The following is a 60,948-nucleotide window of genomic DNA, read 5'->3' on the forward strand; positions in this document are numbered from 1 at the left end:
TGATCCTAAAGGGGTAAGGTACACAAATAATTGAGAGTACATGTTAGTTTTGGTGAAACTCAACGATATAAGTAAGGAGTCCTTTTATGTCGTGGCAAATGAGATAGGTTTACCTAATAAGTTCTTAGACGTACCTATCAACCAAGAGTAGTTTCTAGACTATTAGCAAAGGCTTTGCTTACCTAAAATATTTTAGAATTGAGTCTAAATACATAATGTGCTTAATTCTTCAATGATTTAAGGATCTTGGAATCATTTTATTCACACCTGCCGGAACACATAACTTGAATAAAATGCTTAATAAATGATAAATTATGCATGTTTGCTAGAATTTGAATTTATTAAGAGAAACTGTGAATGGTTATTTATTTGTTTCTTCTTTTTCGATTGTAGTTTTTACTATGGCAAACAACAATTCATTCAACATCCGATCAATTCTCGAAAAGGAGAAGTTGAGCGGGAAAAACTTCCTTGACTGGCAAAGGAACTTGCGAATAGTTCTTATGCATGAAGAAAAGGAGTATGTCCTGGAAGAGGCGATGCCCGAAGTCGCAGGCGACGGGGTCACTCAGGCAGCCCGTCGTTCGTTGGATTGATGCCAACAAGGATGTGAAATGTCTAATGCTTGCAACCATGAGTGCAGATCTCAACTCAGATGCTTTCACGATCATCAGTGAGTTAAAGAACATGTTCCAAGATCTGGCTCGAGTCGAAAGATTCGAGACTCATATGCAAATTCTTGAGACCAAGCTTAAGAAAGGCGAGCCCGTAAGTCCACATGTTCTCAAAATGATTGGACTCGTTGAGTATATGAGTCGGCTGGATCAGCAATTCTCTCAGGAAATGGCTGTAGACACCATCCTCCATTCTCTTCATAACGGGTATGATCAGTTCAAGCTGAACTACAGTATGAATAGTCTGGACAAAATGCTCACTGAGCTTCACGGTATGCTGAAGACCGTTGAAAAGACGCTCAAAAGTGATAAGCAAGATGTGCTTATGGTGCGTGGGGGCAAGTTCATGAAATCTGGCAAGAAGAGGAATGCTAAGAAAGGTGGCAACAAGGCCAGCCCGACTAAGCAACCTGGGAGCTCCAAATCTGAAAAGAAGAAGGTGATCCAACCCACTTCTGAATCTGAATGCTTCTACTTCAAGAAGAAGGGGCATTGGAAGAGAGATTTCTTAAAGCTAAAGGAAGATCAGAAGAACGCAACAGTCGTTCCATCTTCAGGTATTTTGTTATAGACTGTATACTTGCTAGTTTAACTTCGTGGGTATTAGATACAGGTTGTGGCTCACACTTATGTTCCAATTCGCAGGGACTAAGAAGAAGTAGAAGGTTAAGCAAGGGTGAAGTCGACCTACGAGTGGGAAATGGAGCACGGATTGCTGCATTAGCTGTAGGAACTTATTATTTGTCGTTTTCCTCTGGGCTAGTTTTGGAACGGGAAGATTGTTTCCATGTTCCAAGTCTTACTAAAAACATCATTTCTGTTTCTTGCTTAGATGCTAAGGGATTTTCCTTTTTAATAAAAGACAATAGTTGTTCGATTTATTTTAAAGAGATGTTTTATGGATCTGCTAGATTAGTCAATGGACTTTATTTATTAGATCACGAAAAACAAGTTTATAACATAAATACCAAAAGGCCAAAAAGAATGATTCAGATCTCACCTATATGTGGCATTGTCGATTAGGCCATATTAACTTGAAACGCATAGAAAGACTTCAAAAGGAAGGAATTCTAGAACCATTTAACTTAGAGGATTATGGTAAGTGCGAATCATGTTTACTTGGCAAAATGACAAAGCAACCTTTCTCTAAAGTTGGAGAAAGAGCAACTGCACTATTGGGTTTAATCCATACAGATGTATGTGGACCAATGAGTACAAATGCTAGAGGTGGTTTCAGCTACTTTATTACTTTCACTGATGACTTCAGTAGATATGGTTATGTCTACCTAATGAAGCATAAGTCTGAATCCTTTGACAAATTCAAGGAATTTCAGAGTGAAGTAGAGAATCAATTAGGCAAGAAGATTAAGGCACTGCCGTCTGATAGAGGCGGTGAATATCTGAGCTATGAATTTGATGACCATTTGAAAGAATGTGGAATTCCATTGGAATTGACTCCTCCTGGAACACCTCAATGGAATGGTGTGTCGGAACGGAGGAATAGAACCTTGCTAGACATGGTTAGATCAACGATGGGTCAGGCCGAACTTCCAATAGAATTTTGGGGACATGCACTAAATACAGCTGCACTCACTATAAATAGAGCTCTGTATAAAGCTGTTGAAAAGACTCCATATGAGTTATGGTTTGGAAAGCCTCCAAAAGTGTCTTTTCTTAAGATTTGGGGATGTGAAGTATACGTCAAACGATTAATTTCAGACAAAATTCATCCAAAATCTGACAAATGTATCCTTGTGGGCTATCCAAGGAAACAAAGGGGTCTTACTTCTACAATACATCTGAGAACAAGGTGTTTGTTGCTCGAGATGGTATCTTTTTGGAAAGAGATCACATTTCCAAAATGACAAGTGGGAGAAAAGTAGACCTCGAAGAAATTCGAGTCGAACAACAAACTCTAGAGAATGCTCAAGAAGACATTCAGGTTGAAACTCAGAGATCTTTAGAAGTATCTGGTGAGAATCAAGGACCATCTAGAAATGTAACCCCGCTTAGATCGCAGAGATATAGATCTCAACCGGAAAGGTACTTAGGTATTTTGACGAAAGAGAGCTATGAAGTTCTATTACTTGAAAGCTATGAACCTGCGACTTACAAACAAGCTATGACGAGCCCTAGCACCAAGCAATGGCAAGAAGCCATGCAATCTGAATTAGACTCCATGTCTGTAAACCAAGTTTGGGATTTGGTCGATTTCCCAGATGGCTACCAAGCCATAGGAAGCAAATGGGTTTTCAAACTGAAAAAGGACAAGGATGGGAAACTTGAAGTTTTCAAAGCTAGATTGGTTTCAAAAGGTTACCGACAAGTCCACGGTGTGGATTACAATGAAATCTTTTCACCAGTTGCAATGCTAAAGTCTATTCGGATAATGTTAGCAATCGCTGCATATTACGATTACGAAATATGGCAGATGGATGTCAAAACCGCTTTCTTAAACGCTGTTTTAACAGAAACTGTGTTTATGACACAGCCTGAGGGTTTTGAGGATCCAAAGAATGCTAAAAAGGTAAGCAAGCTTAAGAAATCAATCTACGGATTGAAGCAAGCATCAAGGAGCTGGAATATACGTTTTGATGAAGCAGTCAGTGACTTTGGTTTCATCAAGAACGCGGACGAATCTTGTGTATACAAGAAGGTCAGTGGGAGCAAAATTTCTTTTCTAGTATTATATGTCGACGACATATTACTTATCGGAAATGATATTCCTATGTAAAACTCTGTCAAGATTTGGCTTGGGAAATGTTTTTCGATGAAGGATCTAGGAGAAGCATAGTACATACTGGGCATCAAGATTTATAGAGATAGATCTAAAAAGATGACTGGACTCAGTCAAAGCACTTATATCAATAAGGTGCTTGAAAGGTTCAATATGGCAAACTCCAAGCGAGGCTACCTACCCATGTCTCATGGAATGACTCTAAGCAAGACTCAGTGCCCAAAAACACTTGATGAGCGTAGAAGAATGAGTGGGATTCCATATTCATCATTGATTGGTTCAATAATGTATGCTATGATATGTACACGCCCGGATGTTGCGTACGCACTCAGTGCTACGAGTAGATACCAGCCAGACCCAGGAGAGGCACATTGGACTGCTGCCAAGAACATTCTGAAGTACCTGAAAAGGCACAAAGATGATTTCCTGGTCTATGGTGGAGATAATGAATTAATTGTTAAAGGCTATACGGACGCAAGTTTTGAAATTGACAAAGATGATTTCAGATCATAGTCTGGGTTTGTCTTCTGCCTCAACGGAGGTGCAGTAAGCTGGAAAAGTGCTAAGCAAAGCACCATTGCGAATTCTACAACTGAAGAAGAGTACAATGCTGCACATGAAGCAGAAAAGGAAGCTATATGGCTAAGGAAGTTCATAGGTGAACTTGGTGTAGTCCCCTCCATTAAAGGACCAATAGCTCCATAATGTGATAATAATGGAGCTATTGCACAGGCAAAGGAGCCTAGACACCACTAGAGAGTCAAGCATGTACTTCGTAGATTTCACCTTCTACGAGAGTTCGTTGAAAGAAAAGAAGTCGAGATAAGCAAGATTGGAACTGATGACAACATCTCAGATCCATTAACTAAACCTCTGCCGCAGGCGAAGCACAACTCGCACACTGCAGCTATGGGAATCAAGCATGTTGGAGAATGGCTATGATGTCCTTATTTAATGTTTTAAAGTTTTAGAGTTTAATACTTTGTAAAACATTATTGGTTAACCATTCACATTAATGAATAGAATTCATTTTTCCATTTAATTTGTGGTTTATTAAATGAGAGTCCCTTCAATTTGACGATATATTCAAGATAGACTGTCAGGACCAGTCCTGTGACTAAGAAATGTCTATCAAGTGAACTTGAATGTCAAAAGTTGAAAATGGTCCCTGGTCGGAGTTTTCTATAAAGATTGACGCATAGAAAATGTTAGACGACTAGAATGCAAGATGACTAGTAGTTCTGTTTCTTGAACTATGTGGACATGGCAATGTCGCAATCATTTGCATAGATACTTACTTTGGGAAGACTAGTATCGGACAGACCTACGATACTTTACTGTAAGAGATGAAAATCTGTCATAAGTAAATTTCATTAAAATTATTGGACACTAATCCTCAATACCTGAGTGATTTGAGATTACTTGTTTGAGAACTGCTTACTTTGACGTTGTCAACCGTCGCATCGTAAAAGGAGGCTATAAAGGCAACGCTCAGGTAATCACCTATCAATCGAAGTCTAATCTCAAGATCGCAAGATTGGGATTGTCCTCCCATAAATCGGGATGAGATGCTGAAAGTTGTACAAGGCCACTCGGAGAGCTAGAAACTGTAAAATTCATGGCCATGCTCAGATGAATCATAGGCTATGATTATCTGTTTATTTGATCAGTTGAACTCTAAAACCGAGAAACACCTCTGGACATAATAAGGATGACAACTCTTACCTTATGTTTAAGAGCAAGCATCGAGTGACAAAGGAATTAGGAAATACACACTTGTCCCTAAGGACAAGTGGGAGACAGAAGGAAATAATGCCCTTGGTCCAAGTATGCATTTAATGTTAAGTCTAATAAATGAGGTTTAGTGTTAATTATACAAGTTAATAATTCAGTGAGATCAAGTGAACTGAATGCCTAGCTAGAGGTCGCTTCAGTTCATGTGGAATTAATGATATTCATCCACAACTTACTCTTGACTGAACCCGTAGGGTCACACAAATAGTACGTAAACGGATCAAGTATTTAATGTTATTAAATACTCCATCTATGGATATTCGGAATCAACGGATCTTGGTTCCAGTGGGAGAGGAGATCGTCAAAGGCAAATTATGAATACTCCGGAAACGATGATATTGCCGGAAACGGAAATATGGATCGTATCGGAAATATAAATATTATCCAAGTCGTAGATGTTGACGGAAACGGAAACATGGTACGTATCGGAAAATATTATCGGAAATGGAAATATTGCCAGAATCGGAAATATTGCCGGAAACGGAAATATTGTCAGAATCGGAAATATTATCGGAATCGGAAAATAATTCCGGAAACAGAAATATTAAATATTTGTTCGAAACGGAAATTAATTCCGGAATCGGAAATGTTAAATATTTTTCGTATCGGAAAATTAATCGGAAGCGCGTCGTACGAATAAGCATCGGACGAGCTTGCTAGGCGAAGGCCCAGCGTGAAGCCAGGCCCACGTCCAGCAAGCCCACCGCGCGTCACAGCAGCCCAAGGCAACGCAAGGCCCAGCGCGCCAAGGCTGCGAGCACATGGCAGCGAGCTCGTATGGGCTGCGAGGCCTGCTGCGGGCTTTGCGTGTGCGCGGGCATGGCCTGCTCGCATGTGGTCCATGCTCATGTGCGTGTTGGAGTTTGTGCATACTTCGAATCCTTAAGTGATTAGGATTAGATTAATTTTCTGATTTACTAGTTTTAATGGAACTCTAATTCTAAAAGAATTAGGATCCTTAAAGTCCTAGTAGAATTCCAATACCAGATTCCTACCCTTTAAATAGGTGATCATAGTTCACAATTTATAACGAGTCATTCAAGTATTCATTTAAGTTTTAGGCTTAAAACTCAGATTTTTATTTGTCATAAAATCCGAAAAATACATAGTACCTTAGTGCAATTCTAGTTAATTAAATCTAAGGCGGATCCGAGCGTGCTGTGGACTATCTATGGAGGGACGACATTTGGAGTCCTAGACTTGTTCTTGTTCGGTTTTGGCGCAGCTAGGGAGGGCACGCTACAAAGAGTATGCATCCTAAATTATGCTAATTGTTATGTGGCAATTAATTTGGATTCCTGGCTTTATGGTTTTTCCGCATGATTTATATTCAGTTATATGTATCATAACCTAACATATACGTCCATGTTAGTATCCAGACTGGGTAACTAATGTAGTACTAGTACCCAAGCCTAATGGGACGTGGAGGATGTGTGTCGACTATACAGATTTAAATAAAGCCTGCCCCAAATACAACATTCCATTGCCAAAGATAGATCGCCTCGTTGATTCAACGGCGGGGCACGCCATGATGAGCTTTATGGACGCCTACTGTGGATTTCATCAGATCCCCTTATGGCCTGAAGACCAGGAAAAGAAATCATTTGTCACAAAGCAAGGTCTGTACTGTTCAAGGTGATGCCGTTCGGCCTGAAAAATGCACCAGCTACCTTTCAACGCTTGGTGAACACAGTTTTTGCGAACCAGTTGGGGAGGAACATAGAAGCCTATATTGATGATATGATTATAAAAAGAAGACAAAGGACGGATCACCTCGGCGATTTGCGAGAGACCTTCGATACCCTTAGGGCTTACCAAATGAGACTCAATCCAAAGAAATGCATTTTCGGAGTCACTTCTGGCAAGTTCCTCGGTTTTCTAATTGACGAGAGGGGCATTGAGGCCAATCCTGACAAGGTACAAGCAGTCATCACTACGACGTTCCCAAAGACAGTTAAAGATGTGCAACGCTTGACGGGTTGCCTTGCCGCCTTGGGACGATTTTTGTCTAGAGCTGGAGATAAGTGTCATTACTTCTTCAGTACCATCAAAAACGGGACCCAGTTCGAATGGATGCCACAGGCAGAGGCCGCTCTCCTTCGTTTGAAAGAGCATCTGCAAACTCTGCCGCGGCTAGTCATCCCTCTCTCAGGGGAGGTTCTATGCCTCTGCCTTGCCATTTCAGACTACGCTCTAAGCGCCGTCTTACTTACAGAGAGGGATGAAATACAACTACCCGTTTACTTCGTCAGCCATATGCTACAGAACGCCGAGCATAAGTATCCAACTGTTGAAAAATTCGGTTTCGCTCTGTTCTTGGCTAGCAAGAAGCTTCGCCCTTACTTCTCGGCTCATCGGCTGATAGTATACACAAATCAACCTTTGAAACGACCATTTACCAACCTGGAAGCGTCCGGGAGAATGCTCAATTGGGCAATTGAACTTAATGCATTTGATATTTCATATGAGCCGCAGAAGGCCATAAAGGGGAAAGCCTTTGCTGACTTTATTGCGGAAATGACTAGGCCAGTCCACTTGAAAAATGAAAAGACCCAATGGGTAGTCCATGTGGATGGTTCCGCCACCCAAAATGGGTGTGGAGCCGGCATCATCTGTGAATCACCAGAAGGGGATGTCTATGAATATGCAATGCGCTTCAACTTTCAGGCGTCAAACAATGAAGCTGAATATGAAGCGTTGATATGTGGAATCCAAATAAGCAAAGCGGCTGGAGCAGTAGAGGTCCTGGTCCTATCTGACTCACAGCTAATTGTCAGCCAAGTAAAGGGAGAATATGAAGCCAAGGACGACGCCATGATGAAATACTTGGAAAAAGTCCGCCAAGAAGTATAGCAGCTGACTAGCTTTGAAATACAACATATACCACGGTCCGAAAACAGCAAGGCGGACGCCTTATCCAAGTTGGCCAGCTCAGCATCTTGCGACACACCCCGTCATGTATTTTGGGAGGTAAAACAGACCACGAGCATTGATGTCTTGAGGACGGCCATCTTAGACCGGACGGCCACCTGGATGGACGATATAGTCAATCTCAAAATGAACGGGGTGCTCCCTGAGGATCCCAAGCAGGCGGAAAGATTACAAAAGAAATGCACCTGCTTCGAGATATGGAATGGGACTTTATACAAAAAAGCTTTCTCGCGGCCTCTTCTTCGCTGCGTAACCCCAGAGAAAGGGCATGAAGTACTGGAAGATCTCCATCAGGGATTATGAAGCTCTCACATAGGTGGGAGGGCCTTGGCAGAAAAAGCTCTAAGACCTGGATACTATTGGCCCACTCTCAAAGAAGACGCCCTTGACTTGGTTAAGCGGTGTGATAAATGTCAACGGTTTGCTCATCTAATTCGACGACCGGCTCATAAGCTAACACCCATCACCAGTCCTATACCGTTTGTTAAATGGGGGATGGACCTATTAGGTCCTTATACGAAGGCCCCAGGGGGACTACTCTATGTGATAGTTGTTGTCGACTATTTCACCAAATGGGTAGAAGCTGAAGCCCTGAAAAACACCAAGGCACAGGACGTGAGAGCCTTCATCTGGAAAAACTTCATTATAAGATTCGGCGTGCCTCAGGCCATTGTCTTTGATAATGGGCCACAGTTCAAGACACCCAAGTTGGAAAGCTGGTTGGCTGATCATGGCGTCACGACATGTTTTGCATCAGTTGGCCGCCGTCAAGCAAACAGACTGGTAGAAGCATTCAACAAAATCATCTCTGAAGGGATGAAAAAGAAGCTTGATGAAGCAAAAGGGTTGTGGGCCGACGAGTTACCCAATGTCTTATGGTCTATACGAACAACGGCAAAAAATTCCACAGGAGAAACACCATTTTTATTAGCATATGGAGCTGAACCCGTCCTACCAATTGAAATGTGTGAACCAACTTTGCGCGTCATGCTATTTGATGAAGATGCCAATTGGGAAATGATGAAAGCGGCCTTGGATTTCCTACCAGAAACCAGAGGGAACCCGGCTCTACGCCAGCAACTATACAAACTCCGGATGACTAGAGAGTACAACAAAAGGGTCTCTAGAAGAATCTTAAAAGTTGGAGATTTTGTGCTAAGGAAGATGGAAGCCATTGGACGTGCTAATGAACAAGGGAAACTCACCCCTACCTGGGAAGGTCCATACGACATTTATGAAAAGTTCGGGACGGAACTTACCGAATCCAAGATATGCAGGGGCGTCCAATTTTACGTACCTGGAATGCGGATAACCTGAAGAAATACTTTTTCTAAAAATTCATATCTATATTATCTTGATTAATGAATGAGCACTTTATAAGTATGAAGACGTCCACATTATAGACACATCATGTAGCACGGCTTAATGAATTTTAAATGAAAAATCTCCCTGCAAGTCGGCCTTGCTAAGGAATCTTTGTGTCAAATACGTTATCCAATCCTTTAAAGAGGCAAAGACAATAACATTCTCTTAAGAATTAAAGACTAGTCGTTTAAAGGCCTAAGAAGTGGCCCAGATTAGCACCCTCACTAGGCTGATCACCTAGAACATAGGGAAACACATTTTTCAATAGCTATATGAAGTAGCTAAAGACCTGGGCAATAAGAACCAAGGCAAATAACCGCCGTACCTATTTAGGGGCGTCGGCTATATATATGTTGAGTAACCAACATCATAAATATTAAACAGGAACGGCAAATAAGATAAAACAAAGAACAAAAACGTTCAAAAGACGCCTAGTCATTCCAATAAGTCAGTCATAATTACAAATTATGCACATAGCGCCGTCAAGCAAGGCGTCGCAAAAACAAGAAAAAACCAAAATATAAGGCCCCTAAAATGCCTCATTCATCATCATCGCCGAGAACAAATTCAGGAGGAGAACGTCCTTCCTTCAAGGCTTTCTCCACCTCCACCTGATAATCGATGAACTTCTCGAACCAGATGAAGGGGCGCATACTGCCAAACTCTGCATTCCAAGCAAGCTCAATGCCCCCTCGGATCGACCTTTCACCTAGCACGGCAGACTAGCTACGCACCTCTTTGGACGTAGGCACTTCCTTACGAGCCGCCTCGAGTTGTGCCTCCAAGTCCTTAAACTTGGCGTCAAGACGGGAAAACTCAACCTCTTTCTCCTTTGTCTTCTCAGATAGATCCTCAATCTGAGAAAAGTTCTGATCAATCTGTTCAAGACGCTGCTTATTTTCAGCACGTTGAGAAGCCAGGGACTTGGTCAGCGCGTCAATCTCCTCCCTCCTATTGAGTCAAAGCTCCTCTAGTCCAGCAAAATGCTGATCATCGCACTACATAGCAAGAAGGCGGAGTCTAGCCTCTTCATGCACCAAGGAAGTGCGCCACTTCTTCAGCGAATCAAGCAGAATAAACATCTGCAAAATGGCAAGCGTAAATATCAAAACAAAGACGTTCTCCTAAAAGACATGGACAATAAAACCTACATCCAGCACAGAGGACTGCATGGCAGCAAGCTGAGTCTCGGCCGCCTCAGGAAGAGTCTTAGCGTAATTCGGGGGAATAGCACTGCGTATTTGACTCATTATCTGTCTGCGGTCCTGAGAAGTAAACCGGCCTGAAGAAGGGATCTGATCCAACTCATCATCAATGGCTTTCTGAGGGTCGGGTAATTCTATTGGAAAAACAACAGCCTTAGAATCTCTGGGATAGACTATAGAACCGCCAGACGAAGAACGGCAAGTGGTTATGATGTTTGAGTAAAATTTACCACCCGAATTCCTAGCCCTCTCCGCCGCCTTCACAGGAATGTTCCGGCGGACGTCTTCTGGAATTCCCCCAATTGGATCAATCGTCGTCTGAGCTCTTTGGGAACTAGGAGAGGCAAACTCCCTAGCATTGGGAGTGTCTTGGGCAAACACCCTTTGACACGCCGGAGATACCTTTGACGCCTTCGAGGCTGCTGCCTTGAAGGAAGGTTTTCCTGTGCCACCAGCCTTACGCTTGGAGGGTAGCGCCGCGGTCATGACGGCCTTCCTCGAACCCTGGAAAGACGAAACCACTTCAGTTGCAAAAACTGAAGGAAATCACATACTCCAGAAGGCTTGAGCCATACCTTCTTTTCCTCCGTGGGAGGGTTAGGTTGCTGAACGGCCTGCTCCGGGACGGCCTGCTCAGTGGCCTTATGACGTTGCAAGGCCTGAAAGGTACTTGCATCAAGCACCTCTGCCAGCCAGGTCGGCATGTCCACTCAGCCCTTGGCTGCATCATCCAGCTTCTCCATGGCCTCGTCTGAAAAGAAGGGGAAGACGTCAGGAAAACACAAAGCATTAAAGACAACGAAAGACCCAGGTTACAAAGCATTACCTCTTGGCATATACGGACACAAGCCCACAACCGAGAGGAAGACAGGATCGTCCAACTGATCCAAATGAGGCAACCACCCCTCAGGTATATAAGTCGTCTTGGTTCCAACTGTGAGCGGCTGGGCCTTGATTAGGGACGAAATCCATTTCCAGAGGGCGGCGGAAACCGGGGGAAAGGAACCACTTTTTCCAACAAAGTTGGGTTGAAGCGTCCATCGCCTCATCCTGCTACACATCTCCAGGTCAGTGGTTTTGATAACCACCCATTTCTTTCGCCAGTGATGTCATTTGGACACCTTGCCCATAACCGTCCTGTATGCTCCCTTATAAGTAAGGGCTAGCCAACCCTCGGCGGCTCAAGGAACTTGGGACATTGAGGCTATCCCGAGAAACGCTGGGAAAGAAGGGGTAATACCCTCAAGTTTACATCAGGCAATGTACCCATAGACGCCGGCCCAGGAGTTGGGGGACATTTGTTTCAATCCTATGTTAAAACCATCCAGCACCTCCACCACAAAAGGGTGAGGAGGAAACCTCATGCCTAGTTTTAAGAAGGAGTTGTACACGGCGAACTCCCCTTCTACCAAACCAAAACTGGTACAATCTATGCCGGCTGGCATGCAAAACATGTATTCAGAACCCAAGTTCAAAGACGCCCCATAATCAGCTCCCTGAGCAGTAAAATAATTCAGCCACGTCTGAAGAGGGAAGATGTCGCAAGGATGAAGGTGGCCTTCTTCACTCTTAGACGGGCCCGCTGGCGCACCCTCGACACGCTCATTCGTTGGAGCGTCCTCCTCTATGGGAGGAGAAGATTCCCCCTCGAAACACGGATCGTCCCCTATTTGCACCATGGTATCTTGCACAGGCTGAAGAATGAGCTCAAGACGAGGGGCATAACTTGAGAAATGAAGACGTCAAAATAACAGGACGCCACCTTCAGTTTTGACTAGATCCCCATATGATAGACGGGAGAAGAGAACAAAGAATAACCAAAATCAATAAACATGTTTTCTCGAAATGAATGTTACCTGATGGATTGAAGAGAAGACTTCCAAAGAAACTCGATGAAGAACTTCAAGAACAAGACTTTGAAGATTATGGTGGTGCTACAATGTCTCTTGGTGGTTGCTGGACGCCGGAAATCGCCTTCTCTTCTGGCTCTCAAATGATTTTAGAAATGAGGGGGAAAATCACTCAAAGTTGTCACTTATTTATAGAGGGGTAAGAAATGATTACCCTGCCACGCGTCATCACCATACTAGATAACCCAAGAGCAGTAAAAACTAACGTCCGTTTTCACTCCTCATGAGGGGCAAATGATGTGGGCTTGAATATCTCCACCATAAGGCCCAAGAGGCTAAATGACAAGAACAGGCCACCCCAGGCGACCCATGGGTCCAAGGCCTGGAAGTTGGCTCAGACCTTGGTACCTAAAGGAAACAAAGAGCAAAGTCTTATTTTAGAAGCCCATCTTCGTTGGCAGCCAGGCCCAAAGTATAAAAGGCCCATCCATCCAAGGACACATGTCCTAAATCCCCAGTGGGCAACACAACCCACAGCTAGGGTTGAGGGATCAATTCCCAAGAAACCCTAGCCCTATAAATAGCTCAGATCCCAAGGTAAGGGGTAATCAATTCATTCTCACCTACCTTAAAACTATTTATGCTCTGCCTTCTCTCTAAAATTACTTCTCTCTCTAGCCCATACTTACTTAGGCATCGGAGGGAATATTCCTACGGGAATATTCTTGTTTTGCAGGTTGCCAGAAGTTCGTGCCAGCTCATACTTGATACCTCCGAGGAACGCGTGACACGTCATCACCGTAAAAGATCTCACAACACTCTATACTATTAAAATTTACCCATAGTTTTTATGTTGAAACATTGAAAAACCTTGTATTAAATTAAATGGAATATTTTAACAAACTCGATTAAAACTAAGTAATTGTTCTAACTCTTGTTCTATAATTAGCCTTGAAAACCCACATTTACAACGTTTTAAGAATATGATTTGAAATGTACATTGATAAACATGAAATAGAAATTAAAAAATCCTTATTGAACGGAAATATATGTCATAAGTAAAAACAAGCTTAAAATAGGTTTCACTTGGCTATAACCCCTTTCTTGTTTCCAATTCATTTTGCTAATACATTTTCTATGCAATTTCAATACTTAGACCGAAAAAATGTTTAAGGTAATTACCAACAATATAGAAGGATGGTACCATCACAAAACCCAACAACAATGTCCATCTATATTGTACTTTGGTAATGTCCATCTATATTGTAGGTAGTTTCCTCAAGAAATATTTAGAACAAATTATTAAAAAATAAGTATTCTTTTTATATTATAAATTATTTTATGAACTATATACTTGAGTTGATATTCAAATACGTGTCTTGAATCCCGAGCACATATCTTACATAAAATAGTCGAGGGGAGATTTGAGAAAATTGTAAATAAAACGAAAATAAAATACAAAGTAATAAAAACACGAGTTACTCAAAGGAAATGAAATTTAGAAAATAAAATAATTCAACTATAAATAACTCAAACAAAGAAACTAAATAACACTTATTTTTAAAATAAAATTAGACATATAGAGGTTTATTATATCATTGAAATAATATAAAAATAATTAGTATATGATTTATTGTTTTTTAATTAAGGGGATATAGTGCCGAAATTCAAAAAAAAAAAAGATGCTTTACCAAGGGTTGAACATTGGACCTCTTGGAATGGCATTATACCTGTCAACCACCAAGACATAATACACTTTATGTACTTTAATGCAGATTTTTATTATATTTCAATTGTCTGTAAAGTTATTTTTTTTTAAAGGTTATCTTTGGGCTTAGATTCCTAGCCCGACCCGTTAGGATTTCTTCCCAACCAACGACCGCGCACCAGCAACGACGGCACACCAGATGTTCCAGCCCCAGCCTGCGCACGACACCGGCCTGCGAACTTCGAGAAACACCATAACGATGGTCACCGACTTGCGAGCTTCCAACAACGATGGCGCTCAACGACCTACGAACTTCCAGCAACGACGACGCTGAACGACGGCCACCGACCAGATGCGAACTCCAAGCGACAACCACGGACCACCGACTAGATCGCGCGTCATCGAAGTACTCCTTGATGCCCGACGTGTTGGATGGGAAGAAGAGAGAGGAAAAACATGGTTGGCATGGTGGTCCGGTGAGGAGATCCGGTGAGTAGTTTGGCAGAGGAGAGAGAAAATTAATAATACCCAAATTTTTACTTAGTCTATTACAACATATTTTGGAAATTATTTTTTGATTTTAACAAAAATAAAGAAATTGAATTTTTATATTACATAAAAATCATTTAACTGATTTATGGATAAAAAATAAAGATAAAAAGCAAATAAAAAAAGGTAAAATAAAATCAATGTGTGTGGTCCATATTAATTCCCTACCATAGTCATTTTTATGATGACTATTTTAGAATTTTTATACAAATAGTATAATAGCAATTGTACTGCTTTAATATTCCTGGTGGAGGACTTTCAACATCTTCCGGGCTTCCTTAACTTCACCGCCGCTATTATCCTATACATTAATTACTACACAAGTTATGTTTATTTCATTTAAAATCTACATAAATCAACCCAACATTATAACTACTAGCGTGTGTAGTGTGACTTTCTCTATAACAACTCTCTTTTTGGTTGTCGTCGGCTCTTTGTTCTTCGCTCCCTGCCCACATAGTGAATTCACACATGAGTACTAACAACTAGATTTGCAAATTTAATTGATGTACTAGCAAATTGAATACGGGGAATACTAACCTTTGGTCGGCCCCTCTTCCGTTTTACATTTCTACCGATCTTCGAATTTACAACAACATCATCATCTTCGCCTACATATCCATCAGCCTTAAGATCCTCATCAATACTGTTATCTTTTTCACTATTTGAATTGCTTCTCACATCACTTTCACCATCTTAATTTAAATTCAAATTCGATTTCCTAAATTTTCGAAAATTTACTCATCTTTCTGCCCATTCAACTAAAAACACTATTAATTAACCCTCACATCGATCAATAATTTGTAAAAACATATTTAATCATTTTCATTTTCATTTTCATTTTCATTTTCATTTTCATTTTCATTTTCATACACATCATACAATTATCGACCAATGTTAACCATTTTACACTAAAACATCTATTTTAATTTCCTATTAAAATCCATAAATTAATCTAATCACATTTACAAACAATCTATAATAACTAAGAAATTCAACAACTACTAGGATCAGTTGCATAGGTTTTGAACTGATAAACTTTAACAATTAATATTCACTCAAATACAACTCTACTCGCGTACCAATTACGAATTACTCCCTCCATCACTTAATACTCGCATCGCTTTTCTTTTCGGGCCGTCCCTTAATACTTGCACCACTTCTATAAATGGAAATCTTTACCAATATTATATTATTTCTCACACTTACCAACCACCCCTGTAGACGCTGAAAATTTGTAGTGTATTATAAATTAATTAAATTAATTAATTTGGACCGATATCATATTATTAATCCATTTTAATTATTTTGGCCCACCTACATTAAACACCCAAATTAAATATCCGAATTACTCAAATACAATTTGGATCATATATTTTTTTGGGCTAGGTCGTATTGTAAGCCCAGAATAAACAAATCGTGGACCGGGTTAAAAGACTCTCAAGTCACAAAATGGGCCCGAGCACAAACCTATCAAGTCCGGTAAAGGAGTCTTCATCTCCTATAAATACTACTCTTCTACTTTAGTAGCGGGGATCAGAAATTCATTATTCTCAAGAGTCCATAAATTCTCTGGGAATTCTCTCTGAAAGTAGTCAATAAACACATCAAATTTGTGTCGACTGCTTAGCCAAACTCAAACTCAGGTTGACATCATCAGACGACTGTCACCCTAAACTCAAACTCAGGTTGACATCATCAGACGACTGTCACCCTAAACCCAAACTCAGGTTGACGTCATCAGACGACTGTCACCCTAAACTCAAACTCAGGTTGACGTCATCAAACGACTGTCACCCTAAAACCAAATCCAGGTGTCACACACGTGTCATCGTCAGCTGCGAAACAGAATCAGAGGACTTAGTTTATTTTTTGTAAACTATCAAATACAGAGATTGTACCCAAACATTCAAATATCAATAAAATACTTTGTTGCATTATTTTCTATCTTATTTGCCTAGACTAGAAAATTTGTGTAAACAAATTTTGGCACGCTCGGTGGGACCATCTCTGCCTCCCATCTCTGTTTCCATGGATCCAAAGAAAATTGACTCTCAACCCGCTGGCGTGACATATGTCACAGTTCAGGAGCGAGCTGCAGCATTGGCTGCAATGTTCCAGAACACTGGTATCATTACGAGAGGAATGAGGAAGAAGAATACTGCCTCTGCTGTAGCAGATCTGCAAACTGCATGCGTTCCTACCAAGGCGCGCAAACACCATGCTTTACCCTCAGTTCCTAAGGTGTTTGTCACACCTTCCTCTCAAAGTTCACATGAAGCCCGTGTATTCGGTTCATTTCCAGCTGACCTGGAACAACATCCTGTTGGTTCTCTTAAACTGAAGCAAAACTTTCTTGGAGCTTATGACAAGATGGTCATCCACAATAGCCCACTCTTCGAATTTTATGACGGAGAGAACAACTCTGAAACTGGTAGTGTTTCTCCAACTGCGACTTCGAAAAGGTACCTGGTTCCGAAGACCCCTTTGAGTTCTCACATGCAGATACTGCATCTGTAATGGTGATTAATGCGAAAACTGTGGAGGAGAAACTTGCTGAGATGAGGGTTCTTCTCGAACGGCTAAAGGCGGATGGAGAAGAAAAAGATGCCAAAATCAAGCATCTAACTAAGAAGCTTAACAAACGTCCTACAAACACCCCTTCAAGTCACGGGAGTTCAAAAGTGAACTGGGAGGAGGCTCTCACGGCAATCAGCGTTACGTCAAACCTTATACGAAGAGAATTGACAAGCTGCGGATGCCAACAGGTTACCATCCACCAAAATTCAACCAATTTGATGGGAAGGGTAATCCCAAGCAGCATGTCGCACACTTCATAGAGACATGTAACAATGGCGGTACAACAGACGATTTGCTCATTAAGCAATTTGTCCGTTCTCTCAAAGGGACTGCCTTTGATTGGTACACTGGTCTGCCCGCGCAATCCATTGACAGTTGGGATCAAATGGAGACGGAGTTTTACAAAAGGTTCTTTAGCACTCAACGCGTAGTTAGCATGACAGAGCTAACGCAAACTGAACAATGGAAGGATGAGCCGGTCCTTGAGTACATCAACCGTTGGCGTGCGTTGAGTCTGGAATGCAAAGATCGTCTGACTTAAACTTCTTCTGTAGAAATGTGCATCAATGGAATGGACTGGGATCTTCTTTATATCTTACAGGGTATAAGGCCGAGAAAAAGGGGACTTCTTCGGAAGCAAAGAAAGAGAAGAAGGAATACACTAAGCTTGAGAAACCTTTCAAGAGTCTGACTAAGGAGACTATGTCAGTAACTACTAGTTCAGCGCCTATCAAGATTTCCGGAAAGGCGAAGGAGGAACATAAAGCCTCATCTTCCAGGTTTTCCAAGAGCGACAAGCCTACCTTGAAAGAGTTGCAGGCTAAGAAATACCCCTTCCCAGACTCAGACTTGCCTGGCATGTTGGATGACTTGCTTAAAAATAAAGTCATAGAACTTCTCGAGTCCAAGCGACCTGAACAAATCGGAAGAACTTCCGATCCTAAATACTGCCCATATCATAGGTTGGTGAGTCATCCTATCGAAAAATGCATAACTCTTAAGGAGAAGATTATGCAACTTGCTAAAGATGGGAAGATTGTTCTTGATCTAGATGAGGCGGTTACGACTAATCACGCTTCAGTAGTTTGTGAATCACTTCTACAGGCTCAAACCCTACAATTTGGAAGTTTGGAGCCAGTAATTGTTTACGTGATCAGACCAGCAGTTCAACATGATGATGTGTTGCCAGTTGAACACGAGAAGGATGACGAAGGGTGGACGGTCGTCACAAGGAAGAGGCCAAGAAAACAAGTACACATGCCACAACCGCAACCCCCTCGTCACAAGAAGAAACAACAAAAGAAAAAGAGCGTCAAGCGCTCGAAAGGAAAAAAGAAGTTTAGGGGTGCTAACAAACAGACTGTGCTCCCTATCGATATACTTGAACAGGAGCCTTTGGATCCTGTAACTTTGGAAGAATTTTTTCCAGAAGATTACTTTACTGCAGTGACTGTCAATACAGTCTCATTCATTGAGGGTGAGGAGGAACTAGTCGGTGAAGAAGCGACGTCCATAAAATTGACCTCACCACATTCTGAACCAGTGGTAGATTCAAAAGTTGCCGCTGTCTTTGAAGCGTTGCCATCATGTATGGGGTGGAAGCAAATTTTCCATTTGCCTAAGGAAATGTGTCAACAGGTGGCCCTTGCCCTCCAACACCCGGAATTGTATGTTGACAAGGTAAAGGATGCTGGGGAGCCTGCAGAAAATTCGGCCAAATGTTTGTCCTGTAATACAGCTTTAGCCTTTACAGATGATGATTTGCTCATGGGGTCAAAGCCCCACAATCGACCTTTGTTTGTGTCTGGCTATATTCGTGAACAAAAAGTTGGTCGTATCTTGGTCGACGGTGGATCCGCTGTCAACATCATGCCAAAATCTACAATGATTGATTTAGGGATAAAAAAAAATGAATTGTCAACCAGTCGGATCGTCATTCAAGGATTTAACCTTGACAGCCAGAGGGCAATAGGCATAATACGCCTCGAACTCACCATGGGGGAGTCGACATCATCTACCCTTTTCGATTAACACAAAAACGTCTTACAAGATGTTACTTGGACGCCCTTGGCTTCATGAAAATGGTTTCGTCGCTTCGACCCTCCACCAATGTCTCAAATACTATCGTGGAGGTGAAAAGAAAATCAATGGGGATGTCAAACCTTTCGCCAAGGCCGATTCCTACTTCGCTGACGCCAAATTTTTTGAAGATGAAAGAGCGTCAAGTGAGATACTGCCATCTCAAATCCTCTCTACAGGCAAGAAGGATGATAAGAAGAAAGTTGATTCATCCTTAATCCCTAAGGAGCCGCCAATTCAGAGGAAAGAACTTCAGAAGGAAAAGGTGACTAAAGAGGTTGTCACTCAACCCATCCAAAAGGCAAAAGCGTCGTCGAGCGCCCCTATCTTGCGGTACATCCCAAAGTCGCAACGCAAAGAAGGAGAATCACCATTTGCGGAATGCCAGGACTCTAAAATTGAGGGAAAGGTGGAGAAGAAAGTTGATGAAGTCGCTCTCCAAGACTTGAAGAGTAAAACAATCTTTCCCCTGGCTAAGGGTAAAAAGAATCGAATCATCAAGTCGCCTACATTTGAAGAACCTACAGGAGTCAAGGAGCTAAACAAAGAAAAGTTTGACCCGAATGCATATAAGCTCCTGGCGAAGTCGGGATATGATTTTGAAAACCCAACACCTATGGGTAAAGTCATTGATGTTAAACCTCATGGTCTCAATGACACACAAAAGAAACTTATGGAGTACGGTGACGGGTTTCAAGAATCCAAGACGGGGGTAGGATTTAAACGCCCTACACCAGTCAAAATCTCGATATGGCGAAAAGTGAACACCTCATCTTCATAGTATATAACTGCAGAAGAGGTTGAAGAAAGTAAAGTTGAAAGTGATGGTCGGCCAGAAAAGACTTCTGTTTTTTATCGACTGTGTCCACCTGCAACTAGGAACCAGTCATCTGTGTTTGACAGGCTTGGTGAACATGATAGTATGAGGAAGATATCATCAAGTCCTCAGACAAAGAGGAAAGGATCCGTCTTTAGTCGCGTCGGCATGTCATCCATGCCTGACGACCAACCAAGACGTTCGGCACTTAGTCGCATCAGGAAGAGAAATGATGATGCAAGAAAAAATGACGACGCAAAGGAAAGTGATGATGCAAGAAGTGTGGTTCCCTCCCGCATGAAACGTACTCAAGACATAGACATCACCGAACAACAACCTCTTAAAGCAAGGGTTCGTACTGTGGTGTTTACCAATCAGGAGAAGTCATCTGATAATTTTGCGGAGGACGACTGAGAGTTTGTTTCCTCTAATCATGTGACAGCGCAAGAAGTCTCAAATTCTGATGAAGAAATAGAGACCGAGGTGGCTCCCAAAATACTTGAAGATGGGGGGCAGACGACTGTGGACGAACTAAAAGAGTTAAACCTTGGAACTCTTGAAGAACCACGTCCTGTGTATGTTAGCTCTCTTCTCACTCAAGAGGAAGAACATGAGTATGCTGAATTACTCTCAGAGTTTAAAGACGTCTTTGCTTGGAGCTATAAAGAAATGCGTGGTCTCGACCCGAGAATTGTTGTCCATCGCTTGGCGATAAAAAAGGGTGTTAGTCCAAAGAAACAATCTCAAAGACGTTTTAGACCGGAGTTGATCCCTGAAATTGAATCTGAGGTAAACAAACTTATAGGTGCAGACTTTATTCGTGAAGTCAAATACCCCACATGGATAGCAAATGTAGTCCCTGTGAGAAAGAAAAATGGACAATTACGGGTTTGTGTGGACTTTCGTGACTTGAACGAAGCATGCCCGAAAGACGATTTCCCGCTACCAGTCACGAAAATAATGATAGATGCTACGACTGGTCATGAAGCATTGTCTTTCATGGACTGTAAAGCCAGATACAATCAAAACCGCATGGCTCCCGAAGATCAAGAAGCAACAGCGTTCCGCACACCGAAAGGGATATTTTGCTATAAAGTCATGCCCTTTGGATTGAAGAACGCAGGAGCCACATATCAACGTGCGATGCAGAAAATTTTTGAAGACATGATGCACAAGATAGTGGAATGCTACGTTGATGACTTAGTAGTCAAGTCCAAAAAGAGGGAGAGTCATTTGTCTGATCTCCGCAAAATCTTTGAAAGATTACGAAAATGTCAACTAAAAATGAATCCCCTTAAATGCGCATTCGGTGTCACATCTGGAAAATTTCTAGGTTTCATTGTCAGGCATAGGGGTATCGAAATTGATCAAACAAAGATTAAGGCAATCCAAGAGATGCCCGAACCTCGAAACCTTAAAGAACTTCGTGGCCTTCAAGGGAGTTTGGCATATATTCGAAGGTTCATCTCCAACCTTGCTGGAAGATGTCACCCATTCAGCCATCTCATGCAAAAGGATACTCCATTTAATTGGGATGAGTGTCGAAAGGCATTCGAAAGCATAAAAAAGTATTTGTCTTCTCCACCAGTGTTGGGGGCACCAGGCAAAGGAAAACCTCTTATCCTTTACATTGCTGCACAAGAGCGGTCGTTGGGGGCAATGTGCGCTCAAGAAATAGAGGATCGCAAAGAGACGGCTCTTTACTACCTGAGTCGGACGTTGGTGGGTGCTGAATTGAACTACTCACCCATTGAAAAAATTTGTCTTGCTTTGGTTTTTGCCATCCAAAAGTTAAAGCATTACATGCAGGCTCATACAGTCCATGTCATCTCAAAAGCTGACCCAATCAAGTATATCCTTTCAAGACCAGTTCTCTCAGGACGACTTGCTAAATGGGTTGTACTCATCAAACAGTATGACATTGTGTTCGTGCCGCAAACATCTGTGAAAGGTCAAGCAATAGCAGATTTCTTTGCAGATCATCCAGTGCCACCTGAATGGGAGCTTTCTGTTGATTTGCCTGGGGAGGATGTTTTCTATATTGACGTACTCCCACCTTGGGAAATGTATTTTGACGGGGCTGCTCGTCAAGATGGCGCTGGAGCTGGGGTTTTCTTTTTGTCTCCAGAAAAGCATGTTCTGACTTACTCGTTTGTGTTAACTCAGTTATGCTCAAATAATATGGCCGAATACCAAGCCCTCATTCTAGGCCTCCAAATGGCTGTGGGACTAGGATTAAAGGACTTGGATATTTACGGAGACTCACAACTAGTGATAAGCCAACTCTTAGGAGAATATGAAGTCAAGAAAGAGGATTTAATTCCTCATCACAGACATGCAAAAAAATTGCTTGAGAAGCTTGACACTGTTAAGTTAAATCATGTTCCAAGGAGTGCCAACAAAATGGCTGACGCACTTGCAGGGCTTGCAGCCACTTTGGCACTGGGGGCAGAAGAAACCATGTCAGTATCGGTTTGTAACCGTTGGGTCGTTGCGCTAGACATAGACGAAATTGAAGATGAGGAATATGAGGAAGTCGACATGATCACTGTTCATCAAATTGACCAAGAAGATTGGCGTCAACCAATTGTCGACTATCTAAGTCATCAAAAATTTCCTAGTGACCCAAGGCATAGAATGGAGATTCGTCGTCGAGCCCCTCGATTTATACTTTTTAATGGAACTTTGTTTCGACGATCTTTCAACGACTCATGGTCGAGATGCATGGGAGACGAGGAAACAATGAAAGCCATGGAAGAGGCTCACGCTGAAATTTGTGGTGCACATCAATCAGGTCCTAAGTTGTATGATTGCCTTAAAACAATGGGCTATTATTGGCCAACAATGGTGCAAGATAGCATGGACTACGCGAAGAAATGTGAAGCTTGTCAGTTTCATGCTAATTTCATCCACCAACCTCCAGAACCCTTGCACCCTACGGTCTCGTCTTGGCCTTTTGAAGCATGGGGACTTGACGTTGTTGGTCCAATTACACCAAAGTCGTCTGCGGGTCAAGCATATATCTTAGCAGCAACTGATTAATTCTCTAAGTGGGCGGAGGCTGTCCCTCTCCGCGAGGTCAAGAAAGAAAATGTCGTCGACTTCATTCGTACCCACATCATTTACAGGTACGGTATACCTCGACGGATCATCACTGACAATGGGAAGCCATTCTTCAACACATTGATGACAAGTCTTTGTGAGAAGTTTAAATTCACGCAGCATAAATCGTCCATGTACAACGCTCCTGCAAATGGCCTAGCGGAAGCCTTCAATAAAACACTTTGTAAATTGTTGAGCAAAGTTGTTTCAAAATCGAAACGCGACTGGCATGAAAGGATAGGGGAAGCTCTTTGGGCTTACAGGACGTTATACAAAACAGCAACACAGTCAACCCCATATGCTTTGGTGTATGGTGTCGAATCTATTTTGCCTTTGGAACTTCAAATTCCATCATTACGAGTAGCTATTCAAGAAGGGTTGACTAATGATGATAGTGACAAACTTCGTCTAGTAGAGTTAGAGGCACTTGACAAGAAAAGACTGCAGGCACAACAGAAATCGGAATGCTATCAAGCTCGTCTGTCACGCGCATTCAACAAGAAAGTTCGACCTCGCTCTTTTCAAGTGGGGGACATAGTTCTTGAAGGAAATAATGCCCTTGGTCCAAGTATGCATTCAATGTTAAGTCTAATAAATGCGGTTCAGTATTAATTAACAAGTTAATAATTCAGTGAGATCAAGTGAGCTGAATGCCTAGCTAGAGGCCGCTTCAGTTCAAGTGGAATTAATGATATTAATCCACAGCTTACTCTTGACTGAACCCGTAGGGTCACACAAATAGTACGTAAACGGATCAAGTATTTAATGGCATTAAATGCTCTATCTATGGATATTCGGAATCGACGGATCTTGGTTTCAGTGGGAGCTGAGATCGTCACAAGCAAGAAATGAATACTCCAGAAACGATGATATTGCCGGAAACGGAAATATGGATCGTATCGGAAATATAAATATTATCCAAGTCGTAGATGTTACCGGAAACGGAAACATGGTACGTATCGGAAAATATTATCGGAAATGGAAATATTGCCAAAATCGGAAATATTGCCGGAAACGGAAATATTGTCAGAATCGGAAATATTATCGGAATCGGAAAATAATTCCGGAAACGGAAATATTAAATATTTGTTCGAAACGGAAATTAATTCCGGAATCGGAAATATTAAATATTGTTCGTATCGGAAATGAATTCCGAAAACCGGGAATTTTATCGGAAGCGTATCGTACGAATAAGCATCGGACGAGGCCTGCCGGACGAAGGCCCAGCACGAAGCCAGGCCATCGCCCAGCAAGCAATGGCGCGCCACAACACAGCCCAAGGCTGCGGCAGGCCTACCGCAAGGCAGGCCCAGCGCGCAGCTTAGGCCATGGCAGCCTCGTGGGCTGCGGTAGCTCGCATGGGCTTCGTGGGCGTGTGGGCTGTGCGCGGGCATGGTCTGCATGCTTGCGGGTCATGTTCGTGTGTGTGTTTTTGTCCATGCATAATTCCTAAAACTATTAGGATTTGATGTATGATTAAATTCCTATTCCTATTAGGATTATTTAATTAAATAGAGTCCTTGTAGGATTCTAAGTTTAATTAAATCGTATCCTACTAGGATTCCAATTCCCTTTCCTTACCTCTATAAATAAGGGCCTAGGGTCATAATTTATACGGACGATTGAAGTATTCAAAGGGTAAGTTTTTGAAAGAAAAATCAGCCATACACTTGCAAACACATAGCCGAAATTCCTAAGCACCTTAAGGGCGATTCTAGTTGGTCTAACTTGAGGCGGATCCGGACGTACTGTGGACTATCTACGGAGGGACGACATTTTGAGTCCTAAAGGCTTGTTCTTGTTCGGTTCGGGCGCAGCTAGGGAAGGCACGCTACAACACGTATGCATCTATACTATGCTAAATGATTATGTGTAAATAATATGCTTTTCTGGCTTTATGGTTTTTCCGCATGATTTATGAATTGTCATATGTATCATAAGTGGTATCACGAGCCTCTTATTATTTTCATAATCTAAATTGCATGAACATGGTTAAATATTACAAATTTGCAAGAATTAAAAGGGGTGATTAATTTTCGTAATTGTTAATTAATTGCAAATTGCGTTTATTTAATTATACGTACGCAGTTTTTCGGCAGTTTCTTCGTTACTCATCCAAATCGAGTGATTTTTGTGTCAATTCCGCATGTAAAAGGCATTCTAAAATTTTGACAAAATTTTTTTTTTTTCGGCCGAACCCAGAATTCTCAAATTCGAAACCTAACTATGACTTTTCGGAGGTTTTAGTTTTTCGAATGCACAATTTCGTAAATTTAATATGTTAAATTAAATATTTGCGATTCTTGTTGATAAATCTTGAATTTTTGATTGACCTACTGTATATGTTTAACAAGTTTGAATGCCTAGCCTTGTTAATTATGCGATCTAATTTGTAATTATGATTAATTTGTTGAAAATTGGAATAATTTAGAATTAATTTGATTTTCATAATTAGTTATAATTTAATTAGATACCTATGATTAAAAACCACCATAAAAATTGTAAATTTATGTTAAATTTTAAATTTTTATGACCTAGACTTGAATCCATGTTAATCGGAAATCAATTAAATAATAAATTTTCGATTTTTCGCCCTAAAATTATGAAATTAATATTATTTATTAATTTGTCATTAATTTTGAAAATAAATTTTAACTTTTTATGCGATTCGCTCATATAACTTGCACGCACAAAGCAATGGACGCTACGTGTTACTCTTAAAGGGTGTTGTATAGTGCGGGCATGCGACGACGAGCAAGGGAGCTCGTCGCCCATGCGGTACGAATGCAGCGAGCAAGGGCATGGTGCACGAGCACAAGGCAGCAGCCCTGCCTTGTGTCGTGGGCTGTGAGCAATGGGCGCATGGGCAAGGGCGAGAGCAAGGCACGAGCAGTCGCGTGTGGGCAGCAAGCGTGCTGCGCCACAGCGCGCACTGCCTCGCGCAAGCGTATGTGTGCGTGCGACGAGCGCTGCGCCCAGCGATGGTGTGCAGCGTGCTTGTTGCGACGTGCGACGAGCGCTGCGCCCAGCAATGGTCAGCAGCATGCTTGTTGCGACGAGCGCTGGCGCGCACCTTGCGATGGGGAGCAGCAGCGATGCGACGCAACGCATGGGCTGCGCGCACATGGCCAGCGATGGCTGTGTGCGTGTGGCCCATGGGCGTGCGTTGCGTGGGGTTGTTGCGTTGCGATTAGATCGTTTTGAAATTTTAATTTGAAATTTTCAGTTTACGTAATTTTAATTAATTTTAAAATTAATAATTTAAATTATTTTCTTGGATTTTAATTTTGAATATTGTAATTATAATAGATTTTATTTATTCTAATTATTTTACTAAAATTAAAATCATGAATTAATTTAAATACAACTGAAATTAAATTAAATTTATGGATTCAATTATAAATTTATATGAGCTTTAAATTTTAATTAAATTTGTATGTTTCCGGTTAGACTAGAAATACATTTTTATGTTTAAAATTAGTAAAGCATATGAATTTATTGGTTTAAGTGGGAGCCCTTTTAGTCATATACTCTTGATTAGGTCTACAAATCCTTAAGGTTAAAACAACTTGATTAGAATTAATAAGGACTGAATAATTTGTAGATTATTGGTGCCCTTGATTAATTGCTGCAAATGTTTATTTGATGCATAATGTGTTTTACTAACCAGCTATGTGGGTCATTCATGATAATGAATGGGTGAATGGTATATATTGTATATGTACTGTTTTGCAAGTTATGAAGTGACTAGTATGGCCCAAATAGGATAGAAAATATGGTGTGCGTACCATTAATTTGAATGTAATTGGTCTAAAGTACCAAAGTTGTTTTTCAATTCAAATATGGTCTGCGTACCATCAAATAGTTGTAATTAGTTTTAATTATAGCTTATCCTATTTGAAGAAAATGGTGCCTCCCACGGAGATTTTCAAGACGGACTTTGAAGTTGAAGCTTCAAGATGAAGTCGGGCCATACTAGATCACATTTATCTTATGCATGTTTTAAGTTATTTATTGCTTTTAAATATGTCTTAAAATGCATGAGATCAAAGCTTGATTATGTTGCATGATTAAGGATTTTAGTTCACTTAAAATCTAACCAACATAGTAAGAGCCTTAAGTTCCAAACTTAAAAATTGAGTTAAAAGGTGCCATGCCAAAATATACACTTGCTTGGATATCCTTTACATCAATCTAGTAATAGTTTTCCCTCAGCGAGGTGTTACTTATTGGTCCTAAAGGGGCAAGGTACACAAATAATTGTGAGTACATCTTAGTTTTGGTGAAACTCGACGATATAAGTAAGGAGTCCTTTTATGTCGTGGCAAAATCGATAGGTTTACCTAATAAGTTCTTAGACGTGCCTATCAACCAAGAATAGTTTCTAGACTATTAGCAAAAGGCTTTTGCTTACCTAAAATGTTTTAGAATTGAGTCGACAAACTGTGCTTAATTCTTCAATGGTTTTAGGGTCTTGGAATCATTTTATTCACACCTGCCGGAACACATAATTCGAATAAAATGCTAATGACTTGTTTAAATTGCATGATTGCTTTAATTTTCAAGTTATTACTCATGATAAATGTTTAGACTTGGCATGCTTCAATGTATGTTTTAATTATTGTTTATAATTAAATATCTTGCACTGCAATAAATCCTTTTAGAAAGGTAACAGTAAATTTCCTTGATTGGTAGCGAATCCAAGAACGATTCACGGAAATGAGAGAAAATGAGCAATTTAAAATGTACGTTTCTTTTAGCGACTTTTATGGTTGTTTTCGAGTATCAGAATCGAATGGAAACCGATTGGTGCTTGTGAATTCAAAATACAATGTAGTTTTGAGATCATAAAGCATTGAGTTTAAACACTTAGCTTTACCAATGGTTAACAACCTAATATCTTTGTCCATTTAATTCACGAATGAGTCTAGTCCCTAGACATTCGAATAGATCGATGCTTAGAGAACTTTAGAAGCTTCTGGTAAGATCATCTAGTTGAAACAGAATATTCAACATAATTCAAATGGTAAGAACTTTGTTGGAGTGACATTGGACATGTCTAAACAAAATATAAAAGTCAACACTAAAGAATACAATTCTTAAGACTATAAGAAAGGGTACAAGAAATAGGAAAACAAGGAACAAATGAAAGGAATTTACAATTCCGTTTCTACCTATAAGTTTATGTTTAAAAGAGCAGTGACCTAGCAATCAAACTTCCTTGGTATCATATACCGCTTGAGGTTCTTACTTCGGTAATAACTCAAACAATGGAAGCTAGGATACACTAATGACCTACAAGTGGGAAATGAAGCATGACAATGCTACATTAATTGTAGGGTCATCTAGTTTGTTTTAAGTCCTTTCAAAGGCTGGAACTTAATGGTTATTTTGTTCCACAATCAGCATACCTAAATTTCTGCTTCAAACACAGAAAGACTCACATTCAGAAGAACGAAAACAATGCTTGTTTGTTTGTTTATTTGAATGAAATGGTCATTTACGGGTTGAGTCAATATGCTTGATTAAAACAAACAACTCTTTAACAATAAAACTTTACTAGGTTCAAATCAACCCCTTGATTTGAGTTCCACTAATATTTGGCATTGTTGCTTATACCATATCAACAAGTTAACATTCAAAAGCTCTATTTTAATGGACTTTTGAAAATTGATTGATTTCTAGATCAATTTAAGACAACTAGTCTTACTTGTTGAAAGTAACAAAAGATATGAACTATTGTTAGAACGCCTAGACAATAGAGTTCAAAGCTAAAGAAAGATTTTATGACTTTATTATTTCACATGGATTTGAGTGAATATAGGTTTATTTACTCAATGTGATATAAGTTGAATCTGTTTGGCTAGTTCAAAGATTCAGAAGTATAAAATCCACTTGGCAAGAAATCATAAATATCTAGGTTAGATCATGTTGATGATTACTTGAGACCAAATATGATCATCAATGGTTGTGTGTTGTAATTTCACAATCTAGGTCCATAAGATATGGCATATCTTAGTTGGAATAATCGAATTCAATTAGTACTTGATTCGATTAATGATGAATCATAAAGACTTTTCCTATAATTTCTAAAACAAAATGCTCAACTACCACCAAACTAAACCAAATTCGTCAAAGCTATTGAAAATAATTTCAGAATAACTTTTCATAAAATATATCTAGAGAGTTGCAAAACTCAGTGGGAGCTTAGTGTTTGTCATTCGACAAACTAAGGCCCAAGTATAGATATATGTTTCATTGTGATTTATTCAAATGAGACACAAGGGTATTGTTTCTACCACGAATTTTTGAGAACATAATGTTTGTTTGCTCGAAATAATGTCCTTTTGGAGATTCGTTTCCAAAATGACAAGTGGGAGAAAATAGACCTCGAAAGTTTTCGAGGGGAACAACAGACATAAACGGACATTCCGGAGGCTTTTCGAAGTGCTTCAGAAAATCCGAACTTATTCTTTAAGGACTTTAGAAGTGGCTTTAAAGAATAGACATCTCTTAGAAGACTTTACAAGTGCTTCAAGGAGAACAAGAATATTCAAAGGACTTTCAAGTGGCTATTGATATTCTATCGTTTGATGTTCTATACCTAAGTAGGCATAGAGTTCAAGTCACTGAAACTATGAGATTCTTCTATTAGATAGTGAAGAAACATAGATATCAGACCACTGAAGCTATGCGATTCTTCTATTAGATAGTAAAGAAACCTACAACTTGCAGTTAAACTATTATCATGTAGATTAATGAGTTTGTGACTTGTGAGAAAGCTATGACGAAACCCAGATTCCCTAAAATGGTTAGAGGTCATATATAGACTCAAATGTTTTAAATGGTTAGAGGCCATAAAACATACTCAATGTTTTGATGACAAAATTGAAATTTTGTTGATTTGCAAGAATAGTTTCACACCTATTGGTTGCAAGTTTGTTTTAAAGGATAAAAACCATCAAACATGGAATTGTGTTCACACACAAAGCTAGATTAGTTGCTAAAAGTTACAAGCAAATTCACGGTGTGGATTGTGTTGAAACCTCATGCATAATCGTAATGCTCAAGTCTATATTCAAGCAATGATTGCATATTGGTACATATAGCAATTGGATGACAAAACGTATTCCTCAATCAAATGTTGGAATAAACTATGTACATGGTATGTCATAGGATTTGTGGATCCAAGTAATGCTTGAAAAGGAAGCTAGCTTATAAAATCTAAGTACAGATTTAAGCAAGCAATTGGGAATTGGAACTGTATTTTACTGAAGCTAATAAGTATTTTAGTTTCATAAAATGTACATGATTCTTATAGATGTATAAGAAGTTTAGTGGGAGTACATAAAATTAATTGGTCCTATGTGTATCACACACATATCTCTCTATTGTGAAATAACATTCAAATGCTAATGACTTAGATTTGAAATTATTCATCAATGATGGACCATCGCGAAACTTAGTGCATACTGGGTATTAAGATCCATTTACAAAAATCTTATAATATTGTTTTAGATTAAGTAATGGCATTTACTAAATCAAACACGAAAGACTCCATTGGAGATATTCGACCCATGTGAATAAATCTAAGTAATGAATGTTTGAACTATGTATAAGCATTTACTAAGTTAAACATCAAAGGATCTAAGTAAAATTCTTAACCTATATTATATGTCAAAGAATTTAGCTGAATTTAGTATCTACTGAAACTAGATAAGCTAAAGTTACATGAATAGAATTCAATTGGGAATTATTCTGCAAAAGAATTTATCATGTATGATATAATATGAGGATCGCCAAAAACGTATCGTATGGCTTTAGGCATGACGAACATATACCAATCTCTATTGATTTAAGTGAAGATCAACTAGATTGAGATCAAGAATACTTATGGTACTTGAAAAGGTACATAGGAATAGTTCTTGATTCAAGAAAATAAAGATATGCTAAATATTGATGCTACACGCAGAAACACTGGCAAAGGATCAAGCAAGATCCCTTTGGAGTTAACCATTGACAAGGACGAGCTAAAGAGCATCGTGTTTTGAAATGGCAACATGGATCGGAGACCATGAGTTGTTGCGTGGGAAATTAAATATTAATTTCTATGTTCTAAGATACAGTTGGAAAGTCTTCCACATATCTGTGAACTGCTTGTATAAGTAAATCCAAACAAAGCATCACTAGCAACCTAAATAGTTGAAGTAAAAGTACTTATAGCCTAAGAAGCAATAAAACAGGGTTGTTTATGTTAAAGAGTTCTTCACTGAACTTGGGAAGATCACCTATCTGCTGGCTTGATGGTTCTTCATTGAAAAATGCGTAGAACCACTCTTGAAGCAAGAAAAAGGTCTGCTAACTTGATGGTTCTTCATTGAGAAATGCGTAGAACCACCATTGTAGCAAGAAAGACTAGATCACAAAATAAACATACTCAAAAGATCTTATCATCTATCTCGAAGAACATTCGATGAAAAAGATATTAAGATTGGCAAAGCATGATAACTAAACCTATGCAACAAGTGAGAAACAACACTCACATTGTGGCACTGGAAATCAAGCATAGCTTTGAATTTCATGAACTGTTTTAAAGATGGGTTTGAGGCCCATGGTTGTAAAACATTGGGGTTGAACATTTATCATATATGAAATGCATTTTCATATTCCATTTAATCTTGGTTTAGTATTAAATGATGAGTCCCTTCAATTTGACGATATATTCAAGATAGACTGTCAGGACCAGTCCTGTGACTAAGAAATGTCTATCAAGTGAACTTGAATGTCAAAAGTTGAAAATGGTCCCTGGTCGGAGTTTTCTATAAAATAGGACGCATAGAAAACGTTAGACGACTAGAATGCAAGATGACTAGTAGTTCTGTTTCTTGAACTATGTGGACATGACAATGTCATAATCATTTGCATAGATACTTACTTTGGGAAGACTAGTATCGGAAAGACCTATGAAACTTTACTGTAAGAGATGAAAATCTGTCATAAGTAAATTTCATTAAAATTATTATACACTAAATCCTCAATACCTGAGTGATTTGAGATTACTTGTTTGAGAACTGGTTGCTTTGACGTTGACCAACCGTCGCACCGTAAAAGGAGGCTATAAAGGCAACGCTCAGGTTATCACCTATCAAACGAAGTCTAATCTCAAGATCGCAAGATTGGGATTGTCCTCCCATAAATCGGGATGAGATGCTTAAAAGTTGTACAAGGCCACTCGGAGAGCTAGAAACTGTGAAATGCATGGCCGTGCTCGGATGAATCATAGGCTATGATTATCTGTTTATTTGATCAGTTGAACTCTGAAACCGAGAAACACCTCTGGACATAATAAGGATGACAACTCGGACAAGTGGGAGACTGAAGGAAATAATGCCCTTGGTCCAAGTATGCATTCAATGTTAAGTCTAATAAATGCGGTTCAGTATTAATTAACAAGTTAATAATTCAGTGAGATCAAGTGAGCTGAATGCCTAGCTAGAGGCCGCTTCAGTTCAAGTGGAATTAATGATATTAATCCACAGCTTACTCTTGACTGAACCCGTAGGGTCACACAAATAGTACGTAAACGGATCAAGTATTTAATGGCATTAAATGCTCTATCTATGGATATTCGGAATCGACGGATCTTGGTTTCAGTGGGAGCTGAAATCGTCACAAGCAAGAAATGAATACTCCGGAAACGATGATATTGCCGGAAACGGAAATATGGATCGTATCGGAAATATAAATATTATCCAAGTCGTAGATGTTACCGGAAACGGAAACATGGTACGTATCGGAAAATATTATCGGAAATGGAAATATTGCCGGAATAGGAAATATTGCCGGAAACGGAAATATTGTCAGAATCGGAAATATTATCGGAATCGGAAAATAATTCCGGAAACGGAAATATTAAATATTTGTTCGAAACGGAAATTAATTCCGGAATCGGATATATTAAATATTGTTTGTATCGGAAATGAATTCCGAAAACCGGGAATTTTATCGGAAGCGTATCGTACGAATAAGCATCGGACGAGGCCTGCCGGACGAAGGCCCAGCACGAAGCCAGGCCATCGCCCAGCAAGCAATGGCGCGCCACAACACAGCCCAAGGCTGCGGCAGGCCTACCGCAAGGCAGGCCCAACGCGCAGCTTAGGCCATGGCAGCCTCGTGGGCTGCGGTAGCTCGCATGGGCTTCGTGGGCGTGTGGGTTGTGCGCGGGCATGGCCTGCATGCTTGCGGGTCATGCTCGTGTGTGTGTTTTTGTCCATGCATAATTCTTAAAACTATTAGGATTTGATGTATGATTAAATTCCTATTCCTATTAGGATTATTTAATTAAATAGAGTCCTTGTAGGATTCTAAGTTTAATTAAATCGTATCCTGCTAGGATTCCAGTTCCCTTTCCTTACCTCTATAAATAAGGGCCTAGGGTCATAATTTATACGGACGATTGAAGTATTCAAAGGGTAAGTTTTTGAAAGAAAAATCAGCCATACACTTGCAAACACATAGCCGAAATTCCTAAGCACCTTAAGGGTGATTCTAGTTGGTCTAACTTGAGGCGGATCCGGACGTACTGTGGACTATCTACGGAGGGACGACATTTGGAGTCCTAAAGACTTGTTCTTGTTCGGTTCGGGCGCAGCTAGGGAAGGCACGCTACAACACGTATGCATCTATACTATGCTAAATGATTATGTGTAAATAATATGCTTTCCTGGCTTTATGGTTTTTCCGCATGATTTATGAATTGTCATATGTATCATAACCTAACAGTTCTAGCAGTGAGACGACCTATCATTACTTCACGTAAGACTGGAAGTAAATTCACCTCAAAATGGGATGGTCCATATGTTGTGCAAGAGGTATACACTAATGGGGCTTACAAAATCGTTGACGCGGAAGGACTACGCGTGGGGCCTATCAACGGCAAGTTTCTAAAGCGGTACTACTCATGAAAAGTGGAATCTTTGTAAACTCCTAAGTAAGAGGATAAACTGCTCGCTCGAAAAGAAGAAAAAAAAAAAAAAAAACGAAAAGATGGATGTTGAACTACGTTGGCTTGATCTTGCAAAGTAAATTATCAATTATTTTGCAAGTACGTAGGCAGCTTGAGTAACAAAAAAAACTATTCAAGTGCAGCCACACCAAAATAAAAAATCACAAACATTGCAACACTCCTGGCCCGCAAGAGTCTAAACTGTGAACAGCAAAATAATTATTCATTACTACACTACTGGCCCGCAAGAGTCTAATCTGTGAACGGAAAAATAATAAAACAAACATGCTTTGTTGGACAAGTATGAAGTGATTTTGAACAAGTATCAAATTAAAGTATATATTGTTTGATCAATAGTCACTTTCATAAAAAAGGAGATTGACAACATGACATGGGTTTTGGAGACATACCGTCAGGACATGCAATGCGACTCCCCTTTAGAGACCAAGGATTATCTGAAGATGTCAGGCTCACTGTGCAAACACGATGGTCTGGCATCCCTGATGGGTTCACTGAGCAAACACGATGACCCATCACGACAAATCCTCCTTCAAAAAGCGTCCAAGTCTTCAAACGGATCATCTGAAGATGTCAGACTCACTGTGCAAACACGATGGCCTGACATCCCTGATGGGTTCACTGTGCAAACACGATGACCCATCACGATAAATCCTCCTTCAAAAGCATCCAGGTCTTCAAACGGATCATCTGAGGATGAAAGGTTCACTGTGAAAACACGATGACCTGACATCCTTGATGGGTTCACTGTGCAAACACGATGACCCATCACGATAAATCCTCCTTCAAAAAGCCTCCAGGTCTTCAAACGGATCATCTGAGGATGACAGGTTCATTGTGAAAACACGATGACCTGACATCACTGATGGGTTCAGGGTGCAAACACGATGACCCATCACGATAAATCCTCCTTCTTGTTGAACCTCCACTAAACTGCAAAAAAAAAAAAAAAAACCATATACAAAAAAGAATGCAAGCAAGAAAAAAAGAAAAAGAAATATAGTCTAAAAGGGTGCATAACAATCACCTTACTTAGTCTAAATTCTTGACTATATATCGACGATGAAACGAAAGAAAAAAAAATGTCTTTTAAAATTAAGAATTAGACCTGCAAAATAAATCAAGCATGTTGAGACACGTATTTCTTTGGTTCTATGACAAAAAAAAAAGGTACTACGATGGTACACATTGCCTAACACGAAATACATATACATACAAAAAAACGGGGGCATGCATATAAAAAAAAAAAAAAAAAAAAAAGGGCAGCAACACCAACATGGAATGGATGTGAGGCCAATAAGGGATGTGAAGCTTGTGAGAGAGCTGCAGGAGCCTGCATGGCTGCATTACATGTCATTAATATACTGTTACTTGGGCTGTTCAAAGCATGATGATCAATCACCAGGGTCTAAGTTAGATGATGAACTATTATTTGGCTTCATTTTAAAGACAGAGTTACAAAACAAGCGTGTAGGCGCTCCAACCAATCAGAGGATCATGCTGGAGAAGTTTCTATTTAACCAATCTATACTAGTATATTAAAAGGCGTTGTGAAAAAAGTCTATGCGCCACGTAGTACTCCTCTCTTTGCGCCACATCATTTACTCATCAAGTGGTATGTCATGTCATACACAACCAAAAATCATTATAATGAGATTCGAACTCCAGACCTCAAATGTGGATGACAATACTCATTACCAACTTAACCAACCACCAATTGTGTTTTATCTCTTCACATTAATTTATAAATAAATGTTAACATGAAGTAGAACTAACTTTTTATGTGACTTTTTTATTTTCTATGGATTATTTTGGAAAAAATTTAACAATTAAAGAATTAGAACAAACAAAGAAACATGATATATGTCATAAAGTCTCATAAGCAACAACTATAAAAATGTCTTGCATGGCTGCATATGTCTAATTTGGTGTTTATTAATTTGAAGCACATAGTTCAACTAGAAAATAATTACACAAATTGTAAGATGATCTAATTTTGTATGATAAATGACGTAATGTGCCTGTGTAATTCGTCCCGAAGGGTTTTTGCTGCCTGGCCTTCTCCCACTGTGACTGGCAAGGTGATCTTTCCTCGAGGGATAGCTGCGGATCCGTTGAATCCGATCAGAGGATAACTGACTTTCGTCAGTGCTTCCTCTGGTTCTTCGAGGATCAGCTGCTCGAAGCAGTTTCTGAAAATGATATTGACGGCACTTCCTCCGTCGACTAACACTCGATGTACGTTGTGGTTATTGAGGTCCATGGAAATGACTAGAGGATCGTCATGTTTGTACTGGGCTCCGAAGCAATCATCAGCAGTGAAGGTCATGTTCGGGGGGTGTGGCTGGTTGTCTCCCACCGCGCTGAAGTTGACCCGATGGGAGAGGGCTCTTAGGTGTTTCTTGCTGGCTTGGCCAGACTTCTGTCCCCCGAACACCACTAGGATGTCATTCTTCTTGTGCCCTGTTGCTTCGTAGACCCTCTTCTGGGGTTGCTCGTGTTGTTTGCCACTTGCGGCCTTTTCTTTTTCCTCCCTTCGGTCTAACAAGTACTGTTTCAGGTAGCCTCGGCGAACGAGGTCCTCAATGTTGTCTTTCAGCGAGTTGCATTCTTCGGTGTGGTGACCGAAGTCATCATGAAACTCGCACCATTTGTTCTTGTTTCTCCGAGCTGGGTTGGACTTGAGCTTCCCCGGTAGTTTCCACTTTTCATCATTTCTGTTGAGGCTAAATATCTCTTTTCGGGGCAGAGCTAGTGGAGTGTAGTTGGTGTATTTGGGTTGAAGTTCACCCCTTCTCCCGTCTTTCTTCGGGCTCATCTCTCTAGCTCCTACTTTCTCTTTCTCTTTCCCCTTCCTTGAGCTGCCCTCGGGCTTGCTCTGGGTATTCTTTGTGTCTCTCGGATCCGACGATCCCTTCAATCTTGCAGCGGCCTTGTTGAACTCTTCGGTTCTGATGAACGCATCAGCCATTTGGAGCACGTCAGCTATTCTGGAGGGGTTCTTCATTGAGAGTTCGTCACGGAACTTCCCTTCCTGGAGCGCGTGCTTCAAGGCGAAGATGGCCACGTCTGGCTGCAAGTTTGGTATGTTTGTTGATTCCTTCATGAATCTGGCCATGAATTCTCTCACACTTTCGTCTCTTTCTTGTTGGATTGAGGTCAGTTCTGCTGTGGTTCGCTCGGGGCGATTGTTGCTCACGAACTGTGTGCAGAATCTCTTTTTCAGCTTTTTCCAGCTCTTGATCGATCCCTTCGGCAGCGATCTAAACCACTCTCCCGCCACTCCGGTTAGCGTGGTTGGGAAATATTTACACCAACATGCTTCGGAGTAGGGACTCAAGAACATTTGCTGCTCGTAGGAGATGACATGATCCCTCGGATCTGTGATTCCGCTGTAGGTTAGGTGCGCTGGCAGTCTTACCTTCGGTATTTCTTCCATGATCAGCTCGTCCGAGAAAGGGGATGACGTGGGAGTCATGATTCTTTTCCCGAGTCTAGCCCTGATGCCTTCGTTTGCCGAGGTTCTGTGATTAGAACGTTCGGGCGTACGATGGGGGCTAGGGGTTCGATCATGCCTCCTGTCTCTTCTTCTCTCTCGGCTACTGACCTCGGGTCGTTCGCCAGATCTGCTTGGCTCGCCCGCCCCGAGTCTCGTATGGATCGAGGGTCTTAACCTTGAGTGGACCGAGGGCCTCAACCTGCTGAGCACCGAGCTTCGGACCCGAGTGTTACGAGTAGTCGATTCGCTTTGGAGAGCTGTTGGAGTAGGCGATGGTCTCGCAAACCAATCTGGTTGCTGTTGTGCCCTTTTTTGGGTGTCCCACGTGCTTTCCATCCACCTCGACGTCAAGTGTGTACCTGTCAAGGGAAGGAGTTCTCGTTCGGGTCTGGACACTTCCGCACTGGGTGGCTCGTTCAGCCTTCGCCTGGTCCTCCTCTCTTCTCTGCGGTCATTTGCCAGTCCTTGCTGCTTCTCATTGAAGAGGAAGTTTTGCATGATGGTCATGGCCGCAGTGAGCTCTTCCCTAGTTGGAATCGGAGGTCCTGCATTTGTGGCGGTCGTAGCTCTGCTTGGCTGTGACCTCGCCATCGATTGAGGGTGCTCCTCTTGGTCAGATTCTGAATCTGACCGCACCATCATATCGTCGTCATTGTTGTTAACAACATCATTCACCATTTTCGCGGAAAGAGGTGATTGATGTCTTTCAAAGGCTTTGAAGTGTTCGTCCCCACAGACGGCGCCAAATTGTTCCGGTGTTGTAAATATGGAAACAATGGGCTTCGAATGAAGGCCCTTTCGTATGTGTTGAAGATCTTGATTGTTTGAATGAGTAGAGTCCGAATTCACCTGCACAAGAGCAAAGTCACTAGCCTCGGGGGTGTTTCCGAGGAAAGCCCCTCCGATGCCTAAGTAAGAACGATGCTCGGATTCTAGAAAGAAGTTCTCTAGAAGAGTAGTCTTAAGGCGATAAATTGGACGTACCTTGAGGTGTGAGCCTTGGCGGCCTATTTATAGTGTTTGCATAATAAATGCCCATAGGTCATTTATTGCTATTGGGCCTTGGGCCTTAATGGATGGCTGAATAGCCATTGGTAGGTTTGATGCTGTTGTTTAGAGCCATTGGGCTTTGGACTTAGTGGCCCAATTGAGAATCAATTGGGAGCCCAAACATGGTATATATGTCTATTGTCAAATATTGAGCTAAAGAAAAATCTAAAAATTTATCTATTCAATGTATAAACCGGGGCATCGCCCGAACCACACACTAATTTCTCAATTAAAAAATGATAAGTAAGGCATTATGCTGCTACAAAACTAAGCTATTGGAGGTCCCCTCTACAAGCAGTAGACTAATACCTAAATTCTCATATCGGCATAAACAAGAACAGTCGAACTTGCTAAACGGGAGTAAAGACCGACAGCACACGAGCTTCATAGATACTATTTTATGGCATAAATTTTCAAAATACTTACCGGTTGCGAGTCGAACAATTGATATTCTTCTTAAGGAACCCTGTTCTTGCAGTCGACATCAACAAAGGGTGTACTAAAGACTGTTAAAAAATAAGAGAGGATAATTAATCTTAGTCACTCAATGGCCTAATTATTGTTGATCTTACAACTAAAATCAAGAGAGCCCTCATTATTCAAAATATCAGATGCATTTTTAGGAATTTGTTCGTAAATTATGAACTCTTGGATTTAAACCCATAATCATAGATACAATGATAAAGCAAAAAGAAGACGGCGATATAAAGACGGGACAAAAATGGATTAACCCGGTGCGAGCAAAGCGAATAGTCGTTTGTTATTTGGTTCGGATACATACGGAAGAAAGCCTGCTATATTACGGTGCGTTGACAAAATACATCAATCTTCAAAATATTATAAAGGGCTTTAGAGATATCAACAACTTTGATGGAGTATTGTTAATGTCGATGCGGTTTACATAAAAAAAAATCAGCGACATGGTACTACGAATCAACTTAAGTGCTCTGCTTTGCTTAACGCTTATTTAGTTGGTGATTCATGAAGATAAAAAGACAATCTTTTAGACAATGAATCAATTGTGGGATTAGAGTGCATCATAAGTATTATATATGCCAACGTATAATACGAAATACTTTATAGTTGAAAATATTTAAATATGGAAAAGGTTCTTGCAATAATAATCTACAGTGAGGCATGGAATTGATTGTTTGGTTCTAGCAAAATCCATAATACAGCGAAATTCGAAAGCCATCCAAAAACAAAATGGGTATATAACTTTATAGATGATGAGTTACCTTTAATGCTGCTTGTTATCTACGAAGAGTGAAAAGGTATGCCAGAGGTTTGCATCGGGCCATCAATGTCAATGATAGAATAAGTTTACTCTCCCCTTTTATAAGGTGTGGTGGGAGATGGATTTTTTTTTTTTTAAAAAAAGAAACCCTAATAACTAGTATTCTTGGATGTCAAAGGCTCTTGCATACGCAATTAAACAGCACAATAGTAGGAGCATTTTGGTCGACTGTCAGGCAGAAAACAAGTGAGAAATTTAAGGGAGACTGTCAGTCAAGCTTAAGCAAAAAATCGTGAGAGACTGTCAAGTCAAACTCAAGTGGTTTGAGACCTCGTCACGCTCAAACATATCGTGTCTGTGACTTGGTCTCGAGGGGGCAATTTGTAGACGCTGAAAATTTGTAGTGTATTATAAATTAATTAAATTAATTAATTTGGACAGATATCATATTATTAATCCATTTTAATTATTTTGGCCCACCTACATTAAACACCCAAATTAAATATCCGAATTACTCAAATACAATTTGGATCATATATTTTTTTGGGCTAGGTCGTATTGTAAGCCCAGAATAAACAAATCGTGGACCAGGTTAAAAGACTCGCAAGTCACAAAATGGGCCCGAGCACAAACCTATCAAGTCCGGTAAAGGAGTCTTCATCTCCTATAAATACTACTCTTCTACTTTAGTAGCGGGGATCATAAATTCATTATTCTCAAGAGTCCATAAATTCTCTGGGAATTCTCTCTGAAAGTAGTCAATAAACACATCAAATTTGTGTCGACTGCTTAGCCAAACTCAAACTCAGGTTGACATCATCAGACGACTGTCACCCTAAACTCAAACTCAGGTTGACATCATCAGACGACTGTCACCCTAAACCCAAACTCAGGTTGACGTCATCAGACGACTGTCACCCTAAACTCAAACTCAGGTTGACGTCATCAAACGACTGTCACCCTAAAACCAAATCCAGGTGTCACACACGTGTCATCGTCAGCTGCGAAACAGAATCAGAGGACTTAGTTTATTTTTTGTAAACTATCAAATACAGAGATTGTACCCAAACATTCAAATATCAATAAAATCTTTTGTTGCATTATTTTCTATCTTATTTGCCTAGACTAGAAAATTTGTGTAAACAACCCCACATACACCCCTACTCCCTACAAAAAAAAACATTTAAAAATCCACTTCCCCCACTCACCACTCCCCACCCCTTACACATTTCCCACTAACTATATTAAAAAAATACAATAATATCAACAAAAACACATTAAATTAATAAGTCAATTCAAATGTAAACTCCGCACCGATCTCAAATCGGTGCGAGTATTAAGGGATGGAGGGAGTACTAGAGACATAATTCTACGAATTCGGGTAAACGACAGACAACCACAATACATTTTACAAAATTTTCCAACTATGACTAATTGATTGGGTTGAGTTAATCCTAATTGCATATGGATATCAACTTAAACTGCGGCTGCGAAATTTACCGGCGATTTTATTGGAGATAGACTCTGCTTGAGAGAGATGAAAAAAGAGAACGAATTTAACAAGTAAATAACGAAGTGGGGAGGGAAGCCCTGCATTTATTTTGGTTTAACCGCCTAAGTACTGTACCTTCATTGTTCCTCTCCGTTTACGGCCGTTTAAGAATTCCCGTTAACGCCCATTTCACGTCTATCCAACATCATTTACTATTTTGCACTTATTTCAACAACTATTTACAAGCCTTCCCCGCGATTCGATTCGATTGTTAGGAATTTTCCCTCTGGTACTAATAGAAATTGCTAGTTGACGCTCGCCATGATTTTTACAAGCCGGAACGCCATTAAAAAATCAAAGAACTTCTATGTTTTCCTTGCAAGTGATGTCGAATTTACATGGGTAATAAAACACAGTGATTGTCTCGTCGTTAATTCATACCAGAAGGCAGAAGATGAAAAAGTTGGTAATTATAATGCAATACGGATCCGTTTAATTGTGATAAAGTTTGTGGGCCCGTTTCATTATTGTCGTGGGTATTGGTTTTGGAGTATTGTTTGGGAGTTGCGGTTTATACCAGATTCCTTATAAATACTCCTTTATTTATTCCAACAAAATACGCCAGATACACACAGAGAAACAAAAAAACCCTAAAAAATTATTATCTCTATCAACTGAACCCTTACTGGACAGGAAAGAAATCTATGTTATCTGCCGCTGATATTTAACATAATAAACCAGGTAGCACAGTGGTTTTGAGATCTGTAACCTGCAGTAAAGACTAGGGTTCAAGACCCTTGTAGTGGCTATTGTGATTATTTTTTTAATTTATGTTTCCTTTCCTCCTCTTTTTATTTGTTTTTCTTTTACACTTGAAACCAAAAACCTCTCCACTAATTTTCTTAGTTTACTAAGTACTTTTTGCAAATTTATTCAATTAAAGTATTGAACTATATGTGTTTGAATTCATAAATTTAAAGAGTTGGGGTTTGAAACTTTGAATATTTTGGTGTAAAAAATTGCTAACTTGGAATTAAAATTGAAATTTATGATTTTGAATAGATTGACCTGAGATGAAGGGTTTAGATTGAGATTCTTTAGGAAAGATCGTATGTTAAAGTTTCAAAAAATCTAATTCAAGACCACTTGAACCACCTTCAATGAACATCCAGCACCCCAAAATGAACCTCCAACACCTCAAAATGAACCTCTAATACAAGAAAATGAAAACTCGTAGAGTTCGATTATAGTTCTTTTAGTATTGTTGTAATAGAACAAGTGTACCATCAAATTGTTAGTTGTAAACTAAATTTTAATTATAATGTTTGATTTTATTAGGCGCACGTTTGAAAATTCCGAACCCTTATGCATAAAATCCTGGCACCGCCACTGCCGATAGAGATCTGAGCAGTTCTTGAAGTAATTCCAGCCTTCCAATCGGGGTACAGAGTTTGAAGGTAGCTGTGTAACCCTTGGGGAGCAATCGTCACTGAGAATCTTGTACCGGTGGTGGTGCAATACGATTCTAGGGCAGGCGTAAAACCCGTCACAGCTTTTGAGATCAATTATTGAGTATTGTATTCTTCCCTATAATATTATTGTTATTTTTCATGGTTACAACGTATTATTTCCAACAACCTAGAAGTGTACTTTATCGTTGTTACCGTAGCATCGTGCGGGTATACTATGTTGATCTGATCTGGCTGAATAATTAATTACCGGAGAGAATCTTGAATTTCGATTGTTGTTTGATCGAGCAAGCTGACGTCTTTGTAAATGACATCAATTAATCTTTAGCATCGTGCGGTTATACTATGTGATCTGATCTGGCTGAATAATTAAATACCGGAGAGAATCTTGAATTTCGATTGCTGTTTGATCGAGCAAGCTGACGTCTTTGTAAATGACATCAATTAATCTTTAGGATCGTGCGGGTATACTATGTTGATCTGATCTGGCTGAATAATTAATTACCGGAGAGAATCTTGAATTTCGATTACTGTTTGATCGAGCAAGCTGACGTCTTTGTAAATGACATCAATTAATCTTTGTCGGTTAACAAAGAATTAGTTAACTTACATAAAAGAATAGAAATCAAGGTTGTGTCTTTAGGTGCTTATTAAATTGTTGGTGGAATTTGGAGTTGAGTCCTATATTGGATAATATTTGAACTTTATTGGATTCTGTTGATGATTTCGACATGAATTTGAATTGCAACAATATGAAGAGTTTATTTTGCTTATGGTTAATACGACACATTAAGTTGGATAAAAGTAAGGAACTTGATTTAATTTGATATTGTGTTGAGCGGTTATTGTGGCAATGCATCAAGAGTTTGATACAATAAAGCTTTGTAATTGAGATGATTATAAAGATAATTGCGGTGACACATGGTCCTCAAGGTTTGCTGCTCGAAGCACTATCATAATTCAAGAAGTTGTCATCAAGATAAATTATTAGAGATCCTTTTGTGTTAAGGAGATTAATTTGGTATTTTAACTGCTCGTGCAAGAGAAGTCAAATGGTCAGGCCACTTGTGAAGGCCGCATACTTTATGTACCTCTCATGGAGTGCTGGACAACCGCAATATGATGATGTGATGTGGCAACCAGTAGTTAAAGGTTTTCTAAGTGTGCAAGAACACGACAGAGCTGACCATAGCTTGCCCGCGGCAAAGAAGATAAGCCGCGCTCAGACCGTGGAATAGGTTGGCCATGATATGTGGAGGAGGATGCAGGTTGGCAGTCCATACCATGACTCTAAATGGGTTGACAGGGTTGCGGTTCTCTTATTTATGGAGCTTGGAGAAACAAATGAATTTACGTGGAAAAAAAAAAACCAACGTGCTTGATATCAGGAAAGTCCTTCCTCCCTTTATTTATGGTCAAACTTTAACTTTACATAATTTGCTTATTATGTGTCATATTTTATGCATAATATTTATTTTGGTGAACTGTTATGCATTGTGGGGGCAAGTTAAGTTTGAGACTAACTAGTAAGTTAGTTGCGAATCACTTTGGTGAGAGCTACGTTGAGGAGGGAGTCTACTTTGGATGCTTATTTTGGTTTTGAATCGTTGTTTGTGGATTTTACTTCTGCTAATTCGTATACCAAGTGTACTGCTTCGTTTGTTCAGTAGGTATGTGAAATTCTTATAGGGTCATTGGAGGCACCTAAGTGGTTGTATGAGCCGTTTCTTAAAACCACTCTTTAATCTTGGCTTATAATGTTTGGATTCAAATGCACGTGTATTTATATGATTGACATTGATAGTTTTTATATGCTTTTGGTGATCATATGTATTAACTTATACATGCTTGATGTTGATCGAGATAAAAGTAAGTGTTCTCTTATCTTAAGCCAAGATGAAGGTTCGAGATGAGATAATTTTTGTGATGTTGGTATTAAGGCCAATATATTAAGGGTAAAGGTACGTCCTAACTACATTTGAGTTTGTAGAGACTTTTTGGTAAGTACCAATTCTTAATTGAGTGGCAATTATACTATTGTATAATCGTAGCATATTGTGGAAAGTTATCTAGAAATCGTTTCTCATAAATTGAATATGCTAACATGCTTGAAGTTCTAATATTGTATGATTAATTCATGTCTTGATGATGCTTGTGTTGTAAGCATACCTTGTAGATAATCTTATATTGCATAGGTGGAGAGCGTGAAAGTGATCTTCATTATTCACCAAAAGGTACAATGGGAAGAGGATCAAATAAAACGAGTAGGTTTGAGATGCTCATTGAGTCAATATGAATTTATGGTTGATATCATTGGATCTACAAGTCAAGATGCATACAATTAGAAAAAGGCTATTGGATGATGGCTCATTGTGGGGGTAAGTAATTTTATCCACTAGTAGAAAAAACCCCTGTTGCAGCCCCCTTGTTGCAGCGTACATGTATAAATACGCTTCAACAACCAGTCGGTCAACGCGGGTCAAACCCTTTAAAGGGTTATCGCAGCGTACATTTTAGTTGTTCGCAGCAAATGTGTTTGTTGCAGCGTACAAAATAAAAGCCCGCAGCAACAACCCGACTTTATTGCAGCGTACATGTTATTGCCCGCTGCAACAAGTCCGCGTTTCAAAAATTTTTACTTCCCTAGGTTGCAACAAACTGCGCTCAAACGAGCGGGCTCAAACGTACGTTGTTCCTTTTCTGCTAGCTCCAAGCTTTTTCCCTTAAACAAATATCCAAGCAAGCCGTCGAACTCAGCCGTCGAACTCAGCCCTGCGTCGCCGTCGAACTCAGCCCTGCGTCGCCGTCGAACCCAAGCGTTGCTCAGCCCTGCGTCGCTGTCTTCGCCGGTGTGTGGTGCTCTCGCCTCATCTCCCCCATCCCGTTCAATTCTCGCGCGGCCTGTCACTGAAAGATATATTCTTGGTCGGCCGGGGGTTCAGCATCTCCCCGTCGCGTCGTGGTTCAGGTGGTTGCTCGGCGTCGTGGTTCCGGTGGTTTCGGTATGGTGTGTTCAATTTTTATTTTCATTTTTTATTTTCGTTTTCAGATTAGGGTTCAATTTTAGTTTTTGATTTTCGTTTTGATTATTGTTTTTGATTTTCGTTTTTGATTTTCGTTTTGATTTTCGTTTTGATTTTCGTTTTTGATTTTCGTTTTGATTTTCGTTTTTATTTTGATTTTTTTGGCTGTTTTTCAATTATTAAACGATTAAACGGGGTCTTTTAAAATCTACGAAAGAACAAAACTAGGGTTTCTCTGCGATTTAAGCTTTATTTCAAGGTTTATTGCGGCATTCCCTTTGCAAGTTTCACCATTTGATCGATTCCCACAGATCCCTTCTTCGTATTTCCGTCAACATGGTATTTTCCATTTCTCATTCTTCAATTTCCTTTTAATTTGTGTGTGAAATTTCATAATAATTTTGGGTATTGTTGAACAGATCATGACTGAGCAGAACCGCCGTGAGATCAGCAAGTACCTCTTCCAAGGTCATCTCTCTCTTTCTTGATCTAAATTATGGGTTTCCTTTTTGTGTTTGGTGCAATTTTATATGAACAGACTTTTTTTCCCACTTAAATTTAATTTATTTTTATTAGTGAATAATTGATTAGATTATGGCAATATGATATGAATTTCTGGGTTTTTTCCAATGTGGTTGGTTTTAAATTTATATTACGGAGTATTTCATTTTGACAGTTGAAATGTGTTATCTTTCATTTATCCCAAATTTCAATATTGGATTGGGATACTGGGGTATTTAAGGAAGTGGTAACTCTGGGATATATTTACATGTCTGAGTGATAGGTGGAAGTGTGGAACAGTAACTTTTAGCACCAATTTGGTTTAGGCTTTGTCTTTCGTGGTCACAGATAGCCAGAGGTATGATTTATGAACAACATATCTTAATTAAGAATTGCTTCCCAAGGTGATTAGATTTTACTATCATATAAATGTACGGAGTACAAACCAATGTTCTATTAGCTGCACTAGGTTGAAATCGTTGAATTGTTAATGTTGAATGTGGCTGCACCGCGTTACTGTTGTGACTTGACGGTGATACGGCTTGTGCTACTCCATTATTTGTATCTCATAATCGCATTGAGTTTTGTATGTTATTTGTTTGTAGATTTCCTTTTTAAATTAGCTTTTGTCAGTTATAGACTCATAGTTAATCTTTTGGAGTTCTTTAATCAGAACCATAAGAGATTTTTCTGTTATCAAAGTGATTCAGAAATGCAAGCTTTCTGTACTGATTTAGAACTGGAATGAATTTTGAACAGAGGGAGTTTGCTTTGCAAAGAAAGATTACAACTTGGCAAAGCACCCTGACATTGATGTCCCGAATCTGCAAGTGATCAAGCTGATGCAAAGCTTTAAGTCCAAGGAGTATGTGAGGGAGACCTTTGCTTGGATGCACTACTACTGGTTCTTGACCAACGAGGGTATTGAATTCCTTCGTACTTACCTCAACCTTCCCTCAGAGATTGTCCCTGCTACCTTAAAGAAGCAGATGAAGCCTGCTGGCAGGCCAATGGGCGGCGCACCTGGCCCACGGTAATGGCTTGCTCTTTTTTTTTTATAGTCAAAATGGTTAAGGTTGTCATAATTGTGATTTCCCTTCTGATGGTAAACACAAGTTTAATACGGAGTACAAACTTATCTTATTAGTGGCGCTCTGCTGATATTGTTGTTTTTTCAAATTGGATGTCAGCTTTCTAACTTGGTTGTTATGTTGTTGAATTTTTTACCAGTGGGGGATCGCGATTTGAAGGAGACAGGCCTAGATTTGGTGATAGGGATGGCTACCGTTCTGGACCTCGTGGTGAAGGTGATTCCGGTGACAAGGGCGGTGCTCCTGCTGATTACAGACCATCATTTGGGGTAAGTGTGAAACGTTGATAGTGCTAATTGAGTTTCTTGGGTAGCTTCTGTTTTTTAATAGTCCTAATTGCACTTGGATAGTACTCCGTATTAACTATTAAGACCCTAATATTTATTTTCTTTGATGATCTGAATTTTTATTACAATGTTGTTACGTTACATTCCGGTGATTCAGCGAAGCGAGCTATACCTAGTTATCTACTGAATGATATGCTGTACTACCTTCTGTAACTTAAAACGATGGAACTGATCACATTTGTGAAGAAGATATATGCAATAGAGTGGAATCCTACGTGTCATGTGTTTGTTGCCATTACTTTGGCGTTGTTGAATATCAGTGATGTGTAGAATTTGGATATAAATAATTCTACAATATTCTATGAACCTATTCAAGGGTTATGGATATGAGACTGGATCCTAGGCCCAGTTCAGCTGCTGAGATAGCTTTGTCCAGAATACCGGTACTTAGAAGACTTAGTTGATAATTCTATTTGGATCTGAATTTCCTCTATATAGTAGCATAGTGTTTGCGTGAAAGGTAAATTAATCTGTATGAATACAATGCTATATATTTCCCTTGTCACCTCCTGAAGGATGTGTAAACATGTGGATCATGGATAGAACCAGTATTAGATGGCTGATTTTATATTGCCTAAAACAGGGCTTACTCTTTGTCTGTGGTCGTATAAGGTGTGAGTTTGTGATTGTCTCCCTCTCCCCATTGTACCAGATTCGTGTTTGATGATACATATTTTATTATTTCACAGGGTTCTTCTAGTGGTAGGCCAGGCTTTGGTCGTGGAGCTGGAAGCTTTGGTGCTGGACCAACAAGTTCAAATCTTTCTTGAAACCATAAACTTCTATGAATAGGACTATTCCAATTTTGAATGTCATGACTGTTTTTGATTGAGTTGAAGAGAAATACAATACAATGTTTTGCAAGAGGCTTCCTTAGACTAACTACATGTACTTTGACTTCTTTAATTTAGTTTTTTTTTCCCTTTGGTTGGTAGATGATGTGAATACTCAAGTGATCATCTGCTTGGCCACCATTTTCAGATTTTGTTTATTGATACCTTTTGCTTCATGGAAAAGTTTACATGTTAGGCTTTGCCATTATCTCCTATTTGTTCCTTGTCTGGTGTGCTGCTAGTACAAACGTGCCCATCTGCCTTAAGCTTCTGTGGCATTTCGGCTCTGTCTGGTGTGCTGCTAGTACAAACGTGCCCATCTATATTTGGTGCAAGGCACTCTAGGTATCCCTAAACAAAATTAGAATTTTCCCGCCAAAAGTGCTTTGTTGCAGCGTACATATATGTTGTACGCTGCAACAAGGGAAAAAAATTTCGCAAAAATTCAGACTTGTTGCAGCGTACAAATAAATGTACGCTGCAAAAAGTTGAGTCTTTTGCAGCGTACATATATATGTACGCTGCAACAAGTCCAAATTTTTGCCAATTTTTTGGCACTTGTTGCAGCGTACATACATATGTACGCTGCAAAAAACACCTTTTAGCAGCGAACATTGTACGCTGCAACAAGTTCAGACTTGTTGCAGGCCCCCCAGTTGCAGCATACGATGTACGCTGCAACAGGGGTCTAAAAGCCCGCTGCAATAAGGGTTTTTTCTACTAGTGATCGCATTTCTTTATACTGTCATTCACTAGCTACTGTATGTGTTAGTTGCCAGGTACAATGAGTTCATTGGCAAAGTGAGACACATTTGTGAAATTTAGACACGAGAAGGTACAGTTATTTGTGAATGGGATACCCTCCGTGAGTATGTGAGATTAAAGAGAAAATATTCTTTAAGTAAGGTCTTGGCACGAGTTGGTGTCAAACTAGTTAAGGGGAAGGGTTTTTAAAATCTATGTCGTGTTCAATTTCTACGGAAAACACTTGTTAGGATGAGCTTCTGCTCTTAATGAATCTATAGCCCGGTTTTGGGTGGTTCTATGAGAGAACTTGATGGATTCACCGTTTTGTGTGAGGTTGAGTATTTTACTCTTAATGTATCTAGCCTTATGATCCCCTAGAATGGGTGGTACTATAAGAAACCTTGATAGATACACCGCTTTATAATTGGGAAGGTTAATTCTTGTTGCTCTTATGAGTCCATAGTCCCATTGTGTGGGAGGTTCTTATTATTGAACTTGATAGATTTAGGATTAAAGTATCTAGCCTCATTGACTTCACTTACTAAGTGATTTCATGAGAAGACGTGATAGATACATTGTGTAATTTGTGAGGTTGAACAATATGTTCTTAATATATCAATAGCTCCTTTGAGTGGTCCTAATAAAACAGACTTGATGGATATACCGATGGGTAAGGTTGGACGTTTAAAGTTCTTAATGTCTTCATATCCCTTTTAGGTGGTTTATGTGGTAAAATAGACTTAATGAGACACATATGTGAGTAAGAGGGGATGGCATCCTTCTATGAAAATCATGTTTGTTGTTTTTCTAATAATACTCACTAGAATCCAAGGGAATGTTGGCCTCGTATGACGTTTCATGCGGTCGCGGAATTTTTCAAGCTTCTAAAGGTAAAGCGTGTGATGTTCGGTTTCTTCAATAGTCGTAGAGTTCAATCTTCGGATACTTTATTGGTGGTTGAATACCTCGTTCCACTAATATGTTAGTTCAAGTCTTTAGACACTAACATTTATGCGCTAAACCTTTCATTTACTGCTCAGATTTCAAGATCTCTTGTCCGTATGCATTAGTGGGGGATTGTTGGTAATTATAATGCAATACGGATCCGTTTAATTGTTATAATGCTTGTGGGCCCGTTTCATTGTTGTCGTGGGTATTGGTTTTGGAGTATTGTTTGGGAGTTGCGGTTTATACCAGATTCCTTATAAATACTTTTTATTTATTCCAATAAAATACGCCAGATACACACAGAGAAACGAAAAAAACCTAAAAAATTATTATCTCTGTCATTGTTGTCCCATAGAGATCTGAGCAGTTCTTGAAGTAATTCCAGCCTTCCAATCGGGGTACAGAGTTGGAAGGGAGCTGTGTTACCCTTGGGGAGCAATCGTCACTGAGAACCTTGTACCGATGTTGGCGAAATACGCTTCTAGGGCAGGCGTAAAACCCGTCACAGCTTTTGAGATCATTTATTGAGTATTGTATTCTTCCCTATAATTTTATTGTTAATTTTCATGGTTACAACGTATTATTTCCGACACAAACTTAAGGTTTTAACATCATAGATTCATTGCTTGACAAATTGCTAACTATACAATGTTATTAGGAAATTTACGACTTGATTCATACAAAAATCCAAAGCCTACATATAACTGTTAGCTCTTCTGGGGTTACAAGGAAATATCCCAAAAAACTTCAGAACAGATAAACAGAAAATCACCAATCATACAGCATATAAAATCATCCAGAAAAAGCCGTAATAGATACTAAATACATTATTCCAAAGTGAAACTACAATTTCAACTTTGGATCACCAGCCACAAAAGATGCAGATAATACAAACATAGATTTATAATGGAACGAATTAAGCACAACAAGATTTACCGCCAAGCTTCAATTCTTTCATTCCTTGGTTTAACACTGGTAACAAGGATAGATCCCTTAGTTTTCTCTCCCGACTTAGGGGCTACCTGAACAAGAAGTTTTTCATTATTCTTTCTAGGTCCCTTTTTAGTTGTAGAAGTCTGTCCATTTCTACTATTCTTCTGTTTGATACACGGCTTGGTTTTGCTGTCTTCAGGTGTTGATTCCTCATCTCTATGATTGCTGAGTAAGGACTGATATTCTCCAGGAATGATATTGATGTTTTCAGTCGAGGTGGCTGGCTGATCAGCTGCAGTAGTGTTCATGGCTTTAGAAGTTTGGTTTTCTATAACATCTGGCTCGCTTTCACTATTCACCTCGTGAATGGTTTGCAAGGGGGTGTGACAACCATTGTCACCTGAAGGATCCCTACCGTAAGAATCAAGAGCTGAATCTAACACCGAATCCTCTCTTTCTTTTAATGTTCTTTCGATGAGTGTCTTCAGGAAATTCATCACTTGCACTGCATGCATCAAAGCTGTCAAAGGGTCTGCCATCTGCATATATAACAAGAGCCATTGATTAACAAAGCAGAAACTTTTACAATACATTATCAGATTTATCACCACCAAGAATCATATATTCATATGTATCTGCAATGGACATTACAACCAACTTCTTTTTTACTCACATGAGTCATGTTTGGAGCAAACACCATAGCAACATTGCGCGCATTCATCTTGTTCATATGTTCAAACTGTGCAACATCAGCCATCAGATTAACAGCCCAATCCAGAAGAGCAGCTTCTGTTGGAGGAAGAAGCCTTGCAAGCTGAAAGCACTCCTCTTCTGTCTGAGATTCCATAACTTGCTCCGCGGAAAGACAGTCCAAAATACCAGTTGGAAGTTCTCTGAACCAAGCCTAAGAATTAAGCACAACTAAACTGATTAGACTCCTTTTTTATTGCAAGACATATCTATTACGAAACTATTCCTCTGCTTGTAATCTTCAGATTACCTTTATTAGACCTGCCAAGCAATGAACATCGACATCATCTGGAATTAGTCCTCGGTTTAGTTGATCTCTTACAATATCTTCTTGCCCATTATCAGGATTGATTCTGAAAATTCCTTCCGCCTAAAAACATTCATTTTAACTTTAATTATTCACCAGCCAAGGAACAAAGCTAGATCAACAGTTGGTAAAGGGATTGAATAAGACATATATAGAAGGCTTACTTTGAGACCTCCTAAACCATACAACCGATGTTGCATTAGCAAGAGTATTGTAGGCACGCTATTTCCTCTGGTGTCAAAGGAAAGTTGCATAGAATTGGTTGACACTCCAAACACTGTAGTACTATAATGAAAAGAATAGCAACCAACTGAATTAGCAAACCTAGATCCTTAACAATCTTAATAAACATATTGAATGTTCAAAACATCATAACTCCACATACAGATGAAAGCCACTAATCGAGAATAGAATTCTATTAGGATAATAATTGTACAATTCTAGTCACATTAGGTTTCCTAATATAATTAGGACTATTGTAACACTATATATGATCAATGGAATACATTCCAATTCTTGGATTTTTCACAAATCTAAAATGGTATAATAAGTTGTAGATCTAGTTTCCACAAAATATTTGAAACGTTTTTACAAAGAATATTGTACGAATTTTTAGTTGATCTTGTTATAGATTCGCCCTCTACAATGCTTCCGCAAAATACATTTGTGCCATTACATCTCAATTACCAAAGTTTGTCTTACTTTTTCTTTTGTCTTTGGTATTTCTTTAGTTAATTGATTCAATTAATATCTTGTTTTTTATTCCATTAAGGGGAATGATGATGAATACCCAACCATTAATGATGGTGAGAATTCACCTAATAATCCACCTATATGCAACGATTTTCATCCCGCATATGCTGTAAGAGTACGTACCAGGTTTAATTGGATCAACTTTAAGCAAATATTAGCCATAATTTACATCTTTTTGTATACACCTTAAAAATATGAGACACTACACCGACTAGTTGACTACTAATCGACATATCCACATTCAATAATTGTTCTTGAGGTCCATCTTTTTCAATTACTGATTCGAAATTTTGAATTACTATTCCAAATATATTATTGTAGGAAAATATATATTGGACGACAGAAAAAATTACTTGTACCCCAGAAAATCAGCATGGAGGTCCCTAATTGGAGACTATAAGAACCATGTTTACCTCTTTATCCCCTAAATCTAACTTTATAGATTGAAGATGGTCCCAACTTCCAAGACTAAAAACAAACATAGTAGGAGTAAAATATATTTTTAGGGACTCATCTTTCTTTATTTTCATCATTTGGGGACTCACCTTTTATTTTTCATCATTTGGGGATCGACGGTGGAAAAGTGGTTATTTTCCGGTGAGTTTGACTTTGCTAATATTAGCGTGTACATTAAAACAAGCAAGTAAAATTAAAATTCATTAAACAAAGCTATTTTTTTTTTTAAAAGGAGATAGAAAATACAAGTTAGAACAGACTCCTGACTCTTGGACGACCCTAAGAGAAATTCATGAATTATCTCCATTCTCTTTCAAAGAACATACGCTAATCTCAGCCAGGTATTACATCTAATTCACGTTCTTTCTTTGCAATTTTGACATTTAGCGTCATTAGACAACAATTTGTATATGTAATTGGTTAGGGTTTAGGGCTTTAAGTAAAATTTTCAATTTTTTGAAGGAAATTCGACCAAATTTGTGTGATTACATAACAGGTACTTAGGTTGTTGCAATGGAACCAAAACCATGCATTGTTGTTCATCACGGTGGATGTTGGAAATCAGTTCATGGCGGTATGGGATACGAGGGTGGGTCTACCACAATATTCAATGATTTGGCCGAGGATTTAGATGCATCATATCTTAGAAAATTAGTATCAAATTTGGGGTACACTAATCTAAGTAAGTTGCATTATTTGGATCCTAGGAAATCTATTGTTGATGGTATTAGGTTCCTTGGATATGATTATGGGGGAGAACAAACTTTGCGGTCAACGACAATAATGAATGACAATGCTCAATTACCATCACAATCAACACAAAATAGTGTTACTTCCTCTAATCATAGCTTTATTGCTCCAAACGGAAGAAATTATATATACTCTAAGGCATTACAGGTATTTTTTTTTTCCTTAAAGCCTCCATGTTGAACTCATTCTTTTTACAATAAAATCAAGTAAACTTACCAACTAATAAGCCATAATCTTGTTGCAAGGATTTGGCTAACAAAAATAGAGGCCACTACAACCGAGATTGATCAGAAGGTGCAAAAGATTTTAAAGTCCAGGTAAATTCATTTCTCTACTTATAAGCTAGACAATACTACTTTGCTAAATGTGTAAAATGACTCATCACTTTGGAGCTGGGATTACCTGATATGGGATTACTAGAGCAGCATCTATATGGCTTCTGTTATCTTGTCTCGTTTTTTTTTTTTTTTAATTTTAAAAAAAAAGTAGCCTATGTAAATGCATTCACAAGGTGCTCAAACTCTCAAATTACCTTGTTGTCTAATGCTTCGATCTTTTTTTTTGGTATAGTACTATGTGTCTATGCCTTCTCATGGAGCTGATTATTTCTCTTTTTTATCTTGAATATTAGAGGTTCAGATGCTATATATTGTCATTAATATTTCGTTCCAATATTTCTTTAATTACATTCAATATAATCATTGTCACTTAACTAGCTACAAAATCTTCATGATCTTCCGGTACATGCATGCTGCATTTCACATGCAATATCTTCCCAACAAGCTAGCTGATTCTAATCGAGAATGTCAAAGTTTTTGAGTGAAATTTTGTAATCTTACGACCTATGGTAGTTCTATATACTTAAGTTAATTAGTTATATAGTATGGAGTACTAAATAGCATTAAACAATTTATGAAAGACAAGTATTTACCCATGAAACTAGTTGCAATTTTTTGGGGCTATTTTGTGGTTACTAATTTCAGTGGTCATATTATGACCGGAATTTGCAGTACAGTTTAATCTTCATAAAAATTGTATTTTGTTTTTATTTTTTATTTTTTAATTAAATATTGTATTTATTTTATTAAAAAAAAACTAAGCTTGCCGGAATATTATTTCTCCGGCCACCGTCGATCCCCAAATGATGAAGGATATAAGGTGAGTCCCCAAATGATGAAAGTTATGAAAGGTAAGTTCCCAAAAGTATATTTTACTCAACATAGTAGCCCAAATTATAGTCTAGAATATGGTGATTAGCAGTTAACAAAAGCCAAAAAGAAAAGGGGATTTATAAAGTTGTACTTCAATAATACGAAGTAAGATTTAAAAAGACAAACCAATTGTTAGATTCATTTGTCATATTAACAGCTGAATTGACACAATAACGAGAACCCAAAAAGAATGTAACAATTCATATATGTGTGTCGGACCGACTAGAAGAAATTTGTTACGAGTACCACAGTTGTACCACCTAAAATTTCTATGTGTTTTGCCACAACCACACGACCCCTTTGGATATGATAATTCATATTTCATAGTACATATGTGTCGGACTCGATTACAACTTACAACAAGTTATCAGCTAGGCTAAATTGAATTACTCTATACCGGTTAAGATGAACAGACAACCTTAAGTATAATAATGTACGTAATAAACATGAAATTGAGAGAGTGATGGATATCTCAGTTGGTTAGAGCTTCCATCCCGATTTCAGGTAATCCTGAGATCGATTTTCATCCCGGAGAATTTTTTCTCATCGACATACTTAGAATTTTCAAATTCAAACCTAAGAAATAAAAGGTGTAAATTAAAAAATCAAAAGTGCATAGAAACTCTAAACCTCCTAACTTTTTAGAACAAATGGAAATCAAAGAACATTCTCCAACATTTCATGGAGAAAGTAAATTACTTTAAAATAAATTTATATCTAAATTAATTGTCAATTTTTTTTTTAAAAAAAAAACTCTAATATTTACTTAAATCAAATAACAAACCCAGGCAAAAACCAGAAAATAAACATAAATGAAGATATTTATCAAAAATTACTACCTCTTGTCAGATTTAGTAATCACATAGCTAATTCAAACTACCGAGGTACACTATGAATACTACTATTAATAATTCAAACAACGAAGATATTTTCAAACACGATAATTAATTGGGAACAAAGAGAGTACGTGGTGATTACCTAGCACTAGGAGCTCTTCTAGGGACTTCTGGCTCAAACTCAACAGGAAGACCAAGGAAGCCATTAAAGCGATCAAATGTGACATGAGCAACATGCCTCACATTCGTAGGCAACCCAATTTCCATCCCACCACCACCACCTAAAGAAGACGACGAAAACCCTGATCTAATATCACAAGAAGAACACCCAAAAACAGATCTCCTAAATGCAGTAAAAAATAATCCAACAAATTTTAACTGAATATCTCTTTCTTCTTCCTCAACTTCCCTCCTCCTTTTTCTCTCTCCTCCACCCACCTCTTCTTCCTCAGAACAACAAGTAGTCGTCGTATTATTATTATGATTTTCATCATCATGAATTTGTTGGTACAAACCATCATTTCTTGTGGGGCTACCATTTTCTATTGAACTTATGCTTGAAGATTGTACAACTTGTATACTCATTTCGCAATTAAATAAGTGATTCTTTTTGGAAAATAATCAATACCCACTATTTGTTTTTGTGATTAAACTTTCCTTCTTTAGGAATTTCAGTGCAAACAAAGGAAGATATATTGTGGAATTTTAAATTTTTTGGGTGAAATTTTAAGTATTTAGTGGGGGAAATTTGATGAAGAAGTGGAGTTGGATTGAAGAAAGGGATATGGTTATGCGTATGGAAGGTGGGACTAAAGTATCATCACTAATTTTTATTTTAACTTTTTTTTAAAAAAAATTTGATTTTCTCACACATTTACAAGTGTTTTGAGTTTTGAAGAAGTAAAGGAGAGAATATGCAGTTTTGAAGGAGAGAGAAAATGAGGAATTTATTGCAAGAACTAGAGAGAGAGAGAGAGGGGGGAGAGTGGTGTTTGTTTGTGCGGGAAGACAACACTTGGGAGTGTTGGAATAGATGAGTAGAGTAATAATGATAAGATATGAGTAATTAATATATTGAGGGGTTATCTTTAATTTTGTCTACATGGTCTTTATATAGGATTGCATGATTTGGTTAAGGATTTTTTTTTTTCACTACGTATATAAAAAAGTTGTAATAAGCAGATAATTCAATTTACTTTGTACAATAAGTTTATAATATTTGCAAAATAGACTTAGTGTATCGGTCATAGTATTTTGACATTGGATCGTGCGATATTCTCGTCTATTTGACAACAAGGGTGCAAGCCTTGTGTAGAATGACTGTTTGGGAATTGTAGGGCACGAGCGAGCATTTGATTCATAACGAACACTCTTGTCCATTGGCGACAAGAGTAGGGGCTGAGGATCGAATAAGGTGCTTGTATGCACACAGTAGGTTCACAAGTGGTGTTGTGAATTAGAAGTGTTCAAACGAATTATGTGATAACAACCATTAACAATTACGAAAATCAATTAAGTATGCAAACTAATCGTGAAATCGGAAACAAGCAAATTTGTCGTGGCAAACCCGAGCATGGGAGAAAAACGCACAAATTCACTAGAAATTATGATGAAGATTTACAAAAAGATTATCAACCTAAGCAAGTCTCGCCTCACAATACTCCCTCACTTAAACTTTAAGTGTATGAGCTTTCAATGAGAAGTTTCTCTCTCTTAAATCTATCACGCTCATTCAAAATACGATATAAAATGAGTATATATAGTTTTAGGGTAAATGTTACAATCCAATGGTCATAAACCATCCACGTCGCTCAAAAACGACCTAGGAACAAAAATATAGATTAAGCCGCGAAGAACCCGCACCCGCGGGTTGGGGTGTGGGTTTTGCCGAGTTGAAACTATTAGGGTGCGAGATCCGCGGGCTTTGGCACGGCTTCAAGAAAGCTCCTCCAGGTTCCTCTCTCACTCTTAGTCTCTCTTATGAGTTCAATTTGTTTACCTTGAACCCACCTCCACACACATCAAACCCCAACAATCTGCCACCTGGAGATCGAGTTCAAGTGTGAGACAACACACTCCAATATAACTCATATCGACCTCCATTGATCAGCACAACAAAGAGCTCTTTTCCTCTCTACCAAAGAAATACACAACCACTTTAGTTTCTTTCCACCAAAGAAGAAAACAACATCTTCCTATACACCAAGCTAGCAAAAAACAAAAACCACCTCCTAAACACCAAGGAGACCACAAAAATAAACCAACACTTCCCCTCATCTAAGTAAGCATCACCCGTACCTCCTCTCAAGTCCAACCAATGACTATGCACTTCCTAATCAACGAGGAAGTAAAACCGAGGCCTCAACCAACCTCCAATCATTAACATATCATAAACCAAGGGCCTTTACCTTTGTTCTCCGAGCACTCATACCATGCTCCTACCCGAATTTGACACCCTTTGTGATACACCACAAGCCTTTGGCATTTCCACTTGTTTTCCGGACACCCCTACAATGCTCCCACCCATACAAGTCGCCTCTAGGTTTTCTTTCACACACAACTTCCTTGGGTGCCTTCATTTTATTAACACTCACACAATCCATGTGAGCCTTTTCTTCCTTCACTTGGATCGTTTCTACAAACGACTCCTTCTTTGAAGTACAATATCTCATTTCGGCCACCCTACTTGCATTTCCGATGGTGTACAACATTCCACTCAGTAAGCGATGAGCTACATCTCTAGCTCCCTTTGCAATCTTCCAAGAACCACCATCTAACACAACTTTGTAGCCCTCCTTGCCAAGTTGACTAACAAATATCAAATTATTTTTCAACTTTCGGATGTACTTTACATATTTCAACTCTAACATGCTATCATTCCTGGGCATCACAATCTAATTACCACTTCCCATGAATTCAACATGTTCACCGTTGGCAAGGTAAACACTCCCAAGCTTTTCGTGTGGTGGAATGAACCAATGACCCGGAATCAAGGACCCAAGTCTCCATGGAAAAATCTGAGCTTACACACAAAGCATCATCAAACTCCGTTGCCGAATTTTCCGAAGACTCTTCATAACTCTCTTAATCCTTACCTTTACCCTTCTTCTTTCTCGGGAAATTCATTCTCACATGCCCCTTCTCACCGCATCCCCAACACAAAATGATAGCACCATTCTATTTTTCCTGGCCCTCTACTCTTCGATCTCCCATGATGACTAGCACTCATCAAGCGCGTTGGCTTCACCGGATGATTCATCTGAATCCTTTTCCCGAGTGATCTCACTCAAGATCAAATCCCTCACATCATCATTCTTTAGCTTCTCCTTCCCCGAGGAGATGCTAATGGAAGTCACCGCTGTTTCCCATGACGTAGGCAATGAAGACAACAAGATTAATGACCTAACCTCATTATCGAACTTAATATCCACCAAAGACAATTGTGTCAATATCGAATTAAACACATTTAAGTGTTCCGCGACGGAGCAACCATCACCCATTTTCAAATCAAACAACCAATGCATAAAAAAAACTTTATTCACCGTCGAGGGCTTTTCGTACAACCTTGATAGGGTTTTAATCAAACCCTCCATTGTTTCCTCATCCTTGATGTTTTAGGCAATATTCATAGACAATGTCAATCGCACAACTCCTATCACTTTCCTATCCAATATTTTCTAATTTCCCTTCGACATGCTTGTCGGTTCTTTTCCGCAAGAGGTTGATAGAGATCCTTTTGATGCAAATAATCATAAATTTGCATTTTCCAAAAGCCAAAATCTTTTCCATAAAACTTCTCTATTCGTAGTCTATCTTCCGTTGTTAATTTCTACACAAAACGTAAGCCCTTTATGTTTCAATCACACCCAACTGAAACCCTGAAAAATGAACTCACAAATTTTAATTTGAACACCAAAAAATTTCAACCACAAACAAAAAGTTTTACCAACAAATCTAATTCAACTTTTCCCAAGGAATAAAACCAAGGCTCTTGATACTAATTGTTGTAAATTAGAAGTGTTTATAATAATTTGTGATAACAACCATTAACAATCACGAAGATCAATTAAGCAAGCAAACAAAGCATGAAAACAAAAATAAGGAAATTTACCGTGGGAAACCAGCGCACCGGGAGAAAAACCCACCAATCCACTACAAATTTTGATGAAAATTTACAAAGAGATTATCAAGCTAAGCAAGCTTCAACTCACAACACTCGCTCACTTAAACCTTAAGTGTATGAGATTTCAATGAGGAGTTTCTCTCTCTTAAATCTACCACACTATTTCAAAATAAGATAT

The 60,948-nt window shown here is 39.2% G+C and overlaps 4 protein-coding genes across 4 annotated transcripts; 3 read left to right on the top strand and 1 right to left on the bottom strand.

Moving 5' to 3' along the window:
• The first annotated feature begins 8,952 nt into the window (after positions 1-8,952).
• On the top strand, positions 8,953-9,453 carry LOC130471597 (uncharacterized). The gene has a single exon (XM_056841818.1). The coding sequence runs from the start codon at positions 8,953-8,955 to the stop codon at positions 9,451-9,453; it is 501 nt and encodes a 166-aa protein (XP_056697796.1).
• A 36,911-nt stretch (positions 9,454-46,364) lies between these two features.
• LOC130459734 (40S ribosomal protein S10-1-like) lies at positions 46,365-49,171 on the top strand. The gene is made up of 5 exons (XM_056827256.1): positions 46,365-46,523; positions 46,604-46,652; positions 47,445-47,718; positions 47,916-48,045; positions 48,813-49,171. Exons 1-5 carry the CDS (start codon positions 46,521-46,523, stop codon positions 48,891-48,893), a joined length of 537 nt encoding a protein of 178 aa, XP_056683234.1. The 5' UTR covers positions 46,365-46,520; the 3' UTR covers positions 48,894-49,171.
• Positions 49,172-51,302: 2,131 nt separating this feature from the next.
• Positions 51,303-57,685, bottom strand: LOC110802630 (rho GTPase-activating protein 5). Its single transcript, XM_022008070.2, has 5 exons — positions 56,790-57,685; positions 52,806-52,926; positions 52,585-52,704; positions 52,258-52,488; positions 51,303-52,123 (listed from the first exon to the last, which is right to left on the bottom strand). The coding sequence occupies exons 1-5, from the start codon at positions 57,230-57,232 to the stop codon at positions 51,584-51,586; spliced, it is 1,455 nt and encodes a 484-aa protein (XP_021863762.2). The 5' UTR covers positions 57,233-57,685; the 3' UTR covers positions 51,303-51,583.
• On the top strand, positions 54,057-55,187 carry LOC110802631 (uncharacterized). The gene is made up of 3 exons (XM_056843502.1): positions 54,057-54,191; positions 54,347-54,747; positions 54,846-55,187. The coding sequence occupies exons 2-3, from the start codon at positions 54,364-54,366 to the stop codon at positions 54,885-54,887; spliced, it is 426 nt and encodes a 141-aa protein (XP_056699480.1). The 5' UTR covers positions 54,057-54,191; positions 54,347-54,363; the 3' UTR covers positions 54,888-55,187.
• Positions 57,686-60,948: the final 3,263 nt, after the last annotated feature.

This window comes from Spinacia oleracea, chromosome 4 (assembly GCF_020520425.1).
Source record: "Spinacia oleracea cultivar Varoflay chromosome 4, BTI_SOV_V1, whole genome shotgun sequence".
NCBI lineage: Eukaryota > Viridiplantae > Streptophyta > Magnoliopsida > Caryophyllales > Amaranthaceae > Spinacia > Spinacia oleracea.

Coding starts and splice junctions, on each gene's coding strand:
- LOC110802631 (XM_056843502.1), top strand. CDS start 54,364: ATGGAACCAAAACCATGCATTGTTGTTCATCACGGTGGATGTTGGAAA. Junction 54,748..54,845: donor TATACTCTAAGGCATTACAG/GTATTTTTTTTT, acceptor TCTTGTTGCAAG/GATTTGGCTAACAAAAATAG.
- LOC130459734 (XM_056827256.1), top strand. Junction 46,653..47,444: donor CAGCAAGTACCTCTTCCAAG/GTCATCTCTCTC, acceptor AATTTTGAACAG/AGGGAGTTTGCTTTGCAAAG. Junction 47,719..47,915: donor GGCGGCGCACCTGGCCCACG/GTAATGGCTTGC, acceptor ATTTTTTACCAG/TGGGGGATCGCGATTTGAAG.
- LOC130471597 (XM_056841818.1), top strand. CDS start 8,953: ATGAAAAAGAAGCTTGATGAAGCAAAAGGGTTGTGGGCCGACGAGTTA.
- LOC110802630 (XM_022008070.2), bottom strand. CDS start 57,232: ATGAGTATACAAGTTGTACAATCTTCAAGCATAAGTTCAATAGAAAAT. Junction 52,927..56,789: donor AGAAGAGCTCCTAGTGCTAG/GTAATCACCACG, acceptor TTTTCATTATAG/TACTACAGTGTTTGGAGTGT. Junction 52,705..52,805: donor ATGGTTTAGGAGGTCTCAAA/GTAAGCCTTCTA, acceptor GAATGTTTTTAG/GCGGAAGGAATTTTCAGAAT.